A 66136-nucleotide genomic window follows, 5' to 3' on the forward strand; every position below is an offset into this window, starting at 1 on the left:
TCCAGAGTTGAGTTTGAGGGCTCTAGAGTCTAAGCCCTGTCTAAGCCGTTAAGATTTCCCTTCACTGGAACTAAGGGGCCTAGCCCGAACTATGAAAAGCAGCCCCAGACCATTATTCCTCCTCCACCAAACTTTACAGTTGGCACTATGCATTGGGGTAGGTATTGTTCTCCTGGCATCCTCCAAACCCAGATTCATCCATCGGCCTGCCAGATGGTGAAGCATGATTCATCATTCCAGAGAACGAATTCCCACTGCTCCAGAGTCCAATGGCGGCGAGATTTACAACTCTCCAGCCGATGCTTGGCATTGCGGATGGTGATCTTAGGCTTGTGCGCAGCTGCTCGACCATGGAAACCCATTCAGCACTCAGCGGTCTCGTTCTGTGAGCTTGTGTGGCCTACCACTTCGCGGCTGAGCCGTTTTTGCTCCCAGATGTTTCCACTTTCAGTTGACCGGGACAGCTCTAGCAGGGCAGAAATTTGACGAACTGACTTGTTAGAAAGGTGGCATCCAATGACGGTGTCACGTTGAAAGTCACTGAGCTAGTCAGTAAGGCCATTCTACTGCCAATGTTTGTCTATGGAGATTGCATGGCGGAGTTCTCGATTTTATACACAGGTGTGGCTGAAATAGCGGAATCCACTAATTTGAAGGGGTGTCCACATACCTTTGTGTATATAGTGTAAGAAAGACCAGGAAACTATATACACTACCGGTGAAAAGTTTTAGAACACCTACTCATTCAAGGGTTTTTCTTTATTTTTACTATTTTCTACATTGTAGAATAATAGTGACGACATCAAATCTATGAAATAACACATATGGAATCATGTTTTAACCAAAAAAGTGTTAAAAAATGTAAATAATATTTTATATTTGAGATTCTTCAAATAGCCACCCTTTGCTTTGATAACAGCTTTGCACACTCTTGGAATTTTCTCAACCAACTTCATGAGGTAGTCACCTGGAATGCATTTCAATTAACAGGAGTCCCTTCTTAAAAGTTAATTTGTGGAATTTATTTCCTTCTTAATGCGTTTGGGCCAATCAGTTGTGTTGTGACAAGGTAGGGGGGGTATATAGAAGATAGCCCTATTTGGTAAAATACCAAGTCCATATTATGGCAAGAACAGCTCAAACAAGCAAAGAGAAACAACAGTCCATCATTACTTAAAGACATGAAGGTCAGTCAATACAGAAAATATCAAGAACTTTTAAAGTTTCTTTAAGTGCAGTCGCAAAAACCATCAAGCGCTATGATGAAACTGGCTCTCATGTGGACCGCCACAGGAATGGAAGCCCCAGAGTTACCTCTGCTGCAGAGGATACGTTCATTAGAGTTACCAGCCTCAGAAATTGCAGCCCAAATAAATGTTTCACAGAGTTCAAGTAACAGACACATCTCAACATCAACTGTTCAGAGGAGACTGTGTGAATCAGGCCTTCACGGTCGAATTGCTGTAAAGAAACCACCACTAAAGGACACCAATAATAAGAGACTTGCTTGGGCCAAGAAACATGAGCAATGGAGATTAGACCGGTGGAAATTTGTCCGTTGGTCTGGAGTCCAAATTGGAGATTTTTGGTTCCAACCGCCGTGTCTTTGTGAGACGCGGTGTGGGTGAACGGATGATCTCTGCATGTGTATTTCCCACCATAAAGCATGGAGGAGGAGGTGTTATGGTGTGGGGGTGCTTTGCTGGTAACACTGTCTGTGATTTATAAAAAATTCAAGGCACACTTAACCAGCATGGCTACCACAGCATTCTGCAGCGATACGCCATCCCATCTGGTTTGCGCTTAGTGGGACTATCATTTGTTTTTCAACAGGACAATGACCCAACACACCTCCAAGCTGTGTAAGGGCTATTTTACCAAGAAGGAGAGTGATGGAGTGCTGCATCAAATCAAATCAAATGTTATTTGTCACATACACGTGTTTAGCAGATGTTATTGCGGGTGTAGCGAAATGCTTTTGCTTCTAGCTCCGACAGTACAGTAATATCTAACAAGAAATATCTAACAATTTCACAACATATACCCAATACACACAAATCTAGTAAGGAATGGAATTTAAGAATATATACATATATGGATAAGCAATGACAGAGCGGCATGGACTAAGATACAGTAAAATATTATAGAATAGAATACAGTATATACATATGAGATGGGTAGTGCAAGATAAGTAAACATTATTAAAGTGACTAGTGTTCCATTTCTTAAAGTGGCCAGTGATTTCAATAGGCAGCAGTGTCACGTCTCCTCCTGTTGCTCCCCTCCGGCATTCTGATTCGCCGGTCTACTGAGCCACCGGTCTGAGCGGACCACCTCGGCAACACCAGAATGGAAACCCAATGCACCCTAATCACCTCCAGCGCACCTGCACCTCATCATCTCATCACCACCTCTATATAGCCCTGGACTGTTCAGTGTTGTGTTGTGTGTGATTGTTAGTGTCTTGTCGTGAATTCACGCTTTGTTGTTCTCTTACTCAGTGGTAAGCAAACCTTTACATTGTTGATTCCTGCGTCTGTGTCCTGCCTCTTCGTATCCTCAGTACTCGTCACAGAATCAAACACCAATCACGAAGATGGATGTAGCAGGTAATCCTCCTGGACCACAGATCTCCTGGCGGCTCCCTATCTAGGCGGTATGACTCCCGTCCCTGCTCCGTGAGTGTTCCGTCATCACCTTTCACCAAACCATTGTTTTTAGTTCCCCTAACGGTGAATGGTTCTTTCTTCGCTTCGCTTTCCACGGCAATGATAGATTCCGGATCAGCGAGGAACCTTATAGATAGGGAGCTGGTCACTGAATGGGGGTCCATCGTGCAACTGCCTTCTCCACTACATGTCACCTCGCTGGACAATAAACCACTTGGATCAGGCACCATTACGCATGTCACTCTCCCCATCACCATCACCATTCCCACACTACCGGAGCACCACGAGGAGCTGTCCTTCCACATCGTCACGTCACCCCTTCACCGGATCGTCTTGGGATTGCCCTGGCTCAGACTATACAACCCCACCATCAATTGGATCACCAAGAGGATCACAGCCTGGTCCCCCTCATGCCGGAGGACCTGCCTGCCGGTGGTTTGTTGTTCCACGTCAATGGAGAGTCCGGAGTCCACCCTTCAGCCCAACATTCCACGTGAGTATGCAGATCTCTCCGATGTCTTCTCTGCCTCCAAGGCTAAGTGTCTCCCTCCTCACAGGCCCTGGGACTGCGCCATTGACCTGCTGGAGGGACAACACCCCCCAAAGAGTCGCATTTACTCCCTCTCCATAGCGGAGACTGAGGCAATGGAGAAGTATGTGGCGGAGACCCTGAAACAGGGGTTCATCAGACGCTCTACCTCTCCTGCCTCCGCCAGCTTCTTCGTGGCCAAAGAAGACAGAGGACTGAGACCGTGCATTGATTACCGGGGGCTGAACGCAGTCACCACCAAGTACCGGTACTCCCTCCCTCTGGTTCCATCGGCCATCGAGCAGCTGTGAGGGGCCTTGTACTTTACCAAGTTGGACCTGAGGAGTGCCTACAACCTGATCCGAATCCGGGAAGGAGACAAGTGGAAGATGGCATTCAGCACTACCTCAGGCCACTATGAATACTGCATCATGCCCTACGGCCTCGCCAATGCACCTTCCGTGTTCCAGTCCTTCGTCAATGACGTGTTCCGAGACATGCTGAGTAGACAGGTGGTGGTGTACTTTGACGATATCCTGATCTACTCGGCTACGTTCGAAGAGCACGTCAGGGACGTCAGAGCGGTCCTACTCCGCCTCCGGGAACACAGCCTGTTGGTGAAGGGGGAGAAATGCGAATTCCACCAACAGGCCATCTCCTTCCTGGGATACAGGATCAGTCCTCAGGGGGTGTTCATGGAAAGAGCGAAGACTGACGCCGTCAGGTCATGGCCAGTCCCCACCACCATCAAGGGCCTACAGAGCTTCCTGGGCTTCGCAAATGTCAGGTCCTTCAGCTCCATAGCCGCCCGCTCACCTCTCTCCTTAAGGGGGGGCCTCAGAAGCTGGCCTGGAACCCTGAGGCTGACGCTGCCTTCAAGAGGCTTAAGGAGAGGTTCACCACAGCGCCCCTCCTAAAACACCTAGATCCAGCTTGTCCTTTCATCCTGGAGGTGGACGCATCTGATGAGGGTGTGGGTGGGGTCCTCTCCCAGTGGCAAGGTAAGCCAGAGAAAATGTATCCCTGTGCCTTTTTCTCGAAAAAGCTTACCCCCACAGAGAGGAACTATGGAGTTGGAGACAAGGAGCTGTTGGCGGTGGTCCTCGCTCTGGAGGAATGGAGACACTGGCTGGAGGGCGCAGTCCATCCATTCCAGATTCTCACTGACTACCGTAATTTGGAGCATATATGGGCAGCGAAACAGATGAACTCTCGTCAAGCCAGGTGGGCCCAATTTCTTACTCGCTTTCAATGTATTCTGTCCTACCGCCCAGGATCCCAGAATGTGAAAGCCGACGCACTCTCCAGGATGCACCATACCGGAGAAAGGAAGGATCTGGAGGGTCCTATCCTGCCTCCGTCTCTCATCGTGGCACCTGTTGTTTGGGATGTGGACGAAGACATCCGTCTGGTGGCTCAGGAGGACCCAGCGCCTGCCAATGCCCCTCCAGGGCGCGTGTATGTACCCACCAGGGTCCGTGACCGCCTGCTGATCTGGGCGCACACCACCCTTACGGCAGGACACTCCGGTATGACGCGCACCCTACATTCTCTCTCACAAAAATACTGGTGGCCCACCTTGGTTACTGATGTCTCTCGCTATATCAACTCCTGTTCCGTATGTGCCCAAACGAAGAGACCTCAGAACGCCCCGGCAGGCAAACTAGTTCCTCTCCCAGCGCCTCAGCGACCTTGGTAACACCTGTCCATAGACTTTGTCACCAACCTCCCACGTTCTGACGGCTTCACCACAGTCCTGGTGGTCGTAGATCGGTTCTCCAAATCATGCCGTTTTTTTGCACTAACTGGTCATCCTTCTGCACTTCAGGTCGCTGAGGTCCTGTTCCAACAGGTCTTCCAGCATTATGGACTTCCGGAGGACATCGTCTCGGACCGTGGCCCCCAATTCACCTCCCGAGTGTGGAAGGCTTTCCTGGAGAAGACCAGGGCCACGGCCAGCCTCACTTCCGGGTATAGGCTTCAGTCGAATGGGCAGGTGGAGTTTATGAACCAAGAGCTGGGGAGGTTTCTTCGTTGCCACTGTCAGGACCGGCAGGGTGAGTGGGTGAGGTTTCTACCCTGGGCAGAATATGTCCAGAACTATCTCGTTCACTCCTCCACGGGGCTCACTCCCTTCCAGTACATCCTGGCGTACCAGCCGGCCCTGGCCCCTTGGACACCCAGCCAGACCGATGCGCCCGCTGTCGACGAGTGGTTCCACAGGGCCGGACAGGTCTGGGACGCCGCCCATGTCCATCTCCAGAGGGCCATTCATCGGCAGAAGGACCAAGCCGACCGCCACTGCAGTGAGGCCCCTGTATTCCAGCCTGGTGATTATGTCTGGCTGTCCACAAAAAAACCACCCTCTCCGCCTGCGCTGCAAGAAACTGAGCCCCTGGTTTGTGGGGCCGTTTAAGGTCCTCCGGCGGATGAATGAGGTATCGTACCGGTTGCTCCTTCCCCCTCACTGCCGTGTCTCACCCACTTTTCATGTGTCTCTCCTCAGGCGAGTGGTTCCTGGTCCTCTGGTGGATGCCATGCCCTGGTGTATGCCCCCTCCCTGGACATTGATGGGAGTCTGGTGTATGCGGTGAGGGACCTGCTGGACTCCTGGTTCCGTGGGGGACAGCTCCGTTACCTGGTGGACTCGGAGGGGTATGGTCCTGAGGAGAGGAACTGGGTTCCGGCTGGGGACGTTCCCGGCTGGGGACGTTCCCCAACCTAATTCGGGACTTCCACCGTCGCCGCCCTGACCGGCCCACTCCTTGTCCGCGGGGTCGTTCTTAGGGCTGGCAACGTCCTGCGGCGGGAGCCGCACGTTGCTCCCCTCCGGTGCTCTGATTCGCCAGTCTACTGAGCCAAATGGTCTGAGCGCAACACTGGAATGGAAACCCAACACACCCTATTCACCTCCAGCGCACCTGCACTTCATCTCATAACCACCCCTGTATAGCCCTGGACTGTTCAGTGTTGTGTTGTGTGTGATTGTTAGTATCTTGTCGTGTACGCACTCTTTGTTGTTCTCTTGCCCAGTGTTAAGTAAACCTTTACATTGTTGATTCCTGCGTCTGCATCCTGCCTCTTCGTATCCTCAGTACTCGCCACAAGCAGCAGCCTCTAATGTGCTAGTGATGGCTATTTAACAGTCTGATGGCCTTAAGATAGAAGCTGTTTTTCATTCTCTCAGTCCCAGCTTTGATGCACCTGTACTGACCTCACCTTATGGATGATAGCGGGGTGAACAGGCAGTGGCTCGGGTGGTTGATGTCCTTGATTATCTTTTTGGCCTTCCTGTGACATCGGTCGCTGTAGGTGTCTTGGAGGGCGGGTAGTTTGCGCTCAGTAATGTGTTCGGCAGACCACACCACCCTCTGTAGAGCCTTGCGGTTGTGGGCGGTGCAGTTGCCATACCAGGCGGTGATGCAGCCCGACAGGATGCTCTCAATTGTGCATCTCAAATCAAATCAAATTTTATTGGCCACATGCGCCAAATACAACAGGTGCTGACATTACATTGAAATGCTTACTTACAGCCCTTAACCAACAGTGCATTTATTTTTAACAAAAAAGTAAAAATTAAACAACAACAAAAAGTGTTGAGAAATAAAGAGCAGAAGTAAAATAAAATAACAGTAGGGAGCCTATATATACAGGGGGGTGCCGGTGCAGAGTCAATGTGTGGGGGCACCGGCTAGTTGAGGTAGTTGAAGTAATATGTACATGTGGGCAGAGTTAAAGTGACTATGCATAAATAATTAACAGAGTAGCAGCAGCGTAAAAGGATGGGGTGGGGGGGCAGTGCAAATAGTCTGGGTAGCCATGATTAGCTGTTCAGGAGTCTTATGGCTTGGGGGTAGAAGCTGTTGAAGTCTTTTGTACCTAGACTTGGCACTCCGGTACCGCTTGCCGTGCGGTAGCAGAGAGAACAGTCTATGACTAGGGTGGCTGGAGTCTCTGACAATTTTGAGGGCTTTCCTCTGACATCGCCTGGTATAGAGGTCCTGGATGGCAGGAAGCTGGGCCCCAGTGATGTACTGGGCCGTATGCACTACCCTCTGTAGTGCCTTGCGGTCGGAGGCCAAGCAGTTGCCATACCAGGCGGTGATGCAACCATTCAGGATGCTCTCGATGGTGCAGCTGTATAATTTTTTTGAGGATCTGAGGACCCATGCCAAATCTTTTCAGTCTCCTGAGGGGGAATAGGCTTTGTCGTGCCCTCTTCACGACTGTCTTGGTGTGTTTGGACCATGATAGTTCGTTGGTGATGTGGACACCAAGAAACTTGAAGCTCTCAACCTGTTCCACTACAGCCCCGTCGATGAGAATGGGGGCGTGCTCAGTCCTCTTTTTTTTCCTGTAGTCCACAATCATCTCCTTTGTCTTGGTCACGTTGAGGGAGAGGTTGTTGTCCTGGCACCACACGGCCAGGTCTCTGACCTCCTCCCCATAGGCTGTCTCATCGTTGTCGGTGATCAGGCCTACCACTGTTGTGTCGTCGGCAAACTTAATGATGGTGTTGGAGTCGTGCCTGGCCATGCAGTCAGGGGACTGAGCACGCACCCCTGAGGGGCCCCCGTGTTGAGGATCAGTGTGGCAGATGTGTTGTTACCTACCCTTACCACTTGGGGGCGGCCTGTCAGGAAGTCCAGGATCCAGTTGCAGAGGGAGGTGTTTAGTCCCAGGATCCTTAGCTTAGTGATGAGCTTTGAGGGCACTATGGTATTGAATGCTGAGCTGTAGTCAATGAATAGCATTCTCACGTAGATGTTCCTCTTGTCTAGGTGGGAAAGGGCAGTGTGGAGTGCAATAGAGATTGCATCATCTGTGGATCTGTTGGGGCGGTATGCAAATTGGAGTGGGTCTAGGGTTTCTGGGATAATGCTGTTGATGTGAGCCATGACCAGCCTTTCGAAGCACTTCATGGCTACAGACGTCAGTGCTACGGGTCGGTAGTCATTTAGGCAGGTTATCTTAGAGTCCTTGGGCACGGGGACTATGGTGGTCTGCTTGAAACATGTTGGTATTACAGACTCAGTCAGGGACATGTTGAAAATGTCAGTGAAGACACTTGCCAGTTGGTCAGCACATGCTCGGAGTACACGTCCTGGTAATCCGTCTGGCCCTGCGGTCTTGTGAATGTTGACCTGCTTAAAAGTCTTACTCACATCGGCTACGGAGAGAATGATCACATAGTCATCCGGAACAGCTGGTGCTCTCATGCATGCTTCAGTGTTGCTTGCCTCGAAGCGAAGCATCTGGAAGTCTTGTGTCACTGGGCAGCTCGCGGCTGTACTTCCCTTTGTAGTCTGTAATCGTTTTCAAGCCTTGCCACATCCCACGAGCATCAGAGCCAGTGTAGTACGATTCAATCTTAGTCCTGTATTGACTCTTTGCCTGTTTGATGGTTCGTCGGAGGGCATAGCGGGATTTCTTATAAGCGTCCGGGTTAGAGTCCCGCTCCTTGAAAGTGGCAGCTCTACCCTTTAGCTCAGTGCGGATGTTTCCTGTAATCCAAGGCTTCTGGTTGGGGTATGTACGTACGGTCACTGTGGGGACGACATCATCGATGCACTTATTGATGAAGCCAGTGACTGATGTGGGGTACTCCTCAATGCTATCTGAAGAATCCCGGAACATGTTCCAGTCTGTGCTAGCAAAACAGTCCTGTAGCTTAGCATCTGTGTCATCTGACCACTTTTTTATTAACCGAGTCACTGGTGCTTCCTGCTTTAGTTTTTGCTTATAAGCAGGAATCAGAAGGATAGAGTTATGGTCAGATTTGCCAAATGGAGGGCGAGGGAGAGCTTTGTATGCGTCTCTGTGTGTGGAGTAAAGGTGGTCTAGAGTTTTTTTCCCCTCTGGTTGCACATTTAACATGCTGGTAGAAATGAGGTAGAACGGATTTAAGTTTCCCTGCATTAAAGTTCCCGGCCACTAGGAGCGCTGCAAATGTTTGTGAGGGTTTTAGGTGCCAAGACAAAATTCTTCAGGCTCCTGAGGTTGAAGAGGCTCTGTTGCGCCTTCTTCACCACACTGTCTGCGTGGGTGGACCATTTCCGTTTGTCAGTGATGTGTACGCCAAGGAACTTGACACTTTCCACCTTTTCCACTACGGTCCCGTCGATGTGGATAGGGGGGTGCACCCTCTGCTGTTTCCTGAAGTCCACAATCATCTCCTTTGTTTTGTTGACGTGAGTGAGTGAGAGGTTATTTTCCTGGCACCACACTCCCAGAGCCCTCACTTCCTCCCTCTAGGCAGTCTCGTCATTGTTGGTAATCAAGCCTACTACTATTGTGTCATCTGCAAACTTGATGATTGAGTTGGAGGCATGCTTGGCCACGCAATCATGGGTGAACAGGGAGTACAGGAGAGAGGTGAGCACGCACCCTTGTTGGGTCCCATTGTTGAGGATCTGCGAAGTGGAGATGTTGTTTCCTACCTTCACCACCTGGGGGCAGCCCGTCAGGAAGTCCAGGACCCAGTTGCACAGGGCAGGGTTCAGACCCAGGGCCTCATGCTTAATGATGAGCTTGGAGGGTACTATGGTGTTGAATGCTGAGCTATAGTCAATGAACAGCATTCCTACATAGGTATTCCTCTTGTTCAGATGGGATAGGGCAGTGTTATGGAGATTGCATCGTCTGTGGATCTATTGGGGCGGTAAGCAAATTGAAGGTATCGTAGAGGTTATATCATCCTTGACACGTCTCTCAAAGCACTTCATGGTGACAGAGGTGAGTGCTACGGTACGATCGTCATTTAGTTCCGTTACCTTTGCTTTCTTGGGTACAGGAACAATGGTGACCATCTTGAAGCATGTGGGAACAGCAGACTTGGAAAGTGAGAGATTGACTATGTCCGTAAACACACCAACCAGCTGGCCTGTGCATGCTCTGAGGACGCGGCTAGGGATGCCATCTAGTCCAGCAGCCTTGCGGGGGTGAACATGCTTAAATGTCTTACTCACATCGGCCACGGAGAAGGAGAGGTCACAGTCCTTGGTAGTGGGCCTCGTCGGTGGCACTGTGTTATCCTCAAAGCGGGCGAAGAAGGTGTTTAGCTTGTCTCGAAGCGAGACGTCTGGAAGCGAAAACTCATGCAAATGTTATTAGATCTTTCTATACAAATGGGGGGTGGCAGGTAGCCTAGCGGTTAGAGTGTTGGCCCAGTAACTAAAAGGACGCTAGTTCGAATACCTGAGCCGACAAGGTGAAAAATTGGTTGATTGTACCCTTGAGCAAGGAACTTAGCACTAGTTTGCTCCAGGGGCACCATACCACTATGGCTGACCCTGTAAAACAACACATTTCACTGCACCTATCTGGTGTGTGTGAAAATGAAGACATGTTTTTCCCCCTTTTTGTATGCATTTGACCTACAAGAACGGTGTACAGTATGTCTATTAGAGGGCATTATAGCCATCTGTATGTTTATTAGGGCATGTATCAACATATCCCTCCTTGGGGTCAACAGATGCCTCAGTTACATCTGCTGGTTGGCTCATAATGTCAGCTTTACTGGATCTCTTGCTATAGCATCAGAAGGGTAATCTACTCCCAAATTGTCAAAGTGTTCTGCATCATCTGCCATGTGTTCACATGTGCTCTGACACATTAAGACATTTACCCATGTACAGGAAACACTTGATTAAATGAGGGATAGAAAAAACTTTATATTGAAAGTAGGTGCTTCCACACAGATGTTGCTCCTGAGTTAATTAAGCAATTAAAACATCCCATCATGCTTAGGGTCATGTATATAAAATCCCAGTTACCCATTATTTTGGCTATCATGGCTAGAAGAAAAGATCTCAGTGACTTTGAAAGATGGGTCTCAAAAGAGCATAGGGTGTTTAAAGTGTGTGTGTGTGTGTGTGTTTGTTTGTTTGTTTGTGTCTCAGTCACCAGACCCAATTGAACACTTATGGGAGATTCTGGAGTGGCGCCTGAAATAGTGTTTTTAACCACCATCAACAAAACACCAAATTATGGAATTTCTTGTGGAAGAATGGTGTCGAACTTGTTCCAGACACTTGTAGAACCTATGCCAAGGCGCATTGAAGCTGTTCTGGTGCCTTGGGGCCCAAAGCCCTATTAAGAAACTTTATGTTGGTGTTTCTTTTATTTTGGCAGTTATCTGTATATCCCAGAGACTTTGCTCTGGCTGACATCAGGTTGTCACAGATTGTCATTTTGAATAAATGTATAAAAATGATCTAGTGTTCACTAAATTACAAATGAAGGAAATTAAATTACATTCATTGTGTTTTGGTGTTTATGTGAGAATGATGTTGAAAATGTTTAACATTGCTCTCCATGTTCTTTCTTCTAAATTTTAAATGACTAATTTGTCATGTTAGTCATTTAGCAGACACTCTTCTCTCTGCCCTGTCCTAGCCTGTTGGAGTGCTCATGGGAAGTATGCCCAGAAGCTGCTGAAAGATTAGTCTGAAACTGTAAAACAACACACATCTCATAGTACATGATCCAGTGTATGTCTGACATACTGAAAGGGACAATTCAACTTGATATTGTCAAGAGAAACAAAGATTATCACTTTAATTATTAGCTGTTACGTATCCAGGGTTTATTCTCTGTTTTCTCTGTTCACAGTGGATTGAACCGTATGTCCTGATTCTGAACTGTATGTCCTGATTCTGAACTGTATGTCCTGATTCTGAACTGTATGTCCTGATTCTGAACTGTATGTCCTGATTCTGAACTGTATGTCCTGATTCTGAACTGTATGTCCTGATTCTGAACTGTATGTCCTGATCCTGAACTGTATGTCCTGATTCTGAACTGTATGTCCTGATTCTGAACTGTATGTCCTGATTCTGAACTGTATGTCCTGATCCTGAACTGTATGTCCTGATTCTGAACTGTATGTCCTGATTCTAAACTGTATGTCCTGATCCTTGCTTTGTTGTGCCAACTTGTATTCCCTACTGATTTCACCTCTCTCCACAGAGAAATATTTAATTCGATCTGCTCAGACACTCTGCTAGTCTCCTGACAAATGACTGCATTTTGTATAGCTACATATTCTAATTGAGTGTTTAACCCCACAACAGTTCAACAGTGTCCCTGTTATTCACCATAAGAGCCGACGTTACCAGAACAGAGCTTTCTCAGTGCAGCCTTTACCTCTTTGTTTCTGAAACTATAGATGACAGGATTCATAACAGGGACACTGTCAGACAGCAGTTAACAATAGATATCAAGATTAGAACATTACAGTGAACGTTTTTTTTTTGATTTGGCACTGATGTAGATGCAGGAGTGAGTGAGGTGGAAGATGAGGACTACAGTAAGATATGCGGAGCAGGTAGAGAAGGCTTTTATACGGCCCTCTGAAGACGCAATCTTGCAGACGGTTAAAATTAGTCTGAAGTAGGACCAAATAATGACAGTGAACGGGAGGAAAGTCACAGAACCAAAAAATGTATTTTGTTGCTACAGAAGGGTATTTGTGATGCGAAAAGGACACAGAAAGCAGGTAAATAGAGTCCCGATGCCCATGCTGCTGTAGCCAATAGGCCGCATTCTCTTAGTGATAATGCAGCTGTGGCGTAAGATATTACAGATGGTGACATAGCGGTTATAGTCCATGACACACAGCAGCTCGCTCTCTACGGTTTCAAATGACAAAAACACATACAACTGGATAAAACATGCTGAGAGATGGTTATGTCATTCCACAAACACACTGCTATCATCTTAGAGAGAACACTGGTTGATATCACAGTGTCTATGAGGGCCAGGTTGCTGAGGAAAATGTACATGGCAGACTGCTGCTTGGGGTCTGTCGCCACCAGGGTAAGTATGATGAGTTTTCCAATCAGGATCATCAGGTAGACCACCAATAGGAAGACCAGCTCTAGGTAGAACCCTCTCTCACCCCCACCGAAGAGGAAGTCAGTCACAACAGTCACATTGGCTTGAATGCAAGAGTCAACTGGCGGTCAAGGAAGATAATTTTACAAAGGTGCACAATATCAGCATTTGCTTAAGAACGACAGAAATAGTTGACGATCTTATTTGGTATGAGACACTTACTTTCTACATTGTGAAAGCTGTATTCAGGGCATTTATGTTGTCGACAGATTTGGATATTATTTGGACTATTTCTGTGAAAAGACACACACAAAAAGACATAAAAACATGAATCATTCATCTCTATAGTATACACTACATGTAATATAAACCATTTTGAATAGCCATTGATGCAAATGATGAATTGATGAATCTGGTATTGAATTAGCACAATAACACCAATGATTTGCCTCCCCACTATACAGTAACACTTACCGTCTGTATAGTGTGCACAAAACAATGCTACTTAATACAGTTTGCAAAAATAATTCACTTAACAAGACTTAATTCACAGAAGAAAATGGAAAAGATCAAACTCCTGATAGTGGCTTGACAATATGACTAGTTTATCTCAATGTACAGGTCATCATGTGGACTTGATCTAGAAACCAAGTGTTGTGTTTCTGTTGTCCTGTCTATTTTATAGCGCTCCCTGCACTTCCCGGGGGCTTCCACACACCTCCTCTAACTGCAAACTCTCTCATAGTTCAGAACATAGTTGGTTTCCTGGGATTATTCCAGCCAATCAGCGCTTCACACAACAGTAGGCCTAATGACTCCCACGCATGCGTTGATCGGTAATACATGCATGGCATTCATGGCAAACGAGAGCAGAGCTAAAATGGATAATAATAACTACTACTCTCTTCTGTGCTTCCCTTCCCTTGTTGCATCATTATGTATGCTTATGACTGGGGCACATAGTTTCTGATTCATTATGTCCAACACTTAATTTCGATCCTCTAAAATGTTTATATGCATGGATAGATGCTCAACAAACTCTTCATGAACTCCATCGGCTAGCTAGATGTTAACTGCGAATGCTGATATGCAATAAACAATCTTTTGTTGCCAGCAGGGAGTTGTACATGTCCTTATACAATGTCGCTTGAATGTGTGTGATAGTTTTAAAATCTGAAAGCTCCAGACAATATCAACCCGGAATGTATAGACAATGGTTTTTCCTTGCCGTGTAACCTTTTACCATTTCAAAGTAACATAATCATATTTGATTATAAGGATATATCAAACATGCTAATTCATTGTTAAAGGCTCAGTGCAGTCAAAAATGTGATTTACCTGAGTTCTATATATATTTACACACTATGAGGTTGGAATAATACTTTGAAATTGCGAAATTGGTAATGCCCTTTTAGTGTAAGAATTGTTTCTGGTGATATGGAGTTTTGGCCTGCCAGGCGGTATATTAGTTAATAGACCAATAAGAAAGAGAGTTCCAAACCTTTCTGCCAATAACAGATAGTTTTCAATTTTCCCCTCCCCACTAAGACCACTCCCAGACAGTCCTAGCAACATTCTTGATTGAGAAATTACTCTATGCTAAGAAGCTATTGTTTCTTTTTGACCATTTTCATTGAAAACAATCACAGTAAGGTACTTAATTGTTACCCAGAAATGATTTGATAAATAAATCCAAATAAAAAACGGCTGCATTTGACCTTTAAATAATAAAATCCAAACATGGTGCGTTATGGAATAACTTTATTGGAAGACAGGAGTTTCAGTACAGAATCCTTTATCTGTTTGTTTCTGAAACTGTAAACAAGTGGGTTCACAAGAGGAGTTAAAATACAGTTGACAATAGATATTAAGATGAGAACATTGGGATGAATATTATTTGATTTAGCACTGATGTAGACGCATGAATGAGCAATGTAGAAGGTAAGGACAACAATGAGATGTGAGGAGCAGGTAGAGAAAGCTTTTTTCCGCCCTTCAGATGTGGCAATTTTGCAAATGGATTTGATGATTCTACAATATGACCAACATATGACAGTGAATGGAACATACATCACAAATAAAGCACATGCGAGGGCTAGATCTATCAATAAAGTTGTGTCCAAACAAGACAATGTAACAATCGGAGGATAATCACAAAACCAAAACATTATCTCATTCCTGCAGAAAGGTAGTTTTGATGCAAGAATGACATTCAATGCTGGAAAAATCATCCCCAAAGCCCATGCTGTTGAGGCCAGTAACACACACTTTTTGATTGTTATGATGCTGTTGTAGCGTAAAGGATTGCAGATAGCAACATAGCGGTCGTAGGCCATGACACACAGGAGAAATCCCTCTGCAATTTGGAATGTCAAATAAGTATACATCTGCAAGAAGCAACCTGCAAATGAAATGGACACATCATTCCACAAACACACTGATATTATTTTAGGTAGAACGCTGGTGGTAATCACTATATCTATGAAAGACAGGTTACAGAGCAAAATATACATTGGTGTGTGAAGTTTGGAGTCCAGCAAGACCAGAGTGATGATCATGGTGTTGCCAATGAGGACCATGATGTATACCACTAGAAGAAAGATGGCCAGCTCTGTGTAGATCTCCTTGAGACCCAGCTCCCCTCCATGTATCAGGAAATCTGCAAAGAGGCTCACATTGAACTCCAGTGGTTGAGAAACATCTGAAAAACATCATGAGAATAATTCGATTTTCATCTAAAAGCATGCATCCACGAAGCACTGTCTAAAACACATACTGGTATATAAATACATAGTAAGTATATAGTCGGACACAGTGTAACCACAAGGAATACATTGTTTAGTAGTATAGTTGTTGTGACCTTATTATGAACAGGTATTACACACACACACACACACACACACCATACACACACACACACACACACACACACACACACCATACACACACACACACACCATACACACACACCATACACACACACACACACACACCATACACACACACACACACACCATACACACACACACACACACCATACACACACACACACACACACACACACCATACACACACACACACACACACACACACACCATACACACACACACCATACACACACACACACACACCACACACACACACACCATACACACACACACACACACCATACACACACACACACACACACACACACCATACACACACACACACACACACACGCACACCATACACACATATAGTAGGACCTTTTTGAAATCAAAGAGATACAGAAGGAACATCATAATAGAAGGAAACAAAGGCCTTTAAAGGCTGAGGATGATATAAGAGTTAGTTTGATAGTTTTTCACTGTTCAGGTAAAGACATTTCACCAATAGACAACACTGCAAACTCTAAAGCAAATAATTGTATGGAATCAGCTGACAGTGAAAGGGGGGGGGGGGGGCATTGCAGGCAATGTGTCTTCCGCATTTAACCCAACCTCGCTGAATCGGAGAGGTGCATGGGGCTGCCTTAATCGACATCTCTGGTGCCCCAGGAACAGTTTTTGGTTAACTGTCTTGCCGACTTGGGGATTTGAACCAGCGACCTTTCAATTACTGGCCCAACGCTCTTAACCGCGAGGCTACACTACTGATTTTCAATTAAGTCAAGATTCACTATTAGAAACCAAACCAAATATCAAACAACAGTGTGTTGAGCATTGAGCACATTTACATGGGAGGTTTACAGTGAGGTTGATCCGGACAAGGGCATGGTTGTCCAAAGTTGCCACAGGTAATCACAGAGCCACAGTAGATGCTAAGAGGGATCCTTGGGACGACCCTACCATATACCCTGACCCCTAACCCTGACCATTACACTTACCCTTATCCAAACCCTTACCAAACCCTAACCTTAACCCTTACCTTAACCATTTTACATTTCAATGGGGGGATGTCAGAGTTGGGTCATCCAAAGCATCCCACTTAGCAAAAACCATTGATTCACACAACAAATAAATAAATATACATTTAACAAACAAAAACAAATGGACATTGGGAAAAAAATAATCTGCTAAGGTTGAATGGATTGTGTTAGGGTTAATACATTGACTCAAATAGGGTAATACTTGTAGCTATGCATTTTGTTGTCATTGCATTTTCAAAACATTTAACAGGACGTACTAAAGAAACCAGAAAATTGTTAGCATCCTCCAATTCACCAACCACTGTTGACAATATGTTTTACATTAATCAGACGGTGAGAACTTCCTATTTAAATATCGGAAACGTAATTTTGTTTACCTGAAAGAGAAAAATAAGATGTTTATTATGGCTGCCGTTCTTCTTGTTCCTTAAACAGCTCTTGTATCATTATATTTTTCCAATTGGAAAATTAGAAAACACAAACAATTGTCATATCATAGAAAGCACTGGATTTCTCACTTACTTGCCATTGCGTTGGTCATCTCACCAGACAATCCTGCTCTGAGACCAGCATCTCTGTGATTGAGGAAGAGCTGCATAATGTGACAACTTTTATAAGAACTCCTCACCCGCTCTTCCTCTGTTATCCTTTTCAGGAAGCTTTTTAATTAGACAGCAAACAGAGGAGTCACTTTGGGACCTATTGATCATGTTGTCTGAAACAAGCTCATTATTGGGACCTACAACACCAGCTCTAATTGGTTTGATCAGAACACAGAGACCCTTCAAACGTTTTATGTCTCTAAGGTATCATATCACATGAAAACAATGCAGGCCTGTCCAATACACTGTGGTCCAATTTAAGTTGGTAAGGCCATGCCATGTCTGTGATTTAATATACAATTATATAGCATCCATGCAGTGATTAAATGTACTAAGTAGAATAACATAATCTACACCAGTGGTGATAAAAGTACCCTATTGTCATACTTGAGTAAAAGTAAAGATACCTTAATAAAAAATGACTCAAATAAAAGTGAAAGTCTCCCAGTAAAATACTACTTGAGAAAAAGCCTAAAAGTACTTGGTTTTAAATATACTTTTGTATCAAAATTAAATGTAATTGCAAAAAATATACTTTACTTTACGTGTCAAAAATGAAACTATAAATCATTTCAAATTCCTTATATTAAGCAAACCAGATGGCACCATTTTCTCTATATATTTTTTATTTATGGCAAACCAGGGGCACACTCCAACACTCAGACATCATTTACAAATGAAGCATTTATGTTTAGTGAAACCGCCAGATCAGAGGCAGTAGGGATGACAGGCATGTTCTCTTGATAAGTGCATGGATTGGACCATTTTCCTGTCCTGCTAAGCACTCAAAATGTAATGAGTACTTTTGGTTGTCAGGGAAAATGTATGGAGTGAAAAGTACATCCTTTTCTTTAGGAATGTAGTGAAGTAAAAGTAAAAGTAGTCAAAAACATAAATAGTAAAGTCAAGTACAGATACCCAAGACATACTAACTTCTCACCATTTCAATAACAGGGGAGGTTAGCATTTCTTGGGGGGAATGGTATTTGTGCATCTGTAACTTTCTCATTATTCACGATTCATTCAGGATGATCCATAATCATGGTAGCATCCACATTAATGTAGAAGTGTTTAGAAACATATTCATATTTACAATAAAAGTGACCCCAAAAGTATTTATAATTCATTTCAATTGGGCACAAAATGATCTGAAACACAACCAAAACAAACAGCAAATGCATCCAACAAATGTGTAGAGTCACAAGCTTGATGTAGTCATTGCGTGCTATGAATATGGGACCAAATACTAAACTTTTTACTACTTTAATACACATTTAAGTGAATTTGTCCCAATACCTTTGGTCCCCTAAAATGGGGTGACTATGTACAAAAAGTGCTGTAATATCTCAACGGTTCACCCGATATGGATGAAAATACCCTTAAATTAAAGCTGACGGTCTGCACTTTAACCTGATAGTCATTCTATCATTTCAAAAACAACAAAACCTTTGTCACTGTCCCAATACTTTTGGAGCTCACTGTATGCCCCTCTTGTGATGTTTTTGGTAAACAGACAGACATGAATGGCAATTGCTTGGCTCTGCTCCTGTGAGAGGGAGCACCAGAAGGACTGTAGGAACTGTGTCAGAGTAAAAGGCCCTCGATTATTGGCAGTTTATGTATTTATATCACTATTATTTGACAGTGTAGCAGCCTGAACATGTTAAAGGCAATCTGGGATATTTCCTGCTGTTGAATGGTAATTTCAATTAGCCACAGCCAAAGTCACAATGATATTTATGAGAATTGTGAAATATTTTCTTTTACATTAAGGTTTTCTGGTAACATTTACAGTATCCTATCTTGTTGCATTGAATAAATACAATTAATGTAATAAAATACATTATATTTTGCCTATGATATATACTTTTGTAGAAATGTATATAGAGAATAACAATAATTTCATAACAAGTTGATGCTTATTGTTTATTATGATTCAATCAAATAATTAAAATGTACACTTTTTCAGAGAATGAGCAAATTAAAAGGATAGTAGATTGTAACTTCCATCCATGTAATTGTCTGCATCACTTCCACATTATTAGTTATCTTGTTATTATTTGTTGTTATTTGTTATTAGTCCCATCCTTCAACTCCATTCAACACCTCCCATCTATCTCTTAACACCATCCATACAGGATTTCTTTTTGCCATATATATTTCAACCGCACTGTGATGTTTTACAAAAGCTCTGAACCTTTCTATTCTCATTGCTTCTACAGATTGTGAATTAAAAATGAACATTTTTGCTAAAAGTATTATTATATTATTGATCGATTGACTATGACTTTTCAGATCACCCAGTAGTGCTATCTGCAAGGTTAGCTCCAGGTAAATATTGCAATCCTTTAGCCATTCCTGGACCTGTGTCCAAAAAAACAAGCTACAAATGGACAGAACCAAAACAAATGAACTAATGATTCTGTCTCTTCACAGCAAAATCTGCAGAGCTGGGAAGATTGTATCCCCCATATAAATAACATTCTATTGGTAGCAATAATTTTATATAATAATTTAAATTGAAAGATTAAAATTTTTGAACACGGTGTCGTTTTGCGTGTCAGTTCATAAACACTATGCCATGGGATCGGTACGTCAAAAATCTCCTCCCAACTATTTTGCAATCTATATGGGACGGCTGTCAATCCTTTGGTCCTTAAGTGAAACTGATATACTTTTTTATTTATCACAGTTTTCCTTAACAAATTGTGTTCTTTAATGCAAGGCCAACAGACAAGTTCCTTACTTTCTCCCCCTTCCACTTTCCTCTTTAACTTTTGCGGTAAGGCTGCAATTATTTGGTTGTAATTTTGGGTAGAGCAGACATTTCCATATGTTTTTGTTAGCTGCATGTGCGACAAGGGGATGCATGGGCGAATCTTCCCAGCTCTGCAGATTTTGCATGTGCGACATAACTCCACCAGTCCTACCGATGATATAATTTACGAAGATTATACCTTTTTTAAACATTCTGTCAAAAAAAAGGTTTTTTGTCAATTAGTATATTTGAATTTAACCACAATATTTGTTTCATTATTTGTTCTGTCGTTTCTGGAGGATAACATTGAAATTGCAACCAACTTTCTATGGCTTGTTTTAGAAATAGTGATATTTGGGAGATGATTTCCTTTTCAAATAACTGAAAATGAGTGGTTGTAATCTGAATAAAGGGAAAAAGGCCATTCTTGAACATTGGGTGAGACAGTTTTACTAATTTGCTTGAGAACCAGTTCGTATTTAAGTATAACTTTTGTATGACTGAAGCTTTTAGTGATAGGTCTAATGCTTTAATATTTAATAATTTCTGTCCTCCGAATTCATATTCATTATTTAAATAGGCCCTTTTAATTTTGTCTGGCTTGCCGTTCCAAATAAAATGGAATTTTTTTTATCATATAATTTAAAAAACTGTTCGCTAGGCGTAGGCAAGACCATAAGCAAAAAGGTAAACTGGGATAATACTAAAGAGTTAATCAGGGTGATTTTTCCACAAATTGACAGGTATTTACCTTTCCATGGTAGCAAGATCTTATCTATTTTTGCTAACTTTCTATTAAAATGTATTGAAGTGAGATCATTTATTTCCTTTGGGATATGTATTCCGAGTATATCCACATCACCATCAGACCATTTTATTGGTAAACTACATGGTAATGTAAAAATTGTATTTTTTAGTGATCCAATACGGAATATAGTACATTTATCATAATTTGGTTGTAATCCAGAGCGGTTAGAAAATGTATCTAGATCCTCTATGAGGCTGTGGGGGGATTCTAGTTGTGGATTTAAAAGAAAACATGAATCATCAGCGTTTTTAAGCCCTGTATTTCTAATCCTCTGATATTATTATTGGATCTGATTTTAATAGCTAACATCTCGATGGCCACAATAAATAGATATGCCGATAGTGGACAACCTTGTTTCACTCCTCTTGACAGTTTAAAACTTTCTGAGAAATAGCCATTATTTACTATTTTACACCTAGGGTTACTATACATGATTTTGACCCATTTTATAAGAGATTCTCCAAAATTGAAATGCTCCAGGCATTTATATATAAACTCCAGTCGTACTTTATCAAATACCTTTTCAAAGTCTGCTATGACTAGCAGGCCTGGTTTCCAATATTTTCCATAGTGTTCTATTGTTTCCAATACTTGCCTTATATTATCTCCAATGTGTCTTCCATGTAAAAAACCTGTCTGATTAGAATGAGTAATATCCGACAATACCTTTTTAATTCTATGCGCTATACATTTTGCTAGAATTTTTGCATCACAACACTGAAGTGTAAGGGGCCTCCAATTTTTTTAATGGACTGGATCTTTATATTTTCCACTTGTATCCTGTTTCAGTAATAATGAGATCTTCTTGAGTGTCAAATAATCTACCATTTACATAGGAGTGGTTAAAACATGCTAATAACGGTCCCCTTTTAATATATCAAAAAAGGTTTGGTATACCTCGACTGGTATGCCATCCAACCCTGGAGTTTTCCCGGACTTAAAGTATTTAATTGCATCAATGTTGGTAATCAAGCCTACTACTATTGTGTCATCTGCAAACTTGATGATTGAGTTGGAGGCATGCTTGGCCACGCAGTCATGGGTGAACAGGGAGTACAGGAGAGAGGTGAGCACGCACCCTTGTGGGGTCCCAGTGTTGAGGATCTGCGAAGTGGAGATGTTGTTTCCTACCTTCACCACCTGGGGGCAGCCCGTCAGGAAGTCCAGGACCCAGTTGCACAGGGCAGGGTTCAGACCCAGGGCCTCATGCTTAATGATGAGCTTGGAGGGTACTATGGTGTTGAATGCTGAGCTATAGTCAATGAACAGCATTCTTACATAGGTATTCCTCTTGTTCAGATGGGATAGGGCAGTGTGATGGAGATTGCATCGTCAGTGGATCTATTGGGGCGGTAAGCAAATTGAAGGTATCGTAGAGGTTATATCATCCTTGACACGTCTCTCAAAGCACTTCATGGTGACAGAGGTTAGTGCTATGGTACGATCGTCATTTAGTTCAGTTACCTTTGCTTTCTTGGGTACAGGAACAATGGTGGCCATCTTGAAGCATGTGGGAACAGCAGACTTGGAAAGTGAGAGATTGACTATGTCCGTAAACACACCAACCAGCTGGTCTGCGCATGCTCTGAGGACGCGGCTAGGGATGCCATCTAGTCCAGCAGCCTTGCGGGGGTGAACATGCTTAAATGTCTTACTCACGTCGGCCACGGAGAAGGAGAGGCCACAGTCCTTGGTAGTGGGCCTCGTCGGTGGCACTGTGTTATCCTCAAAGCGGGCGAAGAAGGTGTTTAGCTTGTCTGGAAGCGAGACGTCTGGAAGCGAAAACTCATGCAAATGTTATTAGATCTTTCTATACAAATGGGGGGTGGCAGGTAGCCTAGCGGTTAGAGTGTTGGCCCCGTAACTAAAAGGTCGCTAGTTCGAATACCTGAGCCGACAAGGTGAAAAATTGGTTGATTGTACCCTTGAGCAAGGAACTTAGCACTAGTTTGCTCCAGGGGCACCATACCACTATGGCTGACCCTGTAAAACGACACATTTCACTGCACCTATCTGGTTTGTGTGAAAATGAAGACATGTTTTTCCCCCTTTTTGTATGCATTTGACCTACAAGAACAGTGTACAGTATGTCTATTAGAGGGCATTATAGCCATCTGCATTTTTACTAGGGCATGTATCAACATATCCCTCCTTGGGGTCAACAGATGCCTCAGTTGCATCTGCTGGTTGGCTCATAATGTCAGCTTTACTGGATCTCTTGCTATAGCATCAGAAGGGTAATCTACTCCCAAATTGTCGCAGTGTTCTGCATCATCTGCCATGTGTTCACATGTGCTCTGACACATTAAGACGTTTACCCATGTACAGGAAACACTTGATTAAATGAGGGATACAAAATACTATATATTGAAAGTAGGTGCTTCCACACAGATGTTGCTCCTGAGTTAATTAAGCAATTAAAACATCCCATCATGCTTAGGGTCATGTATATAAAATCCCAGTTACCCATTATTTTGGCTATCATGGCTAGAAGAAAAGATCTCAGTGACTTTGAAAGATGGGTCTCAAAAGAGCATAGGGTGTTTAAAGTGTGTGTGTGTGTTTGTTTGTTTGTTTGTGTCTCAGTCACCAGACCCAATTGAACACTTATGGGAGATTCTGGAGCGGCGCCTGAAATAGTGTTTTTAACCACCATCAACAAAACACCAAATTATGGAATTTCTTGTGGAAGAATGGTGTCGAACTTGTTCCAGACACTTGTAGAACCTATGCCAAGGCGCATTGAAGCTGTTCTGGTGCCTTGGGGCCCAAAGCCCTATTAAGAAACTTTATGTTGGTGTTTCCTTTATTTAGGCAGTTATCTGTATATCCCAGAGACTTTGCTCTGGCTGACATCAGGTTGTCACAGATTGTCATTTTGAATAAATGTATAAAAATGATCTAGTGTTCACTAAATTACAAATGAAGGAAATTAAATTACATTCATTGTGTTTTGGTGTTTATGTGAGAACGATGTTGAAAATGTTTAACATTGCTCTCCATGTTCTTTCTTCTAAATTTTAAATGACTAATTTGTCATGTTAGTCATTTAGCAGACACTCTTCTCTCTGCCCTGTCCTAGCCTGTTGGAGTGCTCATGGGAAGTATGCCCAGAAGCTGCTGAAAGATTTGTCTGAAACTGTAAAACAACACACTTCACTGCACCTGTCTGGTGTATGTGACAATAAAATGCAGAAACAAAGTGGAGGCAACCGAAGAAGAGAAAACTCTTCTCCTGAGGAGTTCCCTCTTCTTCCATTGCTTTTCTTGTGCCTTTGGCTAATCCTGCAATTTGAGTAATTGTTCAGCAGTCTTATGGCCTGGGGGAAGAAGCTGTTAAGGAGCCTTTTGGACCTAGAATTGGCACTCCGGTACCTCTTGCCGTGAGGTAACAGAGAGAACAGTCTACGACTTGGGTGACTGGAGTCTTTGACAATTTTTTGGGCCTTCTTCTGACACCACTTAGTATATAGGTCCTGGATGGCAGGAGGCTTGGCCCCAGTGATGTACTGGGCCGTACGCACTACCCTCTGTAGCGCCTTACGGTCTGATGCCGAGCAGTTGCCATACCAGGCGGTGATGCAACCAGTCAGGATGCTCTCGATGGTGCAGCTGTATAACTTTTTGAGGTTCTGGGGACCCATGCCAAATATTTTCAGTCTCCTGAGGGGCAAAAGGCGTTGTCGTACCATCTTCATGACTTTCTTGGTGTGTTTGGACCATGACTTGAAACTCTCGACCCGCTCCACTACAGCCCCGTCGATAAGAATGGGGGCGTGTTTGGCCCTCCTTTTCCTGTAGTCCACGATCATCTCCTTTGTCTTGCTCGCGTTGAGGGAGAGGTTGTTGTCCTGGCACCACACTCCCTTTAGGCTGTCTCATCGTTGTCAGTGATCAGGCCTTAAAGTGACATCAGGATAGTGTTTGTAATACATGAATGTTCCCCTGTCAACGTACCACCGGAAAGTACTACACAGCCACCATGACCATGATAACAGCCTCCACGGCCCTGACCATCTTTATCATGAACATCCACCACTGTGGCCCAGACGCCAAGCCTGTGCCCAAGTGGGCCAATATCTTCATCCTGCAGTACCTGGCCTGGGTGTGCTTTCTGTATGAAATAGGGGAGAACTGCATGTCTTTCCAGCCTGAGAAAACAGGACCCGCCACCTCAACCTACACCTCAGAGGAGCAACAACTACACCATGAATGGACAAGTAGTACGAGAGGACTTGATTCTGGTGGAAAGAGGTCAAGATGGCATTACCCCCAAAATAATTGAGGAGACAGAGTATTAGTTGACCAGCCCCACTGGCTCCATGGGGAGGAAACCCACCAACCACTACAACGCCTGGAGAAACAGCATGTTCATGAGCATGGACTGTGGGGAGCCGGAAGGGGGGAGTGAGCGATGAAGTAGGAGGGAGTAGAGGGAGAGAGGAGGTGTGTAAGACCCAGTGCACCTGTCAGCAGCAGCAGCTAATCAGAAATATTGAGTACATTGCTAACTGTTACAGAGATACGAGGGCCACAGTGAAAAGGACTGGGGAGTGGACGAAGGTGGCGAAGGTGTTGGACCAATTCTTCATGTGGATCTTTTTCATCATGGTGTTTTCCATGAGCCTTCTCATCATGTGGAAAGCCATCTAACTTCAGACCTGGGCTGTGTTCATTAGGTACGAACAGGAGAAAACATGTTGAAATGAAGGAGGTATTACCTGAAATGGTATATCAAAATGTTCTGTTTTACACCTATTGAACATAACCAGAAATACAGATGTACGATCCTAACTTGAGCAAGTTTGCTACAGCAGGAAAATAATCCTGCTGCAGCAACAGGAAATGTGATTTTTTATGTGGATTACAATTAATGGGCATTTTTGTAGGGGTTGATACATTTTTCGTAAGGGAAAACCAAGTCTGAAATGTCATAGTGGAGATTACAAACTTCAGAAGCCTCTTTAAACCTCACGTACACTACAAGTTTTAAATGTCCTACAGTTCTCCTGCAAAGGGTAGATCAAATTAAGATCCTACATCTCTACAGGTCGTGTGTGTTAGATAATTATTTGTAGTTTCTACATTCATTTCAAAGTGAACATGGGAATTGCAATACCTTTAAATTACCATACAGGGATGATAAAACAGAAATTAATAGTTGGTTTAAGCTTTTTGAGTTAATTTATTAACATTAAAATCCATTCTGACTGTTTGTGACATTTCAAAAATTATTAAATAATCAATTGCAGCATCACAAAATCTCATAGTACATGATCCAGTGTATGTCTGACATACTGAAAGGGACAATTCAACTTGATATTGTTAAGAGAAACAAAGATTATCACTTTAACTATTAGCTGTTACGTATCCAGGGTTTATTCTCTGTTTTCTCTGTTCACAGTGGATTGAACTGTATGTCCTGATTCTGAACTGTATGTTCTGATTCTGAACTGTATGTCCTGATTCTGAACTGTATGTTCTGATTCTGAACTGTATGTTCTGATTCTGAACTGTATGTTCTGATTCTGAACTGAATGTTCTGATTCTGAACTGTATGTTCTGATTCTGAACTGTATGTCCTGATTCTGAACTGTATGTCCTGATTCTGAACTGTATGTCCTGATTCTGAACTGTATGTCCTGATTCTGAACTGTATGTCCTGATCCTGAACTGTATGTCCTGATTCTGAACTGTATGTCCTGATTCTAAACTGTATGTCCTGATCCTTGCTTTGTTGTGCCAACTTGTATTCCCTACTGATTTCACCTCTCTCCACAGAGAAATATTTAATTCGATCTGCTCAGACACTCTGCTAGTCTCCTGACAAATGACTGCATTTTGTATAGCTACATATTCTAATTGAGTGTTTAACCCCACAACAGTTCAACAGTGTCCCTGTTATTCACCATAAGAGCCGACGTTACCAGAACAGAGCTTTCTCAGTGCAGCCTTTACCTCTTTGTTTCTGAAACTATAGATGACAGGATTCATAACAGGGACACTGTCAGACAGCAGTTAACAATAGATATCAAGATTAGAACATTACAGTGAACGTTTTTTTTTTGATTTGGCACTGATGTAGATGCAGGAGTGAGTGAGGTGGAAGATGAGGACTACAGTAAGATATGCGGAGCAGGTAGAGAAGGCTTTTATACGGCCCTCTGAAGACGCAATCTTGCAGACGGTTAAAATTAGTCTGAAGTAGGACCAAATAATGACAGTGAACGGGAGGAAAGTCACAGAACCAAAAAATGTATTTTGTTGCTACAGAAGGGTATTTGTGATGCGAAAAGGACACAGAAAGCAGGTAAATAGAGTCCCGATGCCCATGCTGCTGTAGCCAATAGGCCGCATTCTCTTAGTGATAATGCAGCTGTGGCGTAAGATATTACAGATGGTGACATAGCGGTTATAGTCCATGACACACAGCAGCTCGCTCTCGACGGTTTCAAATGACAAAAACACATACAACTGGATAAAACATGCTGAGAGATGGTTATGTCATTCCACAAACACACTGCTATCATCTTAGAGAGAACACTGGTTGATATAACAGTGTCTATGAGGGCCAGGTTGCTGAGGAAAATGTACATGGCAGACTGCTGCTTGGGGTCTGTCGCCACCAGGGTAAGTATGATGAGCTTTCCAATCAGGATCATCAGGTAGACCACCAATAGGAAGACCAGCTCTAGGTAGAACCCTCTCTCACCCCCACCGAAGAGGAAGTCAGTCACAACAGTCACATTGGCTTGAATGCAAGAGTCAACTGGCGGTCAAGGAAGATAATTTTACAAAGGTGCACAATATCAGCATTTGCTTAAGAACGACAGAAATAGTTGACGATCTTATTTGGTATGAGACACTTACTTTCTACATTGTGAAAGCTGTATTCAGGGCATTTATGTTGTCGACAGATTTGGATATTATTTGGACTATTTCTGTGAAAAGACACACACAAAAAGACATAAAAACATGAATCATTCATCTCTATAGTATACACTACATGTAATATAAACCATTTTGAATAGCCATTGATGCAAATGATGAATTGATGAATCTGGTATTGAATTAGCACAATAACACCAATGATTTGCCTCCCCACTATACAGTAACACTTACCGTCTGTATAGTGTGCACAAAACAATGCTACTTAATACAGTTTGCAAAAATAATTCACTTAACAAGACTTAATTCACAGAAGAAAATGGAAAAGATCAAACTCCTGATAGTGGCTTGACAATATGACTAGTTTATCTCAATGTACAGGTCATCATGTGGACTTGATCTAGAAACCAAGTGTTGTGTTTCTGTTGTCCTGTCTATTTTATAGCGCTCCCTGCACTTCCCGGGGGCTTCCACACACCTCCTCTAACTGCAAACTCTCTCATAGTTCAGAACATAGTTGGTTTCCTGGGATTATTCCAGCCAATCAGCGCTTCACACAACAGTAGGCCTAATGACTCCCACGCATGCGTTGATCGGTAATACATGCATGGCATTCATGGCAAACGAGAGCAGAGCTAAAATGGATAATAATAACTACTACTCTCTTCTGTGCTTCCCTTCCCTTGTTGCATCATTATGTATGCTTATGACTGGGGCACATAGTTTCTGATTCATTATGTCCAACACTTAATTTCGATCCTCTAAAATGTTTATATGCATGGATAGATGCTCAACAAACTCTTCATGAACTCCATCGGCTAGCTAGATGTTAACTGCGAATGCTGATATGCAATAAACAATCTTTTGTTGCCAGCAGGGAGTTGTACATGTCCTTATACAATGGTGCTTGAATGTGTGTGATAGTTTTAAAATCTGAAAGCTCCAGACAATATCAACCCGGAATGTATAGACAATGGTTTTTCCTTGCCGTGTAACCTTTTACCATTTCAAAGTAACATAATCATATTTGATTATAAGGATATATCAAACATGCTAATTCATTGTTAAAGGCTCAGTGCAGTCAAAAATGTGATTTACCTGAGTTCTATATATATTTACACACTATGAGGTTGGAATAATACTTTGAAATTGCGAAATTGGTAATGCCCTTTTAGTGTAAGAATTGTTTCTGGTGATATGGAGTTTTGGCCTGCCAGGCGGTATATTAGTTAATAGACCAATAAGAAAGAGAGTTCCAAACCTTTCTGCCAATAACAGATAGTTTTCAATTTTCCCCTCCCCACTAAGACCACTCCCAGACAGTCCTAGCAACATTCTTGATTGAGAAATTACTCTATGCTAAGAAGCTATTGTTTCTTTTTGACCATTTTCATTGAAAACAATCACAGTAAGGTACTTAATTGTTACCCAGAAATGATTTGATAAATAAATCCAAATAAAAAACGGCTGCATTTGACCTTTAAATAATAAAATCCAAACATGGTGCGTTATGGAATAACTTTATTGGAAGACAGGAGTTTCAGTACAGAATCCTTTATCTGTTTGTTTCTGAAACTGTAAACAAGTGGGTTCACAAGAGGAGTTAAAATACAGTTGACAATAGATATTAAGATGAGAACATTGGGATGAATATTATTTGATTTAGCACTGATGTAGACGCATGAATGAGCAATGTAGAAGGTAAGGACAACAATGAGATGTGAGGAGCAGGTAGAGAAAGCTTTTTTCCGCCCTTCAGATGTGGCAATTTTGCAAATGGATTTGATGATTCTACAATATGACCAACATATGACAGTGAATGGAACATACATCACAAATAAAGCACATGCGAGGGCTAGATCTATCAATAAAGTTGTGTCCAAACAAGACAATGTAACAATCGGAGGATAATCACAAAACCAAAACATTATCTCATTCCTGCAGAAAGGTAGTTTTGATGCAAGAATGACATTCAATGCTGGAAAAATCATCCCCAAAGCCCATGCTGTTGAGGCCAGTAACACACACTTTTTGATTGTTATGATGCTGTTGTAGCGTAAAGGATTGCAGATAGCAACATAGCGGTCGTAGGCCATGACACACAGGAGAAATCCCTCTGCAATTTGGAATGTCAAATAAGTATACATCTGCAAGAAGCAACCTGCAAATGAAATGGACACATCATTCCACAAACACACTGATATTATTTTAGGTAGAACGCTGGTGGTAATCACTATATCTATGAAAGACAGGTTACAGAGCAAAATATACATTGGTGTGTGAAGTTTGGAGTCCAGCAAGACCAGAGTGATGATCATGGTGTTGCCAATGAGGACCATGATGTATACCACTAGAAGAAAGATGGCCAGCTCTGTGTAGATCTCCTTGAGACCCAGCTCCCCTCCATGTATCAGGAAATCTGCAAACAGGCTCACATTGAACTCCAGTGGTTGAGAAACATCTGAAAAACATCATGAGAATAATTCGATTTTCATCTAAAAGCATGCATCCACGAAGCACTGTCTAAAACACATACTGGTATATAAATACATAGTAAGTATATAGTCGGACACAGTGTAACCACAAGGAATACATTGTTTAGTAGTATAGTTGTTGTGACCTTATTATGAACAGGTATTACACACACACACACACACACACCATACACACACACACACACACACACACCATACACACACACACACACCATACACACACACCATACACACACACACACACACACCATACACACACACACACACACCATACACACACACACACACACACACACACACCATACACACACACACACACACACACACCATACACACACACACACACACACACCATACACACACACACCATACACACACACACACACACCACACACACACACACCATACACACACACACACACACACCATACACACACACACACACACACACACACCATACACACACACACACGCACACCATACACACATATAGTAGGACCTTTTTGAAATCAAAGAGATACAGAAGGAACATCATAATAGAAGGAAACAAAGGCCTTTAAAGGCTGAGGATGATATAAGAGTTAGTTTGATAGTTTTTCACTGTTCAGGTAAAGACATTTCACCAATAGACAACACTGCAAACTCTAAAGCAAAGAATTGTATGGAATCAGCTGACAGTGAAAGGGGGGGGGGGGGCATGGCAGGCAATGTGTCTTCCGCATTTAACCCAACCTCGCTGAATCGGAGAGGTGCATGGGGCTGCCTTAATCGACATCTCTGGTGCCCCAGGAACAGTTTTTGGTTAACTGTCTTGCCGACTTGGGGATTTGAACCAGCGACCTTTCAATTACTGGCCCAACGCTCTTAACCGCGAGGCTACACTACTGATTTTCAATTAAGTCAAGATTCACTATTAGAAACCAAACCAAATATCAAACAACAGTGTGTTGAGCATTGAGCACATTTACATGGGAGGTTTACAGTGAGGTTGATCCGGACAAGGGCATGGTTGTCCAAAGTTGCCACAGGTAATCACAGAGCCACAGTAGATGCTAAGAGGGATCCTTGGGACGACCCTACCCTATACCCTGACCCCTAACCCTGACCATTACACTTACCCTTATCCAAACCCTTACCAAACCCTAACCTTAACCCTTACCTTAACCATTTTACATTTCAATGGGGGGATGTCAGAGTTGGGTCATCCAAAGCATCCCACTTAGTAAAAACCATTGATTCACACAACAAATAAATAAATATACATTTAACAAACAAAAACAAATGGACATGGGAAAAAAAATAATCTGCTAAGGTTGAATGGATTGTGTTAGGGTTAATACATTGACTCAAATAGGGTAATACTTGTAGCTATGCATTTTGTTGTCATTGCATTTTCAAAACATTTAACAGGACGTACTAAAGAAACCAGAAAATTGTTAGCATCCTCCAATTCACCAACCACTGTTGACAATATGTTTTACATTAATCAGACGGTGAGAACTTCCTATTTAAATATCGGAAACGTAATTTTGTTTACCTGAAAGAGAAAAATAAGATGTTTATTATGGCTGCCGTTCTTCTTGTTCCTTAAACAGCTCTTGTATCATTATATTTTTCCAATTGGAAAATTAGAAAACACAAACAATTGTCATATCATAGAAAGCACTGGATTTCTCACTTACTTGCCATTGCGTTGGTCATCTCACCAGACAATCCTGCTCTGAGACCAGCATCTCTGGGATTGAGGAAGAGCTGCATAATGTGACAACTTTTATAAGAACTCCTCACCCGCTCTTCCTCTGTTATCCTTTTCAGGAAGCTTTTTAATTAGACAGCAAACAGAGGAGTCACTTTGGGACCTATTGATCATGTTGTCTGAAACAAGCTCATTATTGGGACCTACAACACCAGCTCTAATTGGTTTGATCAGAACACAGAGACCCTTCAAACGTTTTATGTCTCTAAGGTATCATATCACATGAAAACAATGCAGGCCTGTCCAATACACTGTGGTCCAATTTAAGTTGGTAAGGCCATGCCATGTCTGTGATTTAATATACAATTATATAGCATCCATGCAGTGATTAAATGTACTAAGTAGAATAACATAATCTACACCAGTGGTGATAAAAGTACCCTATTGTCATACTTGAGTAAAAGTAAAGATACCTTAATAAAAAATGACTCAAATAAAAGTGAAAGTCTCCCAGTAAAATACTACTTGAGAAAAAGCCTAAAAGTACTTGGTTTTAAATATACTTTTGTATCAAAATTAAATGTAATTGCTAAAAATATACTTTACTTTACGTGTCAAAAATGAAACTATAAATCATTTCAAATTCCTTATATTAAGCAAACCAGATGGCACCATTTTCTCTATATATTTTTTATTTATGGCAAACCAGGGGCACACTCCAACACTCAGACATCATTTACAAATGAAGCATTTATGTTTAGTGAAACCGCCAGATCAGAGGCAGTAGGGATGACAGGCATGTTCTCTTGATAAGTGCATGGATTGGACCATTTTCCTGTCCTGCTAAGCACTCAAAATGTAATGAGTACTTTTGGTTGTCAGGGAAAATGTATGGAGTGAAAAGTACATCCTTTTCTTTAGGAATGTAGTGAAGTAAAAGTAAAAGTAGTCAAAAACATAAATAGTAAAGTCAAGTACAGATACCCAAGACATACTAACTTCTCAACATTTCAATAACAGGGGAGGTTAGCATTTCTTGGGGGGAATGGTATTTGTGCATCTGTAACTTTCTCATTATTCACGATTCATTCAGGATGATCCATAATCATGGTAGCATCCACATTAATGTAGAAGTGTTTAGAAACATATTCATATTTACAATAAAAGTGACCCCAAAAGTATTTATAATTCATTTCAATTGGGCACAAAATGATCTGAAACACAACCAAAACAAACAGCAAATGCATCCAACAAATGTGTAGAGTCACAAGCTTGATGTAGTCATTGCGTGCTATGAATATGGGACCAAATACTAAACTTTTTACTACTTTAATACACATTTAAGTGAATTTGTCCCAATACCTTTGGTCCCCTAAAATGGGGGGACTATGTACAAAAAGTGCTGTAATATCTCAACGGTTCACCCGATATGGATGAAAATACCCTTAAATTAAAGCTGACGGTCTGCACTTTAACCTGATAGTCATTCTATCATTTCAAAAACAACAAAACCTTTGTCACTGTCCCAATACTTTTGGAGCTCACTGTATGCCCCTCTTGTGATGTTTTTGGTAAACAGACAGACATGAATGTCAATTGCTTGGCTCTGCTCCTGTGAGAGGGAGCACCAGAAGGACTGTAGGAACTGTGTCAGAGTAAAAGGCCCTGGATTATTGGCAGTTTATGTATTTATATCACTATTATTTGACAGTGTAGCAGCCTGAACATGTTAAAGGCAATCTGGGATATTTCCTGCTGTTGAATGGTAATTTCAATTAGCCACAGCCAAAGTCACAATGATATTTATGAGAATTGTGAAATATTTTCTTTTACATTAAGGTTTTCTGGTAACATTTACAGTATCCTATCTTGTTGCATTGAATAAATACAATTAATGTAATAAAATACATTATATTTTGCCTATGATATATACTTTTGTAGAAATGTATATAGAGAATAACAATAATTTCATAACAAGTTGATGCTTATTGTTTATTATGATTCAATCAAATAATTAAAATGTACACTTTTTCAGAGAATGAGCAAATTAAAAGGATAGTAGATTGTAACTTCCATCCATGTAATTGTCTGCATCACTTCCAATCCCCCATGTTTTTTATATTTATACTCCCCTTTATTACTTTTCAACCCCGCCATCCTTTCCCTACTTGGGGTAAATTAGTGAACAACAATGCTTAGGCCCCTACTTCCAGCTTATTATTTTTTATGGACACAGTCAATTTTACAAAAATTATATTTTATTTGTTTTTGCTCCTGAACTTCTTCTACTCTCAACCTCTCCGATAATTTTCATGATGTTCATCAGGTTAGCTTCTATATGCCATATCTTTCTAACTGTGCTCTGTCCCAAAAGCTCCCAACATACAACCTATATACTTATTATGGACACAGTATACTTACATTATTAGTTATCTTGTTATTATTTGTTGTTATTTGTTATTAGTCCCATCCTTCAACTCCATTCAACACCTCCCATCTATCTCTTAACACCATCCATACAGGATTTCTTTTTGCCATATATATTTCAACCGCACTGTGATGTTTTACAAAAGCTCTGAACCTTTCTATTCTCATTGCTTCTACAGATTGTGAATTAAAAATGAACATTTTTGCTAAAAGTATTATTATATTATTGATCGATTGACTATGACTTTTCAGATCACCCAGTAGTGCTATCTGCAAGGTTAGCTCCAGGTAAATATTGCAATCCTTTAGCCATTCCTGGACCTGTGTCCAAAAAAACAAGCTACAAATGGACAGAACCAAAACAAATGAACTAATGATTCTGTCTCTTCACAGCAAAATCTGCAGAGCTGGGAAGATTGTATCCCCCATATAAATAACATTCTATTGGTAGCAATAATTTTATATAATAATTTAAATTGAAAGATTAAAATTTTTGAACACGGTGTCGTTTTGCGTGTCAGTTCATAAACACTATGCCATGGGATCGGTACGTCAAAAATCTCCTCCCAACTATTTTGCAATCTATATGGGACGGCTGTCAATCCTTTGGTCCTTAAGTGAAACTGATATACTTTTTTATTTATCACAGTTTTCCTTAACAAATTGTGTTCTTTAATGCAAGGCCAACAGACAAGTTCCTTACTTTCTCCCCCTTCCACTTTCCTCTTTAACTTTTGCGGTAAGGCTGCAATTATTTGGTTGTAATTTTGGGTAGAGCAGACATTTCCATATGTTTTTGTTAGCTGCATGTGCGACAAGGGGATGCATGGGCGAATCTTCCCAGCTCTGCAGATTTTGCATGTGCGACATAACTCCACCAGTCCTACCGATGATATAATTTACGAAGATTATACCTTTTTTAAACATTCTGTCAAAAAAAAGGTTTTTTGTCAATTAGTATATTTGAATTTAACCACAATATTTGTTTCATTATTTGTTCTGTCGTTTCTGGAGGATAACATTGAAATTGCAACCAACTTTCTATGGCTTGTTTTAGAAATAGTGATATTTGGGAGATGATTTCCTTTTCAAATAACTGAAAATGAGTGGTTGTAATCTGAATAAAGGGAAAAAGGCCATTCTTGAACATTGGGTGAGACAGTTTTACTAATTTGCTTGAGAACCAGTTCGTATTTAAGTATAACTTTTGTATGACTGAAGCTTTTAGTGATAGGTCTAATGCTTTAATATTTAATAATTTCTGTCCTCCGAATTCATATTCATTATTTAAATAGGCCCTTTTAATTTTGTCTGGCTTGCCGTTCCAAATAAAATGGAATTTTTTTTATCATATAATTTAAAAAACTGTTCGCTAGCCGTAGGCAAGACCATAAGCAAATAGGTAAACTGGGATAATACTAAAGAGTTAATCAGGGTGATTTTTCCACAAATTGACAGGTATTTACCTTTCCATGGTAGCAAGATCTTATCTATTTTTGCTAACTTTCTATTAAAATGTATTGAAGTGAGATCATTTATTTCATTTGGGATATGTATTCCGAGTATATCCACATCACCATCAGACCATTTTATTGGTAAACTACATGGTAATGTAAAATTTTTATTTTTTAGTGATCCAATACGGAATATAGTACATTTATCATAATTTGGTTGTAATCCAGAGCGGTTAGAAAATGTATCTAGATCCTCTATGAGGCTGTGGGGGGATTCTAGTTGTGGATTTAAAAGAAAACATGAATCATCAGCGTTTTTAAGCCCTGTATTTCTAATCCTCTGATATTATTATTGGATCTGATTTTAATAGCTAACATCTCGATGGCCACAATAAATAGATATGCCGATAGTGGACAACCTTGTTTCACTCCTCTTGACAGTTTAAAACTTTCTGAGAAATAGCCATTATTTACTATTTTACACCTAGGGTTACTATACATGATTTTGACCCATTTTATATGAGATTCTCCAAAATTGAAATGCTCCAGGCATTTATATATAAACTCCAGTCGTACTTTATCAAATACCTTTTCAAAGTCTGCTATGACTAGCAGGCCTGGTTTCCCATATTTTCCATAGTGTTCTATTGTTTCCAATACTTGCCTTATATTTTCTCCAATGTGTCTTCCATGTAAAAAACCTGTCTGATTAGAATGAGTAATATCCGACAATACCTTTTTAATTCTATGCGCTATACATTTTGCTAGAATTTTTGCATCACACCTATCTGGTGTGTGTGAAAATGAAGACATGTTTTTCCCCCTTTTTGTATGCATTTGACCTACAAGAACAGTGTACAGTATGTATATTAGAGGGCATTATAGCCATCTGCATGTTTATTAGGGCATGTATCAACATATCCCTCCTTGGGGTCAACAGATGCCTCAGTTGCATCTGCTGGTTGGCTCATAATGTCAGCTTTGCTTGATCTCTTGCTATAGCATCAGAAGGGTAATCTACTCCCAAATTGTCGCAGTGTTCTGCATCATCTGCCATGTGTTCACATGTGCTCTGACACATTAAGACGTTTACCCATGTACAGGAAACACTTGATTAAATGAGGGATACAAAATACTGTATATTGAAAGTAGGTGCTTCCACACAGATGTTGCTCCTGAGTTAATTAAGCAATTAAAACATCCCATCATGCTTAGGGTCATGTATATAAAATCCCAGTTACCCATTATTTTGGCTATCATGGCTAGAAGAAAAGATCTCAGTGACTTTGAAAGAGGGGTCTCAAAGAAGCATAGGGGGTTTAAAGTGTGTGTGTGTGTTTGTTTGTTTGTTTGTGTCTCAGTCACCAGACCCAATTGAACACTTATGGGAGATTCTGGAGCGGCGCCTGAAATAGTGTTTTTAACCACCATCAACAAAACACCAAATTATGGAATTTCTTGTGGAAGAATGGTGTCGAACTTGTTCCAGACACTTGTGGAACCTATGCCAAGGCGCATTGAAGCTGTTCTGGTGCCTTGGGGCCCAAAGCCCTATTAAGAAACTTTATGTTGGTGTTTCCTTTATTTAGGCAGTTATCTGTATATCCCAGAGACTTTGCTCTGGCTGACATCAGGTTGTCACAGATTGTCATTTTGAATAAATGTATAAAAATGATCTAGTGTTCACTAAATTACAAATGAAGGAAATTAAATTACATTCATTGTGTTTTGGTGTTTATGTGAGAACGATGTTGAAAATGTTTAACATTGCTCTCCATGTTCTTTCTTCTAAATTTTAAATGACTAATTTGTCATGTTAGTCATTTAGCAGACACTCTTCTCTCTGCCCTGTCCTAGCCGGTTGGAGTGCTCATGGGAAGTATGCCCAGAAGCTGCTGAAAGATTTGTCTGAAACTGTAAAACAACACACTTCACTGCACCTGTCTGGTGTATGTGACAATAAAATGCAGAAACAAAGTGGAGGCAACCGAAGAAGAGAAAACTCTTCTCCTGAGGAGTTCCCTCTTCTTCCATTGCTTTTCTTGTGCCTTTGGCTAATCCTGCAATTTGAGTAATTGTTCAGCAGTCTTATGGCCTGGGGGAAGAAGCTGTTAAGGAGCCTTTTGGACCTAGAATTGGCACTCCGGTACCTCTTGCCGTGAGGTAACAGAGAGAACAGTCTACGACTTGGGTGACTGGAGTCTTTGACAAGTTTTTGGGCCTTCTTCTGACACCACTTAGTATATAGGTCCTGGATGGCAGGAGGCTTGGCCCCAGTGATGTACTGGGCCGTACGCACTACCCTCTGTAGCGCCTTACGGTCTGATGCCGAGCAGTTGCCATACCAGGCGGTGATGCAACCAGTCAGGATGCTCTCGATGGTGCAGCTGTATAACTTTTTGAGGTTCTGGGGACCCATGCCAAATATTTTCAGTCTCCTGAGGGGCAAAAGGCGTTGTCGTACCATCTTCATGACTTTCTTGGTGTGTTTGGACCATGACTTGAAACTCTCGACCCGCTCCACTACAGCCCCGTCGATAAGAATGGGGGCGTGTTTGGCCCTCCTTTTCCTGTAGTCCACGATCATCTCCTTTGTCTTGCTCGCATTGAGGGAGAGGTTGTTGTCCTGGCACCACACTCCCTTTAGGCTGTCTCATCGTTGTCAGTGATCAGGCCTTAAAGTGACATCAGGATAGTGTTTGTAATACATGAATGTTCCCCTGTCAACGTACCACCGGAAAGTACTACACAGCCACCATGACCATGATAACAGCCTCCACGGCCCTGACCATCTTTATCATGAACATCCACCACTGTGGCCCAGACGCCAAGCCTGTGCCCAAGTGGGCCAATATCTTCATCCTGCAGTACCTGGCCTGGGTGTGCTTTCTGTATGAAATAGGGGAGAACTGCATGTCTTTCCAGCCTGAGAAAACAGGACCCGCCACCTCAACCTACACCTCAGAGGAGCAACAACTACACCATGAATGGACAAGTAGTACGAGAGGACTTGATTCTGGTGGAAAGAGGTCAAGATGGCATTACCCCCAAAATAATTGAGGAGACAGAGTATTAGTTGACCAGCCCCACTGGCTCCATGGGGAGGAAACCCACCAACCACTACAACGCCTGGAGAAACAGCATGTTCATGAGCATGGACTGTGGGGAGCCGGAAGGGGGGAGTGAGCGATGAAGTAGGAGGGAGTAGAGGGAGAGAGGAGGTGTGTAAGACCCAGTGCACCTGTCAGCAGCAGCAGCTAATCAGAAATATTGAGTACATTGCTAACTGTTACAGAGATACGAGGGCCACAGTGAAAAGGACTGGGGAGTGGACGAAGGTGGCGAAGGTGTTGGACCAATTCTTCATGTGGATCTTTTTCATCATGGTGTTTTCCATGAGCCTTCTCATCATGTGGAAAGCCATCTAACTTCAGACCTGGGCTGTGTTCATTAGGTACGAAACAGGAGAAAACATGTTGAAATGAAGGAGGTATTACCTGAAATGGTATATCAAAATGTTCTGTTTTACACCTATTGAACATAACCAAAAATACAGATGTACGATCGTCTGCATTTGACCTTTAAATAATAAAATCCAAACATGGTGCGTTATGGAATAACTTTATTGGAAAACAGGAGTTTCAGTACAGAATCCTTTATCTGTTTGTTTCTGAAACTGTAAACAAGTGGGTTCACAAGAGGAGTTAAAATACAGTTGACAATAGATATTAAGATGAGAACATTGGGATGAATATTATTTGATTTAGCACTGATGTAGACGCATGAATGAGCAATGTAGAAGGTAAGGACAACAATGAGATGTGAGGAGCAGGTAGAGAAAGCTTTTTTCCGCCCTTCAGATGTGGCAATTTTGCAAATGGATTTGATGATTCTACAATATGACCAACATATGACAGTGAATGGAACATACATCACAAATAAAGCACATGCGAGGGCTAGATCTATCAATAAAGTTGTGTCCAAACAAGACAATGTAACAATCGGAGGATAATCACAAAACCAATACATTATCTCATTCCTGCAGAAAGGTAGTTTTGATGCAAGAATGACATTCAATGCTGGAAAAATCATCCCCAAAGCCCATGCTGTTGAGGCCAGTAACACACACATTTTGATTGTTATGATGCTGTTGTAGCGTAAAGGATTGCAGATAGCAACATAGCGGTCGTAGGCCATGACACACAGGAGAAATCCCTCTGCAGTTTGGAATGTCAAATAGGTATACATCTGCAAGAAGCAACCTGCAAATGAAATGGACACATCATTCCACAAACACACTGATATTATTTTAGGTAGAACGCTGGTGGTAATCACTATATCTATGAAAGACAGGTTACAGAGAAAAATATACATTGGTGTGTGAAGTTTGGAGTCCAGCAAGACCAGAGTGATGATCATGGTGTTGCCAATGAGGACCATGATGTATACCACTAGAAGAAAGATGGCCAGCTCTGTGTAGATCTCCTTGAGACCCAGCTCCCCTCCATGTATCAGGAAATCTGCAAACAGGCTCACATTGAACTCCAGTGGTTGAGAAACATCTGAAAAACATCATGAGAATAATTCGATTTTCATCTAAAAGCATGCATCCACGAAGCACTGTCTAAAACACATACTGGTATATAAATACATAGTAAGTATATAGTCGGACACAGTGTAACTACAAGGAATACATTGTTAAGTAGTATAGTTGTTATGACCTTATTATGAACAGGTATTACATTTACATTTTAGTCATTTAGCAGACGCTCTTATCCAGAGCGACTTACAGTTAGTGAGTGCATACATGATTATTATTTTTATACTGGCCCCCCGTGGGAATCGAACCCACAACCCTGGCGTTGCAAACACCATGCTCTACATCCCTGCCGGCCATTCCCTCCCCTACCCTGGACGACGCTTGGCCAATTGTGCGCCGCCCCATGGGTCTCCCGGTCGCGGCCGGCTACGACAGAGACTGGATTCGAACCAGGATCTCTAGTGGCACAGCTAGCACTGCGATGCAGTGCCTTAGACCACTGCGCCACTCGGGAGATCAACATCTGTATGCATTATTTTCACACACACACACACCATACACACACACACACACGCACACACACACACCATACACACATATAGTAGGACCTTTTTGAAATCAAAGAGATACAGAAGGAACATCATAATAGAAGGAAACAAAGGCCTTTAAAGGCTGAGGATGATATAAGAGTTAGTTTGATAGTTTTTCACTGTTCAGGTAAATACATTTCACCAATAGACAACACTGCAAACTCTAAAGCAAAGAATTGTATGGAATCAGCTGACAGTGAAAGGGGGGGGGGGGCATGGCAGGCAATGTGTCTTCCGCATTTAACCCAACCTCGCTGAATCGGAGAGGTGCATGGGGCTGCCTTAATCGACATCTCTGGTGCCCAAGGAGCAGTTTTTGGTTAACTGTCTTGCCGACTTGGGGATTTGAACCAGCGACCTTTCAATTACTGGCCCAACGCTCTTAACCGCGTGGCTACACTACTAATGTTCAATTAAGTCAAGATTCACTATTAGAAACCAAACCAAATATCAAACAACAGTGTGTTGAGCATTGAGCACATTTACATGGGAGGTTTACAGTAAGGTTGATCCGGACAAGGGCATGGTTGTCCAAAGTTGCCACAGGTAATCACAGAGCCACAGTAGATGCTAAGAGGGATCCTTGGGACGACCCTACCATATACCCTGACCCCTGACCATTACACTTACCCTTATCCAAACCCTTACCAAACCCTAACTTTAACCCTTACCTTAACCATTTTACATTTCATTGGGGGGATGTCAGAGTTGGGTCGTCCAAAGCATCCCACTTAGCAAAAACCATTGATTCACACAACAAATAAATAAATATACATTTAACAAACAAAAACAAATTGACATGGGAAAAAAAAATATCTGCAAAGGTTGAATGGATTGTGTTAGGGTTAATATATTGACTCAAATAGGGTAATACTTGTAGCTATGCATTTTGTTGTCATTGCATTTTCAAAACATTTAACAGGACGTACTAAAGAAACCAGAAAATGTTTAGCATCCTCCAATTCACCAACCACTGTTGACAATATGTTTTACATTAATCAGACGGTGAGAACTTCCTATTTAAATATCGGAAACGTAATTTTGTTTACCTGAAAGAGAAAAATAAGATGTTTATTATGGCTGCCGTTCTTCTTGTTCCTTAAACAGCTCTTGTATCATTATATTTTTCCAATTGGAAAATTAGAAAACACAAACAATTGTCATATCATAGAAAGCACTGGATTTATCACTTACTTGCCATTGTGTTGGTCATCTCACAAGACAATCCTGCTCTCAGACCAGCATCTCTGGGATTGAGGAAGAGCTGCATAATGTGACAACTTTTATAAGAACTCCTCACCCGCTCTTCCTCTGTTATCCTTTTCAGGAAGCTTTTTAATTAGACAGCAAACAGAGGAGTCACTTTGGGACCTATTGATTATGTTGTCTGACACAAGCTCATTATTGGGACCTACAACACTATCTCTAATTGGTTTGATCAGAACACAGAGACCCTTCAAACATTTTATGTCTCTAAGGTATCATATCACATGAAAACAATGCAGGCCTGTCCAATACACTGTGGTCCAATTTAAGTTGGTAAGGCCATGCCATGTCTGTGATTTAATATACAATTATATAGCATCCATGCAGTGATTAAATGTACTAAGTAGAAGAACATAATCTACACCAGTGGTGATAAAAGTACCCTATTGTCATACTTGAGTAAAAGTAAAGATACCTTAATAAAAAATTACTCAAATAAAAGTGAAAGTCTCCCAGTAAAATACTACTTGAGAAAAAGCCTAAAAGTACTTGGTTTTAAATATACTTTTGTATCAAAATTAAATGTAATTGCTAAAAATATACTTTACTTTACGTATCAAAAATGAAACTATAAATCATTTCAAATTCCTTATATTAAGCAAACCAGATGGCACCATTTTCTCTCTATATTTTTTATTTATGGCTAACCAGGGGCACACTCCAACACTCAGACATCATTTACAAATGAAGCATTTATGTTTAGTGAAACCGCCAGATCAGAGGCAGTAGGGATGACAGGCATGTTCTCTTGATAAGTGCATGGATTGGACCATTTTCCTGTCCTGCTAAGCACTCAAAATGTAATGAGTACTTTTGGTTGTCAGGGAAAATGTATGGAGTAAAAAGTACATCCTTTTCTTTAGGAATGTAGTGAAGTAAAAGTAAAAGTAGTCAAAAACATAAATAGTAAAGTCAAGTACAGATACCCAAGACATACTAACTTCTCACCATTTCAATAACAGGGGAGGTTAGCATTTCTTGGGGGGTATGGTATTTGTGCATCTGTAACTTTCTCATTATTCACGATTCATTCAGGATGATCCATAATCATGGTAGCATCCACATTAATGTAGAAGTGTTTAGAAACATATTCATATTTACAATAAAAGTGACCCCAAAATTATTTTTAATTCATTTCAATTGGGCACAAAATGATCTGAAACACAACCAAAACAAACAGCAAATGCAACCAACAAATGTGTAGAGTCACAAGCTTGATGTAGTCATTGCGTGCTATGAATATGGGACCAAATACTAAACTTTTTACTACTTTAATACACATTTAAGTAAATTTGTCCCAATACCTTTGGTCTCCTAAAATGGGGGGACTATGTACAAAAAGTGCTGTAATATCTCAACGGTTCACCCGATATGGATAAAAATACCCTTAAATTAAAGCTGACGGTCTGCACTTTAACCTGATAGTAATTCTATCATAAAAAACCTTTGTCACTGTCCCAATACTTTTGGAGCTCACTGTATGCCCCTCTTGTGATGTTTTTGGTAAACAGACAGATATTAATGTCAATTGCTTGGCTCTGCTCCTGTGAGAGGGAGCACCAGAAGGACTGTAGGAACTGTGTCAGAGTAAAAGGCCCTGGATTATTGGCAGTTTATGTTTGACAGTGTAGCAGCCTGAACATGTTAAAGGCAATCTGGGATATTTCCTGCTGTTGAATGGTAATTTCAATTAGCCACAGCCAAAGTCACAATGATATCTATAAGAATTGTGAAATATTATCTTTAATATTTTCTGTGTCCTTTGCCAACCAAGTGGACAAAGGTTTTCTGGTAACATTTACAGTATCCTATCTTATTGCATTGAATAAATACAATTAATGTAATAAAATACATTATATTTTGCCTATGATATATACTTTTGTAGAAATGTATATAGAGAATAACAATAATTTCATAACAAGTTGATGCTTATTGTTTATTATGATTCAATCAAATAATTAACATGTACACTTTTTCAGAGAATGGGCAAATTAAAAGGATAGGAACAATGCCAGTTCAAATGTCCAAAATACCACATATTTCTATGACAGTACAGTGTGTTTGCCAGAATGTTTTTATTTTATTTTTATTTTTTTGGGGGGGAGGGGGGGGGGGGGGCTAGATCAGCTTAATATTGCACATAGATTGTAACTTTCATCAATGTAATTGTCTGCATCACTTCCAATCCCCCATGTTTTTTGTATGTATACTCCCCTTTATTACTTTTCAACCCCGCCATCCTCTCCCTACTTGGGGTAAATTAGTGAACAACAATGCCCAGGCCCCTACTTCCAGCTTATACTTACTATCTACATTTCATGGACACAGTCAATTTGACAATAATTCAATTTTTTTTGTTTTTGCTCCTGAACTTCTTCTACTCTCAACCTCTCCGATAATTTTCATGATGTTCATCAGGTTAGCTTCTATATGCCATATATTTGTAACTGTGCTCTGTCCCAAAAGCTCCCAACATACAACCTATATACTTATTATGGACACAGTATGCTTACATTATTATTTATCTTGTTATTATTTGTTGTTATTTGTTATTAGTCCCATCCTTCAACTCCATTCAACACCTCCCATCTATCTCTTAACACCATCCATACAGGATTTATTTTTGCCATATATATTTCAACCGCACTGTGATGTTTTACAAAAGCTCTGAACCTTTGTATTCTCATTGCTTCTACAGATTGTGAATTAAAAATGAACATTTTTGCTAAAAGTATTATTATATTATTGATCGATTGACTATGACTTTTCAGATCACCCAGTAGTGCTATCTGCAAGGTTAGCTCCAGGTAAATATTGCAATACTTTAACCATTCCTGGACATGTGTCCAAAAACAGGCTACAAATGGACAGAACCAAAACAAATGATCTAATGATTCTGTCTCTTCATAGCAAAATCTGCAGAGCTGGGAAGATTGTATCCCCTATATAAATAACATTCTATTGGTAGCAATAATTTTATATAATAATTTAAATTGAAAGATTCAAATTTTTGAAAACGGTGTCGTTTTGCGTGTCAGTTCATAAACACTATGCCATGGGATTGGTACGTCAAAAATCTCTTCCCAACTATTTTGCAATCTATATGGGTCGGCTGTCAATCCTTTGGTCCTTAAGTGAAACTGATATACTTTTTTATTTATCACAGTTTTCCTTGACCAATTATGTTCTTTAATGCAAGGCCGACAGACAAGTTCCTTACTTTCTCCCCCTTCCACTTTCCTCTTCCACTTTTGCGGTAAGGCTGCAATTATTTGGTTGTAATTTTGGGTAGAGCAGACATTTCCATATGTTTTTGTCAGCTGCATGTGCGACATAACTCCACCAGTCCTACCGATGATATCATTTACGAAGATTATACCTTTTTTAAACATTCTGTCAAAAAAAAAGTTTTTTTGTCAATTAGTATATTTGAATTTAACCACAATATTTGTTGCATTATTTGTTCTGTCATTTCTGGAAGATTAAATTGAAATTGCAACCAACTTTCTATGGCTTGTTTTAGAAATAGTGATATTTGGGAGATTATTTCCTTTTCAAATAACTGAAAATGAGTGGTTGTAATCTGAATAAAGGGAAAAAGGCCATTCTTGAACATTGGGTGAGACAATCTTACTAATTTGCTTGAGAACTAGTTCATATTTAAGTATAACTTGTGTATGACTGAAGCTTTTAGTGATAGGTCTAATGCTTTAATATTTAATAATTTCTGTCTTCCGAATTCATATTAATTATATAAAAAGGCCCTTTTAATTTTGTCTGGCTTGCCGTTCCAAATAAAATAGAATATTTATTTATCATATAATTTAAAAAACTGTTCGCTAGGCGTAGGCAAGACCATAAGCAAATAGGTAAACTGGGATAATACTAAAGAGTTAATCAGGGTGATTTTTCCACAAATTGACAGGTACAGTGGGGAAAAAAAGTATTTAGTCAGCCACCAATTGTGCAAGTTTGTCACGGTTTCGGCCGAGGCTGCCTCTCTTCCTTGCTCGGGCAGGCTTCGGCGTTCGTTGTCTCCGGAATACTAGCTGCCACCGTTGCATGTTTCTATGTTCATTTGCTTTTGTCTAATTGTTGTCACACCTGTTTTTGTTTAGTGTATTAGTGTCCTATAAGTTCTCCTTGGGTTTGTGTTAGTGTTGTGTGTGATTGGTTTCACTGTCGTGCTTTGTTGCTGGATGTATTTGACTATTTGCTCGGTAGAGCTGTCCTCCATAGTTTGGAGAGTTTTGTCGCACCTGTTGGTGCGCCCATTTTGTTTCGCCTGCGCGCGGAGTTTCGCCTTCGGGCTATTTAGTGCTTGCACGGTTAGAGATATCACTAAAGTCTTTGGAACTATACTTCTGCGTCCTGCGCCTGATTCCACCACCACACCCACTTACAACATCCTTGACAGAATCACACACCTTTAAATGGAATCAGCAGGAGCCGAAGCAGCGCAGGCGACGCTGGAGGACAGGGTCCGCCAGCAAAATGACCAGATCCTGCGGATGGGGTCCGCACTGCAGGAGGTGATCACCACAATCAGAGGCTGGGAGACCCGAGGGACACCTCCACTACCATCGTCCCTGCCCGCGCCATCGGCAAGTCAGCCTCTTCCCGCTCCGGAACCCAGAGGAGTTCGACTCTCGCTCCCGAGGGCCTACGATGGGACCGCTGCCGGGTGTCAGGGATTCCTTCTCCAGGTGGAGCTTTACCTGGCCACCGTGCACCCGGCGCCCTCGGGGCACGAGAGCGTTTCCGCCCTGATCTCCTGCCTTTCCGGTAAAGCGTTGGAATGGGCCAACGCAGAGTGGAGGAGAATAGACGCTAACACCATCACCTACGACGAGTTCTCCCGCCGCTTCAGGGCGGTGTTTGACCATCCCCCGGAGGGGAAAGCGGCGGGGGAGCGTCTGTTCGGCCTCCGGCAGGGGAGGAGGAGTGCCCAGGAGTTCGCCTTAGAATTCCGCACTCTAGCGGCGGATGCAGGGTGGAATGAGCGGGCCCTCATCGATCACTATCGATGTAGTCTACGTGAGGACGTCCGTAGGGAGCTGGCCTGTAGGGACACCAGTCTCTCGTTCGACCAGTTGGTCGACATGTCCATCAGGCTGGATACCCTGCTAGCTACCCACGGACGTCCCGAGGGGGGTCCGTCCATTTCACCCTCCAGCGCTTCCGAGCCGTGCCCCATGGAGCTCGGTGGCGCTGGCGCTAGAGAGAGGAGGGGTCGGAATACGAGGGGGTCCATCTCCTGCACCAACTGTGGTCGGGGAGGACACACCGCGGCTAGGTGCTGGGGATGGCCTCCTAGGGGGGAAGACGACAGGTCCCGCACTGGGGAGTCCTTCCAGGTGAGTAGGCGCCCCACTCACCCAGAGCTCTCTGTTGCACACTTTTGTATACCTGTGCGTTTTCCACAGGTAGCACCTCATTCCCAGCATAAGGCGCTGGTAGATTCAGGCGCGGCTGGGAATTTTGTTGATAAGCAATTTTGTTTAGCCTTAGGGATTCCCCTTCTACCTGTTGACGTTCCTTTCCCCGTTCATGCCCTAGATAGCCGTCCGTTGGGTGCGGGCTTGATCAGGGAGGTTACAGCGCCACTTAGGATGTGTGCGCAGGGGGGTCATCAGGAGATGATCCAGCTATTTCTGATCGACTCGCCTGCGTATCCGGTGGTGCTGGGCATGCCCTGGTTGAGTACCCATAACCCATCTATTTCGTGGCAGGAGAGGGCTCTGATGGAGTGGTCTGCCCAGTGTGTGGGTCGATGTTTAGGCGTTTCCGTAGGGGCTACCTCGGTGGAGAGTCCAAACCAGGTGCCCGCATTGCACGTTCCCCCTGAGTATGGGGATTTGGCTATTGCGTTTAGTAAGTCGAGGGCGACGCAGTTGCCGCCCCATAGGCAGGGAGATTGTGCGATAGACCTCCAGGCAGGAGCTGCGCTCCCACGGAGCCATGTGTATCCTCTGTCTCAGGAGGAGAAGAAAGCTATGGAGACTTACATAGACGAATCTCTGAGACAAGGATACATACGGCCTTCCACTTCCCCTGCGTCCTCGAGTTTCTTTTTTGTGAAGAAAAAGGATGGTGGGTTACGCCCGTGCATCGATTACCGTGGTCTCAATCAGATCACGGTGAAGTACAGTTATCCACTCCCGCTGATTGCGACCATGTCTGAGTCATTGCATGGGGCGCGTTTCTTCACTAAATTAGATCTCAGGAGCGCGTACAACTTGGTGCGCATCAGGGAGGGCGATGAATGGAAGACAGCCTTTAGTACCACCTCGGGCCATTACGAGTATCTTGTCATGCCATACGGGTTGATGAACGCTCCGTCAGTTTTCCAATCTTTCGTGGATGAGATCTTCAGGGACATGCAGGGGCAGGGGGTGGTTGTGTACATAGATTACATTCTCGTGTACTCGCCTACCCGAGTCGAGCATGTGGCCCTGGTGCGCAGAGTGTTGCGGAGGCTGGTGGAGCACGACCTGTATGTCAAGGCAGAGAAGTGTCTGTTTTTCCAGGAGTCGGTCTCCTTTTTGGGGTATCAGTTGTCTGCGTCAGGGGTGAAGATGGAGGTAGACCGGGTGTCAGCCGTGCGTAATTGGCAAACACCAACCACTGTGAAGGAGGTGCAGCAGTTTTTGGGGTTTGCGAATTACTACCGGAGGTTTATCCGGGGTTTTGGACAGGTGGCAGCTCCCATCACGTCTCTTTTGAAGGGGGGTCCGGTGCGTCTGCAGTGGTCTGCCGAGGCGGACAGGGCGTTTGGGAGGCTGAAGGACCTGTTTACCTCGGCCCCGGTGCTGGCGCATCCGGATCCCTCTTTGCCATTTCAGGTAGAGGTGGACGCGTCAGAGGCCGGTATAGGAGCCGTGCTTTCGCAACGGTCCGGCGCGCCACCTAAACTCCGCCCCTGTGCTTTTTATTCCAAGAAGCTCAGTCCGGCGGAGCGAAACTATGACGTAGGGGACAGGGAGCTGTTAGCCGTGGTACAGGCCCTAAAGGTGTGGAGGCACTGGCTTGAGGGGGCTCAACACCCTTTCCTCATTTTGACGGACCACCGTAACCTGGAGTACATCCGGGCAGCGAGGAGGCTGAACCCTCGCCAGGCGAGGTGGAATATGTTGTTGACCCGGTTCACATTCAAGATCACGTACATCCCTGGGTCACAGAATGGTAAGGCAGACGCACTGTCTCGGCGGTATGACATGGAGGAGAGGTCCGTGGAGCCCACTCCCATACTGCCGGAGTCGTGTCTGGTGGCACCGGTAGTGTGGGAGGTCGATGCTGAACTCGAGCGAGCGTTACGCACCGACCCTAGTCCACCTCAATGCCCGGAGGGTCGGAAGTACGTTCCGCTCGAGGTTCGGGATCGATTGATCTTTTGGGCTCACACATCACCCTCCTCTGGACACCCTGGTATCGGCCGGACAGTGCACTGTCTTAGTGCCAAGTACTGGTGGCCCACGTTGGCGAGGGATGTGAGGGTTTATGTTTCCTCCTGCTCGGTGTGCGCCCAGTGTAAGGCGCCTAGACATCTGCCTAGGGGTAAGTTACTAACCCTGCCCGTTCCACAACGACCATGGTCTCACCTCTCGGTGGATTTCCTAACTGACCTTCCTCCTTCACAGGGGAATACCACTATACTGGTCGTTGTGGACCGGTTTTCTAAGGCTTGTCGTTTGCTCCCCATGCCGGGCCTTCCTACTGCCCTGCAAACCGCCGAAGCACTATTCACCCATGTGTTCCGGCACTACGGGGTACCCGAGGATATTGTGTCTGATCGAGGTCCCCAATTTACCTCCAGAGTCTGGAGAGCTTTTATGGAGCGATTGGGGGTCTCGGTGAGCCTCACCTCAGGTTACCACCCGGAGAGTAATGGGCAGGTGGAACGTGTGAACCAGGATGTGGGTAGGTTTCTTAGAACATACTGCCAGGACCGGCCAGAGGAGTGGGCAAGGTACGTTCCCTGGGCCGAAATGGCCCAGAATTCCCTACGCCATTCCTCCACTAACCTAACCCCTTTCCAATGTGTGTTAGGTTACCAGCCGGTTCTGGCACCTTGGCAGCAGAGCCAGATCGAGGCTCCTGCGGTGGATGAGTGGGTGCGGCGCTCGGAGGAGACATGGAACGCTGCACACGTCCACCTGCAGCGGGCCCTCCGGCGTCATAAGGCGAGCGCCGATCTCCAACGCAGTGAGGGACCGGTGTACGCACCTGGTGATCGAGTCTGGCTCTCTACCAGAAACCTGCCCCTCCGCCTGCCCTGTCGGAAACTGGGTCGGCGGTTTGTAGGGCCATTTAAAGTCCTGAGAAGGTTGAACGAGGTGTGTTACAAATTACAACTACCTGTTGAATATAAAAGTATTAACCCCTCGTTCCATGTGTCTCTTCTCAGGCCGGTGGTAGCTGGCCCACTCCAAGAAAGTGAGATCAGGGAGACTCCTCCGCCCCCATTGGACATCGAGGGGGCACCGGCGTACTCCGTGCGGTCCATCTTGGATTCGAGACGTCGGATGGGGGGTCTCCAATATCTAGTGGAGTGGGAGGGGTACGGCCCGGAGGAACGGTGCTGGGTGCCAAGGAGGGACATTTTGGACCCGTCTCTCCTGACGGAATTCCATCGTGGGCACCCGACGCATCCTGCTCCGCGTCCTCCTGGTCGTCCCCGAGGCCGGAGTCGGCGCACGTCTGGAGCCGCGCGTCAAGGGGGGGGTACTGTCACGGTTTCGGCCGAGGCTGCCTCTCTTCCTTGCTCGGGCAGGCTTCGGCGTTCGTTGTCTCCAGAATACTAGCTGCCACCGTTGCATGTTTCTATGTTCGTTTGCTTTTGTCTAATTGTTGTCACACCTGTTTTCGTTTAGTGTATTAGTGTCCTATAAGTTCTCCTTGGGTTTGTGTTAGTGTTGTGTGTGATTGGTTTCACTGTCGTGCTTTGTTGCTGGATGTATTTGACTATTTGCTCGGTAGAGCTGTCCTCCATAGTTTGGAGAGTTTTGTCGCACCTGTTTGTGCGCCCGTTTTGTTTCGCCTGCGCGCGGAGTTTCGCCTTCGGGCTATTTAGTGCTTGCACGGTTAGAGATATCACTAAAGTCTTTGGAACTATACTTCTGCGTCCTGCGCCTGATTCCACCACCACACCCACTTACAACATCCTTGACAAAGTTCTCCCACTTAAAAAGATGAGAGAGGCCTGTAATTTTCATCATAGGTACACGTCAACTATGACAGACAAAATGAGAACAAAAATTCCAGAAAATCACATTGTAGGATTTTTTATGAATTTATTTGCAAATTATGGTACCCTTTGTTGGCAATGACACAGGTCAAACGTTTTTTTGAAGTCTTCACAAGGTTTTCACACACTGTTGCTGGTATTTTGGCCCATTCCTCCATGCAGATCTCCTCTAGAGCAGTGATGTTTTGGGGCTGTCGCAGGGCAACACAGACTTTCAACTCCCTCCAAAGATTTTCTATGGGGTTGAGATCTGGAGACTGGCTAGGCCACTAGAGGACCTTGAAATGCTTCTTACGAAGCCACTCCTTCGTTGCCCGGGCGGTGTTTCTGGGATCATTGTCATGCTGAAAGACCCAGCCATGTTTCATCTTCAATGCCCTTGCTGATGGAAGGAGGTTTTCACTCAAAATCTCACGATACATGGCCCCATTCATTCTTTCCTTTACACGGATCAGTCGTCCTGGTCCCTTTGCAGAAAAACAGCCCCAAAGCATGATGTTTCCACCCCCATGCTTCACAGTAGGTATGGTGTTCTTTGGATGCAACTCAGCATTCTTTGTCCTCCAAACACGACGAGTTGAGTTTTTACCAAAAAGTTCTATTTTGGTTTCATCTGACCATATGACATTCTCCCAATCCTCTTCTGGATCATCCAAATGCACTCTAGCAAACTTCAGACGGGCCTGAACATGTACTGGCTTAAGCAGGGGGACACGTCTGGCACTGCAGGATTTGAGTCCCTGGCGGCGTAGTGTGTTACTGATGGTAGGCTTTGTTACTTTGGTCCCAGCTCTCTGCAGGTCATTCACTAGGTCCCCCCATGTGGTTCTGGGATTTTTGCTCACCGTTCTTGTGATCATTTTGACCCCACGGGGTGAGATCTTGCGTGGAGCCCCAGATCAAGGGAGATTATCAGTGGTCTTGTATGTCTTCCATTTCCTAATAATTGCTCCCACGGTTGATTTCTTCAAACCAAGCTGCTTACCTATTGCAGATTCAGTCTTCCCAGCCTGGTGCATGTCTACAATTTTGTTTCTGGTGTCCTTTGACAGCTCTTTAGTCTTGGCCATAGTGGAGTTTGGAGTGTGACTGTTTGAGGTTGTGGACAGGTGTCTTTTATACTGATAACAAGTTCAAACAGGTGCCATTAATACAGGTAATGAGTGGAGGACAGAGGAGCCTCTTAAAGAAGAAGTTACAGGTCTGTGAGAGCCAGAAATCTTGCTTGTTTGTAGGTGACCAAATACTTATTTTCAACCATAATTTGCAAATAAATTCATTAAAAATCCTACAATGTGATTTTATGGGGAAAAAAATCTCAATGTCTGTCATAGTTGACGTGTACCTATGATGAAAATGACAGGCCTCTCTCATCTTTTTAAGTGGGAGAACTTGCACAATTTGTGGCTGACTAAATACTTTTTTCCCCACTGTATTTACCTTTCCATGGTAGCAAGATCTTATCTATTTTTGCTAACTTTCTATTAAAATGTATTGAAGTGAGATAATGTATTTCCTTTGGGATATGTATTCCGAGTATATCCACATTACCATCAGACCATTTTATTGGTAAACTACATGGTAATGTAAAATTTTTATTTTTTAGTGATCCAATACGTAATATAGTATATTTGTCATAATTTGGTTGTAATCCAGAGAGGTTAGAAAATGTATCTAGATCATCTATGAGGCTGTGGAGGGATTCTAGTTGTGGATTTAAAAGAAAACATGAATCATCAGCGTACAATGACACCTTTGTTTTTAAGCCCTGGATTTCTAATCCTCTGATATTATTATTGGATCTGATTTTAATAGCTAACATCTCGATGGCCACAATAAATAGATATGCCGATAGTGGACAACCTTGTTTCACTCCTCTTGACAGTTTTAAACGTTCTGAGAAATATCCATGATTTACTATTTTACACCTAGGGTTACTATACATGATTTTGACCCATTTTATAAGAGATTCTCCAAAATTGAAATGCTCCAGGCATTTATATATAAAACCCAGTCGTACTTTATCAAATGCCTTTTCGAAGTCTGCTATGGATAGCAGGCCTGGTTTCCCATATTTTCCATAGTGTTCTATTGTTTGCAATATTTGCCTTATATTATCTCCAATGTATCTTCCATGTAAAAAACATGTCTGATTAGAATGAATAATATCCGACAATACCTTTTTAATTCTATGCGCTATACATTTTGCTAGAATTTTTGCATCACAATACTGAAGTGTAAGGGGCCTCCAATTTTTTTAATGGACTGTATCTTTATATTTTCCACTTGTATCCTGTTTCAGTAATAATGAGATCAGACCTTCTTCTTGAGTGTCAGATTATCTACCATTTACATAGGAGTGGTTAAAACATGCTAATAACGGTCCTCTTAGTATATCAAAAAAGGTTTGGTATACCTCGACTGGTATGCCATCCAACCCTGGAGTTTTCCCGGACTTTAAGTAGTTAATTGCATCCAGAAATTCCTCCTCTGTAACTTCACCTTCACATTAGTCTTTCTGTATGGCTGTTAATTTTACATTATCAATAGAAAAAAATCTCTACAATTAGCTTCAGTTAGAGGAGATGGATTTGACTGAAAAGAAAACAAATGCTTAAAGTACTTTGTTTCTTCCTTCAAAATATCATTTGGTGAATCATGGGTGACTCCGTCAATTGTAACCAGTTTCATTAAGTTATTTTTGGTAGCATTCCTATGTTGAAGATTAAAAAAGAATTTTGTGCATTTTTCCTCATAGTCCATCCAGTTTGCTTTATTTTTATAATATATTACACTTTATCTTTCTTGAATAAGTTTCTCCATTTCTTTTTGTTTTTCCTCTAATTTATTCTGAGCCTCTATGTTACAGTTTTTATTGCCATCTATCTGTTCTGTTAGACTTTCTATTTCATTTGTTAGTATAAACTCTTTTGACCTAAATTGCTTTTGTTTTCGAGATGAGTACTGAATTGCATGGCCTCTAAAGGCACATTTAAAGGTGTCCCATACAATAAGGGGATTTGCTGTACCTATGTTATGTCGGAAAAAGTCAGTTATAAATTCCTTTGTTCTAATTATAAATAAACTATCATCCAATAGGCTTTGATTAAATTTCCAAAATGCTCGCCCACGTGGAAATCCAGTAAGAGTAATGTATATGCCAATTATCTGATGGTCCGACCGCATTCTGTCCCCTATCAACACTGTTTTAACTTTTGGTGCCAACGAGAATGAGATAACAAAGGAGTCAAGACGACTAGCTTGATTGAGTCTCCGCCATGTATATCTCACTAGATCAGTATATTTAAGCCTCCATATATCTACTAGTTCTAATGTATCCATGACATTCACAATTTCCTTAAGAGCATGTGGGTGATTGTTTGTGGTGTGATTTCCTTTACGGTCCATTGAGCTATTTAAAACAGTATTATAATCCCCCACCATAATAACATTGTCTTGAATTGCTTGCAGGCTTGATAATTTATTATATATATTGTCAAAGAAGTGTGGATCATCATTATTTGGTCCGTAAAGGTTAATGAGCCAAATCTGTTTATGGTCCAATAACATATTTAAAATAATCCATCTACCTTGCTATTTGGACAATTTGTACATTCGGATCGAAATTACTATTAATTAATATCATCACCCCTTTTGAATTTCTTTGCCCATGGGAGAAGTATATTTCCCCCCTCCCCATTCCTTTTTCCACGCAACTTCATTTCGAATTGTTGAATGAGTTTCCTGTATACAATAGATATTATATTCCTTCTCTTTGAGCCATGTAAATATTGTTCTTCTTTTGTTATTATCAGCTAAGCCATTACAATTATAACTGGCTATACTTATTTCACCATACACCATAATGAGATACAAGTTTCAAGTCTATTTATCATTATATATGTTTGTAAATTTACCAATAAAAAACACTGTAATGATTGAGTGTCCATATAGCTCTACCGTGATATTTGCATTGCTACTGAGTAACCCTTCAATTGTTCTCCACTAATTCCCCCGTTAAAACCCCTCCCCATCCCAAGTTGAGCCGTCATCCCAGTGATCGGCATCCCACCCACGTCCCTCCGGATCCCTAAGGCCCCGAGGGGCCAGGACCCATCCATCAAAAACAGCACACAGTGCCACCCACAAAACAGAAGCAGATTAACCGCCAAAAGCATTTCCAATGCTGTCACCTCTATACAGTGGGGAGAACAAGTATTTGATACACTGCCGATTTTGCAGGTTTTCCTACTTACAAAGCATGTAGAGGTCTGTAATTTTTTATCATAGGTACACTTCAACTGTGAGAGACGGAACCTAAAACAAAAATCCAGAAAATCACATTGTATGATTTTAAAGTAATTAATTTGCATTTCATTGCATGACATAAGTATTTGATCACCTACCAACCAGTAAGAATTCCGGCTCTCACAGACCTGTTTGTTTTTCTTTAAGAAGCCCTCCTGTTCTCCACTCATTACCTGTATTAACTGCACCTGTTTGAACTCGTTACCTGTATAAAAGACACCTGTCCACACACTCAATCAAACAGACTCCAACCTCTCCACAATGGACAAGACCAGAGAGCTGTGTAAGGACATCAGGGATAAAATTGTAGACCTGCACAAGGCTGGGATGGGCTACAGGACAATAGGCAAGCAGCTTGGTGAGAAGGCAACAACTGTTGGCGCATTTATTAGAAAATGGAAGAAGTTCAAGATGACAGTCAATCACCCTCGGTCTGGGGCTCCATGCAAGATCTCAACTCGTGGGGCATCAATGATCATGAGGAAGGTGAGGGATCAGCCCAGAACTACACCGCAGGACCTGGTCAATGACCTGAAGAGAGCTGGGACCACAGTCTCAAAGAAAACCATTAGTAACACACTACGCCGTCATGGATTAAAATCCTGCAGCGCACGCAAGGTCCCCCTGCTCAAGCCAGCGCATGTCCAGGCCCGTCTGAAGTTTGCCAATGACCATCTGGATGATCCAGAGGAGGAATGGGAGAAGGTCATGTGGTCTGATGAGACAAAAATAGAGCTTTTTGGTCTAAACTCCACTCGCCGTGTTTGGAGGAAGAAGAAGGATGAGTACAACCCCAAGAACACCATCCCAACTGTGAAGCATGGAGGTGGATACATCATTCTTTGGGGATGCTTTTCTGCAAAGGGGACAGGACGACTGCACCGTATTGAGGGGAGGATGGATGGGGCCATGTATCGCGAGATCTTGGCCAACAACCTCCTTCCCTCAGTAAGAGCATTGAAGATGGGTCGTGGCTGGGTCTTCCAGCATGACAACGACCCGAAACACACAGCCAGGGCAACTAAGGAGTGGCTCCATAAGAAGCATCTCAAGGTCCTGTAGTGGCCTAGCCAGTCTCCAGACCTGAACCCAATAGAAAATCTTTGGAGGGAGCTGAAAGTCCGTATTGCCCAGCGACAGCCCCGAAACCTGAAGGATCTGGAGAAGGTCTGTATGGAGGAGTGTGCCAAAATCCCTGCTGCAGTGTGTGCAAACCTGGTCAAGACCTACAGGAAACGTATTATCTCTGTAATTGCAAACAAAGGTTTCTATACCAAATATTAAGTTCTGCTTTTCTGATGTATCAAATACTTATGTCATGCAATAAAATGCAAATTAATTACTTAAAAATCATACAATGTGTTTTTCTGGATTTTTGTTTTAGATTCCGTCTCTCACAGTTGAAGTGTACCTATGATAAAAATGACGGACCTCTACATGCTTTGTAAGTAGGAAAACCTGCAAAATCGGCAGTGTATCAAATACTTGTTCTCCCCACTGTATATATATATATATATATATATAACTATTAAAAAAAATATATGCATATCCAATTTTCCATCATTATCTATTAGTATGCGTAATAATGTCGGCAGTTCATGCGTAGGATTTTAACATATAACCCGGATTGCCATTGTATTACATTTAATTTATTGACAAGCAATTATTATCCTAGCAAATAATTCCCGTGGTCCATCCCATACCCTCCCCCCCCCCAACATCCCCACCCCCCCACAACAGATGCCGGACAAACACACACACACATACTCCAACACACTCAACCCCCCTCCTCCACAATCCACCATAAAATCAGATACTCAACGGCTGTTATATCCCAGAGCCCAGCTCAAGAAAGGACCTGATTTACGAGTGCACATACAGTTACAGCTGATTGAGAAAGCATGCAGACTGAGCAGAAATTGACACAATGTGAGATTTGATTAATCTAATTAATCTATGCCAAGTCCTAGGTGATGGAGATCAGATCCACCCTCTTCACCTGAGACACAAACACTCTGATTCCCAAGCATCTCCGTGCAGTCAGACCTTTGATTATTTTGTGCCACCTGGGCCACAATGATAAACCCCCTCTCTGATTGTCCGAGTGTGACCCCCTCCCCATGGGTTACTGCAGCCAGTGTTGCCAGCACTGCCACCACCTGGGTGGGGGTACCCCACCGGAATCCTCACCGGCTAGGTAAAAGGTCGTCAAGGTTCTCATTAGCAGCTTTGAGAATGTCCTTGTATTTAATGCTCTCCCATCAGGGGGCTCTGGCTTTGTAGGACCAACCCGGCCAGGCAGGCTCAGAATCTTGAGGGGGCGGTGCTGCTCAAGTAGGTCTCTGACCGCATTTATTTCTCTGTTTAGGCTGCATACTCACAGCAGGTCCATAAAAGAGATGGGAACTTCTCATTTTTGTATGGGTCGCTCAGGTGGGTGTCCAGGATATAGGGTTAGGGATCTTTCCATCATGATAGGACAATAAAAAATTTGATTAGATGTATACTATATAGAGTGAATCAGGAACAGGTTGGCTCTATGGAGAGAACCAGGTACAGGTTGGCTCTATAGAGTGAATAAGGTACAGGTTGGCTCTATAGAGTGAATAAGGTACAGGTTGGCTTGGTACCTCACCTGAAAACCAGCAGGACATCTCTGCGACGTCCCTCTGAATTCTCTATAGAGATACCATTTTGACTGGCAACCAGGTAATGACTAGGCACAGACAGGAAAGCCTGTTAAACAATGTGTGCTCATCGTCACCTCTACAGTTCCCTCATTCATACCTCCTAATATCTTACAGAACGTCACCTTTAAAGGGTGATTTCAACATTTTACGACTTCATAGTCATCATCTCCATCAACACCCCAACATCAAAATGTGAAAATGGCAAGACATAACCTTTAAAGGGAAACATTGCAATTTCCGCCCGAACATTGTCTGCTCATTGCCTGCACATAATTGGTTAAAATCACGACACACACCGGATGATGTCATCGGAAACATTTATCTTCCTCTATCTTTTTGACTACAAAACATAGAAAGGCGCCATTTTAACATATGTTGATGTTGGGGTGGTGCTGGAGATTATGAATATGGAGCAGAAAATGTTTGAAATGTACCTCAAAGACAGCTTTTAAGACTGGTATGTGTTGAATTCTAATCCATTTTGTTTTCAGGGTTTCAGTACCAGAATAATCAACAAGCCTGTCGATTTGATTTTCAAAGTGCCAAACAAATATCTGTATTAAGAGTGTGTAACTTTCCGGCTGAGTATTTGTGTAATTTTCTGCCTCAATGACTTTGTTTGCAAGCCATAGATAATTGGATTCAAATTAGCAGGGACGACATGAAATAGAACGTAAGCCAGTTTTCTCAAATATGGATAGTCTGGAAAGCGATGCAGTATGATGGTTAGAAACCCACTCCACAGCATAATGAGATACAGCACCAGGTGGCTTGCACAGGTCTGCAATGCTCTGTTGTTCATCTCCTTGCTTTTCTTGGTCCAGCAAATCACAGCAATCCTGAAATAAGTGACAGCTATGCTTCCCATTGAAGAAGTAAAGAGCAGCACAGTGAAAAAAAGCCCATAAATGTTATTGATTGAAACGTCCTCACAGGATAGCTTGAACAACGATGCGTTGTCACAATAAGCATTCAGAATGATTGAACTGCAGCGGGATAGCCTTATGGTGAGACCCAGTAGGACAGACACTAACACAAGGGAAGCCCCCCAAGCAGACACAGACAGCGTAACTACAGTTTTGGTTGTCATTATTGATGTGTACCTTAAAGGGTAACATATGGCCACATACCTGTCAAAGGCCATAATGGTCAGTATCATATGTGAGGCTGATCCAAACGTGTGACTGAAAAAGGCCTGAGCAACACATTGGCTGTACGTGATAAACCTCTCAGTTGAAACAATATCAGCCATGAGGCGAGGCAACAAGACAGTGTTGCCAATCAGGTCATTCACAGACAGGTTACAGAAGAGGATGTACATTGGTTTGTGCAAGCTTCTCTCTGTGATGATGACAACCAGGACTCCAATGTTAGAAACAAGGAGGGAGAGATAAACAAACAGCATGGAGAAAAAAAATGGATACATGAATGTCTGTGAGATTTCAAAACCCTGTATTTTAAGGATATGGCTTGGTAATGACATGTTGTTGTCCATCCTGTTAGCAGTGCAGGACAAACCTGTACAAAAAGAACAGAAATATGTTTTACAAAAATACATATTTTTTAAAATGGTAAATACAAGTTTTAAATGAAGATATACTACACATGCTGTTCGTATCCTCTTTTTTTTATGCTACTGGTAATAATTTTGAATACCCCATATAAACACATTTGACAGAGTGAGTAAGAATACCGCAGCATTAACAGCTGTAGTCAGTCAAGAGGAAAACCTGTATACAGGTAGTCCTCAAAAGCCACACCTGTACCTTGCTGAAGTGGGTAAGAATCCTGCCACAGGTATCGGCCAAATCCTTTTTATCTAAAACACTCCCCCATCATTTATCATCCTTAATTTGATGTCAACAATAATGATGTAAGACAAATGGTCACGTGATTGTTAACATTTTCATGTCGTAGTCTCAAGAGCTATTGCTAGGCTGATTGACATGACAACTCATCTTGAGAAGGAAATTGTTATATATAAAAAACAATGAAAATATTGTGTGAGTGACCACTAATGGAAGCCATCTGGCAACAAGGTTTTGTATGATATTGTGTAGCTGTTTGTTAGCCTGGTCCTGGATCTGTTTGCACCATCGGCATTTTTACACCAAGCAGACCAACATGGCTGGTTGGCGTGACAATTATTCCATATAGGAGTTGGATAGGCAGCGCTGTGTAGTATCAAATCCTGATACACTATATATAAAGTATGTGGACACCCCCTTCTAATTAGTGGCTTCGGCTATTTCAGCCACACCCGTTGCTGACAGGTGTATAAAATTGAGCACACAGCCATGCAATCTCCATAGACAAACATTGCCAGTAGAATGGCCTCACTGAAAAGCTCAGTGACTTTCAAGGTGGCACCGTCATAGGATGCCACCTTTCCAACAAGTCAGTTCGTAAAATTTCTGCCCTGCTAAAGCTGCCCCGGTCAACTGCAAGTGATGTTATTGTGAAGTGGTAGGCCACACAAGCTCACAGAACGGGACCGCCGAGTGCTGAAGCGCGTAGCATGTAAAAATAGTCTGTCCTTGGTTGCAACACTCACTACTGAGTTCCAAACGTTCTCTGGAAGCAACGTCAGCACAAGAACTGTTCGTCGGGATCGGTGTGGAAGAACTTGACTGGCCTGCACAGAGCCCTGACCTCAACCCCATTTGGGATGAATTGGAATGTCGACTGCGAGCCAGGCCTAATCGCCCAATATCAGTGCCCAACCTCACTAATGCTCTTGTGGCTGAATGGAAGCAAGTCCCCACAGCAGTGTTCCAACATCTAGTGGAAAGCCTTCCCAGAAGAGTGGAGGCTGTTATAGCAGCAAAGGGGGGACCAACTCCATATTAATGCCCATGATTTTTTAATGAGACATTCGACGAGCAGGTGTCCAAATACTTTTGGTCATGTAGTGTATTTTGTACTGATGCGTACCTCAAGTGATTTTATTCTGGCCTTCATCCTGCTGTAGGCCAGTATGTGTCTGAGATACATTGGTTATGGCATTTAGTCTCTGCGGTACGTAGATATGCAACAATGAAGAAGTTATGCTGTTTAATTATCAGTAATCTAGACAATGCAGTATATGCTCAATGTGTATAAATATCGAACAAGTCTATGGCCTACTGTTATACTCTCAACAATGACTTTGATCTATAATTTTGTGTCCTCTGTCAGTGAAATGACACCTGTTTCCACCTGTCTGCAAGCGCTCTTTGAATGACATAAACTTCACCGTTAATTACCCAAGTGGAGCAAGTGGATACGTTTGATATTGACAGGGGGTCAGGTGACCTGACATTATCAAAGTTTGTTTTCTATGGTTGGTCAAGCTGTTATAGTACAGTGCCTTGCAAAAGTATTAATTTTTCCTATTTTGTTGCATTACAACCTGTAATTTAAATGGATTTTGATTTTGATTTCATGTAATGGACATACACAAAATAGTCCAAATTGGTGAAGTGAAATGAAAAAAATTACTTGTTTCAAAAAATAAATAAATAAAAATCACGGAAAAGTGGTGCGCGAATATGTATTCACCCCCTTTGCTATGAAGCCCCTAAATAAGATCTGGTGCAACCACTTACCTTCAGAAGTCACATAATTAGTAAAATAAAGTCCACCTGTGTTCAATCTAAGTGTCACATGATCTGTCACATGATCTCAGTAAAAATACACCTGTTCTGAAAGGCCCCAGAGTCTGCAACACCACTAAGCAAGGGGCACCACCAAGCAAGCGGCACCATGAAGATCAAGGAGCTCTCCAAACAGGTCAGGGACAAAGTTGTGGAGAAGTACAGATCAGAGTTGGGTTATAAAAAAATATCTGAAACTTTGAACATCCCACGGAGCACATTTAAATCCATTATTAAAAAATTGAAAGAATATGGCACCACAACAAACCTGCCAAGAGAGGGCCGCCTACCAAAACTCACGGACCAGGCAAGGAGGGCATTAATCAGAGAGGCAAGAAAGAGACCAAAGATAACCCTGAAGGAGCTGCAAAGCTCCACAGCGGATATTGGAGTATCTGTCCATAGGACCACTTTAAGCTGTACACTCCACAGAGCTGGGCTTTATGGAAGAGTGGCCAGAAAAAAGCCATTGCTTAAAGAAAAAAATAAGGAAACACATTTAGTGTGTGGGAGACTCCCCAAACATATGAAAGAAGATACTCTGGTCAGATGAGACTAAAATTGAGCTTTTTGGCCATCAAATAAAACGCTATGTCTGGCGCAAACCCAACACCTCTCATCACCCTGAGAACACCATCCCTACAGTGAAGCATGGTGGTGGCAGCATCAGGCTGTGGGGATGTTTTTCATCGGCAGGGACTGGGAAACTGGTCAGAATTGAAGGAATGATGGATGGCGCTAAATACAGGGAAATTATTGAGGGAAACCTGTTTCAGTCTTCCAGAGTTTTGAGACTGGGACGGAGGTTCACCTTCCAGCAGGACAATGACCCTAAGCATACTGCTAAAGCAACACTCGAGTGGTTTAAGGGGAAACATTTAAATGTCTTGGAATGGCCTAGTCAAAGCCCAGACCTCAATCCAATTGAGAATCTGTGGTATGACTTAAAGATTGCTGTACATCAGCGGAACCCATCCAACTTGAAGGAGCTGGAGCAGTTTTGCCTAAAAGAATGGGCAAAAATCCCAGTGGATAGATGTGCCAAGCTTATAGAGACATACCCCAAGAGACTTGCAGCTGTAACTGCCGCAAAAGGTGGCTCAACAAAGTGTAGAGCCACCTTTGTTATGCATGCTCAAGTTTTCTGTTTTTTTGTCTAATTTCTTGTTTGTTTCACAATAAAAAATATGTTGCATCTTCAAAGTGGTAGGCGTGTTGTGTAGATCAAATGATACAAGCCCCCCAACAATCCATTTTAATTCCAGGTTGTAAGGCAACAAAATAGGAAAAATGCCAAGGGGGGTGAATACTTTCGCAAGCCACTGTACAATGACTAGAGGAACTAATGAGCGCCATGATCACTATGTACTGTAGCACTAACAAATCAGGCTAAAAACAGAGCGCTAATTATCTAGGATCCCTAAACTCTAATTCCCAACAGGGAGAGGAATGATGAAATGGAGAGGAAAACACTAGTGGATGCAATAACAAATTAGTATGGCTACATTTACTGTATAAAAAATTATGTGTGAATAATCCAAAGTTTTGTATCAATAAAACAGGGGTGCTCAAACTTTTGGGCCTTGTGGGCCAAAATATGATCTGATTGATGGGCTGCGAGCCGAACAAATAGACATTATGTGTTTAGAAATATAAATGGTAAACAATTGCTTCTTAGGGTATTTAAACAATAGCTTTTTACACTGAACACAAATATAAACGCAACATGTAAAGTGTTGGTCCCATATTTCATGAGCTGAAATAAAAGATCCCAGAAATGTTCCATGTGCACAAAAAGCTTATTTATATCAAATGTTGTGCACAAATTTGTTTACATCCCTGTTAGTTAGAGCATTTCTCATTTGCAAGATAATCCATCCACCTGACAGGTGTGGCATATTGAGAAGCTGATTAAACAGCACGATCATTACACAGGTGCACCTTGTGCTGGGGACAATAAAAGGACACTCTAAAATGTGCAGTTTCTTCTCACAACACAATGCCACAGATGTCTCATGTTTTGAGGGAGCATGCCATTGGCATATTGACTGCAGGAATGTCCACCAGAGCTGTTGCCAGATAATGTAATGTTAATTTCTCTACCATAAGCCACCTCTACCATGGCAGTACATCCAACCGGCCTCACAACCGCAGACCATGTGTATGGCATCGTGTGGGCGAGTGGTTTGCTGATGTCAATGTTGTGAATAGAGTGTCCCATGGTAGTGGTGGGTTATGGTATGGGCAGGCATAAACTACGGACAACAAACACAATTGCATTTTATCGATGGCAATTTGAATGCACAAAAATACCATGATGAGATCCTGAGGCCCATTGTAAGGCCCATTTCTTTAAGGTATCTGTGACCAACAGATGCATATCTGTGTTCCAGTCATGTGAAATCCATAGATTAGGGCCTAATTTATTTATTTAAATTGACTGATTTCCTCATATGAACTGTAACTCAGTAATATCTTTGAAATTGTTGCATGTTGCGTTTATATTTTTGTTCAGTATAGTAAGCAATCACAAAATCACACTTCAAACATTGATCAAATTGTAGCCATATAACATGACACCTAACAACACATTCTATTTACCAGTATTAATGACATGCTCTGGAACTTTGGCTACTACTTTGACACCTCCTGCTTTGGGCTGGATGTGTCAATGTGTAGTTCATACATGCATATACTTTTAGCAGAATTACTGTCTTACCTCAATTAGCCACAAAATCCCTAGTTTGAAAGCAACCTTTTTTCTGGAAGCTGTGTTGCGCCATTTTTCCGCCACGTGGGCCAGCCCCCTAGCAATTTGAGTTCGACCAATGAACTTCAGCCCCTTGCCATATGAGCGACAGCTAGCAAGAGGCACATCATTCACACACAGCAGAGCAAAAGAGAGAGCAAAAATGTGGTGCACATATCTGCACATGTGACGTAGTACACCATTTTAGGAGAACACTTTTGGCTCGTGAGCACTACTTTCAGAACTACTGGCAAAAGTACCGGAGAATCGCTTAAAAGATGCATAAAAAGAAGAAACATTGTAGTGCTGAAACTGCTACCAAGTTTCCATGTTCATAAAGCTAATGACTTGAATATGTTTAAAATGACTTGAATATTGGAAAGGTGTAACAATTTGTATTTGCAGCAGTAAGTCACTGAAATGCATCATAAAGGTATTGGAAAGTTCAGGAAAACATCAGGGAAGCTCATCAGCCAGAAGAGTCTCTAGCCTTTTGGGGTCCCTAAGCGAGATTTTCCATGAGGTGAATAATTGTTTTTGCAGTTTTAAAGCACATTTCCTGCCATTCTACACATTTTGCCATAGGGTGGTGATAAACGTTTGCCATTTTAGAGATAATTTCCTACAATTCTACACATTTTGCCATGACTTATGCCATGTTCATATGATATCTGAGTGAGAGGGACTGATGATTAGCCTACTACAAGGTTTAGATACATGTAGCTGGCTAGACTACCTTACCCAGCAATCTAAAAAATGTCAGCTGACATGGGCTAATTGAGTGACTGTCAGTGACCGACATAAGAAGTGGAAAACTGCTGATGGACTACCAAATTTCAAAATTGCACCTTGTGTATTCTAATTTTCTAACTCTCAATAGTAAGTTGAGTACCCGACTAAGTTCCTAAAAAAAAAATAAACCTACCTTCTGGTGGGTTAACTTACAATTTTTTTTTTTTTAACCAAAAGTCGGCACGGGCCAAGTTCTGGTTTGGCCCGCCAGAAGGTAAAAAAACATATATATATTCATACCCCTTC

At 42.4% G+C, this 66136-nt stretch overlaps 4 protein-coding genes across 4 annotated transcripts; all 4 read right to left on the reverse strand.

Annotated features, from left to right (window-relative positions):
- Positions 1 to 14783: 14783 nt before the first annotated feature.
- Positions 14784 to 17543, reverse strand: LOC311102002 (olfactory receptor 10A2-like; the record flags this gene model as incomplete). Its single annotated transcript, XM_084143225.1, has 2 exons — positions 14784 to 15736; positions 17468 to 17543. 2 exons carry the CDS (start codon positions 17541 to 17543, stop codon positions 14784 to 14786), a joined length of 1029 nt encoding a protein of 342 aa, XP_083999351.1.
- An 11966-nt stretch (positions 17544 to 29509) lies between these two features.
- LOC311102003 (olfactory receptor 10A2-like) lies at positions 29510 to 32254 on the reverse strand (the record flags this gene model as incomplete). The annotated part of the gene is made up of 2 exons (XM_084143226.1): positions 29510 to 30462; positions 32179 to 32254. The coding sequence occupies 2 exons, from the start codon at positions 32252 to 32254 to the stop codon at positions 29510 to 29512; spliced, it is 1029 nt and encodes a 342-aa protein (XP_083999352.1).
- Positions 32255 to 39362: 7108 nt separating this feature from the next.
- LOC311102004 (olfactory receptor 6N2-like) lies at positions 39363 to 42473 on the reverse strand (the record flags this gene model as incomplete). Its single annotated transcript, XM_084143227.1, has 3 exons — positions 39363 to 39474; positions 40005 to 40635; positions 42398 to 42473. The coding sequence occupies 3 exons, from the start codon at positions 42471 to 42473 to the stop codon at positions 39363 to 39365; spliced, it is 819 nt and encodes a 272-aa protein (XP_083999353.1).
- A 16800-nt stretch (positions 42474 to 59273) lies between these two features.
- Positions 59274 to 60209, reverse strand: LOC311101323 (olfactory receptor 52E4-like; the record flags this gene model as incomplete). Its single annotated transcript, XM_084142450.1, has 1 exon — positions 59274 to 60209. One exon carries the CDS (start codon positions 60207 to 60209, stop codon positions 59274 to 59276), a length of 936 nt encoding a protein of 311 aa, XP_083998576.1.
- Between the last annotated feature and the right edge of the window lie 5927 nt (positions 60210 to 66136).

Source organism: Coregonus lavaretus (genome assembly GCF_964263955.1).
Source record: "Coregonus lavaretus genome assembly, chromosome: 26".
In the NCBI taxonomy this organism is placed as follows: Eukaryota; Metazoa; Chordata; class Actinopteri; order Salmoniformes; family Salmonidae; genus Coregonus; species Coregonus lavaretus.